Here is a 71,153-nt window from a genome sequence, read left to right on the forward strand (position 1 = left end):
ACTTCTTGAAAGCTAGATTTTTCTGCTAGAGTATTGCTTTCTGGCAAGGGGTAGTTAAGGTTTACAACATAATTTTACAACTCCTCCAATACAACAAGGACTGTGCTTGTTTTAGACATCTTTTCTCTTTTATTGATGATCTACATTGAGTTATCTCTTATGTGAACAAAACTTCTACATTGACTGGTCAGATGTAATGTAGTAGAAATATCTTTCAATTTTTTTTTTTAAAGTTCAATTATTCCTTTTCCACTAGAGAACTAGACCAAATATGAGCATAGCTGTATTATTTTGCACAAACCAGTGATCTTTTTATTTCTTTTTTGCTTCCACATGATTGCAATGCTTCTGAAAGCTGCCAGGATGCATTAAAATAATTCATGAATTTATAATAAGGGCCTTGGGTTCCACACTGCAAGTATTTTGCAGTAGAAAGGATACACTGCCAAAGTATTCATCCTTGTTAATAGCATGCTCTCCACTTGTGAAACATTGGCCTTTCAGACTTGAGCAAATAATTGAATGTCCTTTTGGCTCTGTTCCACTAATGACCCTCTGGAACAGCACAGAATCCTAAAGCCAGAGAGTAAATGGGGTCCCTTCTTACTGGTCTTCTAAGTGTATTTGATATCCTGCTGTATTAAATAAATAATGGTTTAAAAAAATGTGAGGCTTGCACATGAACAAAATGTTCAGGGGGTTAGGAGGAGCTACTTGTTTATTTTACAGAGATTTGAAAAAAAATATTAAGATTGGCATTAATGGAGTGCGAGTGGAAGTGTCTGTTTGTTTGTGTGTGTGTGTGTTTGAAAGTACCAGAAGAAGCAGTTGGATGTGTCAAAAAGTTATGTGGACAGAGAGGAAGAACAAACTGACCCAAAGATAAGGTATCAAACAAGACAAAGAACAAGTCCAGGGCAAAAAAATACACAAAGGCAACACACATTCATGAAATTCACTGATTTGTGAAAAGTGAAACGAAGTAGTGAGGCAAAGTATCCCAAACACCACTTCCTCCCAAAGATAAAAAGCAAGTTCAAAATCAGGTCACTTGCCAACTAAGAAACCCAGAGGCACAATGAGGAATAACAGACAGCATCCTTATTTTCTGTATGATCCCACACATGATCTCGGCCAGACCAATTAAACAGACACATTTTGGTATTTCCCAGTATGTGGGTGTGAAAGCATAAAAGAAAGAGTCAACAGTTTAAAGAGATTTTGTTTATAAAATCACATTCCCATTCCATGAGACACTATGCTGAGCCTTATCACACTCACTCCATATGCACTCTAGTTCTTCAAAATCTGTCAAAAACCTCGAGTTCCCAGGTAAATGATGCACATATCCCCCTGGCAGAGGTCTTTGCTGTCATTGCTGTCCTGTGGCTCTGTGGAAGACTGAGGGTGGCACTGCAAAGATTGGCTTCACAAAGCCATGGCAATAGAGGGGTCTAGGCAGCTTGAACAAGAACTCACACGGATAAAATTGTCACAAGTGGACACAGCCAGCACAATATCTACACATCATCTAAATTCTTCTCGAGCCTTTGAAACTAGACAGTAAATGGATTACAGGCTTTGACTGTCCCAGTTTCATCATCTTAAAACACTTCAACCAAAGAAGAAAATAGCAGTAAATGAAGACCTTATGGATTGTGTGATCCCTTTATGGAAGTGGCAGAACATGCAGTATATTTTCTATAAAACAATAGAGGAAGTTATACTGAGTTTTCCAGAATGACTGTAGAAACAGTGTGGAAGTTTGGGAGATTTATGAGTTTGATAATAACATGAAAAAATCTGGTTTCAGGTTGCCACCTCAGAGTCAGAGCAGTTTCCAAGTTTTCATGAAAAGTTTCTACATAGTGAAAATTAAGACACTTGCTGTTGAAGTCCGTACCTCATGGCTATGCAAAGCAATGTGCCAGTCTGGGAAAGTCAGAGGTTGGAAACTGGATTATCTCCTTGGTGCAAAAGGCAATGCCTCCCAAGGTATGTTAGATCAGTCTCCATACACAGACCAAGAGGCCTTTCAGGATCACCAGTTGGGCCTGTCTCAAAGCCAGGACTGAAGTGGACAGATACCTAAATGAGGACTCCGGGTGGATTTTGGATGACCAAACTACGTACCAGAAAACCTGCTGCAGCGTCTTCCTTGGAATGTCAGACTTCCCCAGTGTACTATCCAAAGTCATGCCCTGGTATATTAAAAAAAAAATCTTCATCCTGGGTAACATTGAGTGGTTCTGCATAAGCCTGTCCAGGTACTCCTTCATATGAGGGGATGGATACAGCAAGCACATTAACCTGCAGCATCAGCCACTTGAGAAACCACAGTGGCAGCAGCACCTGCTTTCTCAGGATGCCAAAGCATGAGCAAGATATATGTGAGGTGCAGTATTGAACAACTCCTTAAAGCATTGATGCAGTCTCAGAAATCCCAGCCTCCTCTCCTTTCCTCTCTCCATTCCTCCCAGCCACTTTCTTGTGAGGCTAAAAATTCAGGTTTCCTCACACACCTCCTTCAGAAACTGCTCAGTTCTTTGCTGCACTATGGCAGTTTGTAGCAGTGGAGCAGGAGGAAGCATTAGCAGTCATAACAACTTCTTCATAAATGTCTGCAGTGCAGTTATTTTCTTCACTTTTGGGGCCTCTGAGCACTACTCCAATATAAACATGGATAAGCAGAAGATAAGAACATGACCTAAATAAGAGAGAAATCTGCTGCTCACTAGCCTAACACAGCCAGTGCTGCCAGCTGGTTCATGCGTGTCCTATTCAAATGGCTCCTGTGTCTTGCACCAGGCTGAGGCTCAGAAATATGGTAGCTAAGAGGAAGCCCTCACTGACTGGCATCTACCATACTCCCTTTCCTCATTTCTACATATCCAGATGCTTTCAAAAGCAAGTTTTTATTTTCCAAAGCAAAGGACACATGTAAGGCATGGTTTAGACTGTAATTCTCATAACCAGGCTGCACACTTCAGCTTCAAGCTATTCCTTCAGCTCTGAAAAATTAGCTTCAGGGATAAAGCTCCATGATATTTTGGAGCTGTGCCTGTCACACATGTGACCTGGCATCTGTGCTCCTGAGAGCCATATGTGTCTGTTGAAAACCAACTGTGTTTAAAAGAGGAAGACAGGCAAACTGGTAACCCCTACAAAGAAAAGACAGAGGAGTAAGGACACCAGGCACGATCTGATGATTTAATAGCACACAGCAATCAGGCTACTAGATTGCACTTAACAGTATTTCATCAAGAGGGATTGCTCACTGTAAAAAAAAAAAAAAAAAAAAAGGAGCAGAGCAATGAGAACTGTTCTTTGTGGTCTCATTTATACTTCCATTGGTTCCATGGGAATTAGTGTTCTGCATGAATCATAATGGGACACTGATAGCTTGGCCAATACTCAGACAGCACATCAGGGAGGGAAGGGAACTGTATATAGGAACGTGACATCCTGTTTGGAGGCTTGAGAGGCAAAAATCCAGCAGCAATCACTTCCAAGGGTAGTAACTCAGTCCTTACTGCCTTCATAATGACTCCACGGTTATTCAGTCGATGAAAATGTAGCCTGATATTGAGCATCAAGAAGATAAATTAACAGTAAAGTGAGTCTTACTCACACATCCACACCCTACTTCAGCAGAGGACTGCAAAAACACAGCATGTACTCTTAAAGTATGCTACCCTCCTCTGTAAGGTACTGAGATGGCTGAAAAGGAGGAAGGAGCAAACCCTTTCTTTACAAAATACTGTGTGAAGAAAAAAAATAAAAGTTGTTATAATTCAGTAAGCAAATTTTCCATTGCAATTATTGAATAGTTCATGTTATAAAGTTCATGTTACCCATCATTTTGGCTGACAGTGAAAACACATCAAAATTATTTTATGAGCTTTAGATTTGGCAATAACAACATGGATGAAGTGCCAAATGCCAGGAGGTTATGGCATTAATTTTTGTATAAGACCCACTATTGCAGACAAAACAACTATAGTCTAATTAAATAAAAGCAAACAAACAAACCAACCCATCAAAATTGACATAAACCACAGCAGTCAAACCCAAGCAAATTTAATCTTGTTTGATGTAAGCTTCCTTCCTGCCTCTCTCCCCAGCTCCAGGCAGTTCTCTTCTGTGTCTCAAGTCATGCTGGAAATAACTTACAAAGCAAACTCTTGGCTGAAGACCCCAAATGTCTTATGGTCAATGAACATATCCTCCGAAGACTTGCCTTACATCTAAAATGGAATACAAAGGATTCTCCAACTATAGCAGCTAAAAAAAAAATCCATCCAAAATAAATCAGGGGATTATTATCAAGCAGGATATAAGACAATGAACAAAAGCTAATGAACAGAAGACTCACTGTGTCATGCTAAAATTAGACTGCATTGACATTTGCACTGTCACGGGTTTGTGGAATACTCAAAGGCATATTATTGTTGTAAGCATCATATATATCTTTATCAATTTGATAATTAGAGCTAATTCAGTACATTTCTAGTTTAATGGGTAAGTGACAGGATAATGTCATAGAGGAAAAAATGATGGAGTTGGTATTAAGAGGCACAATTAGTGCAAATTTTAACACTGAAAAAAAATGTGAACAGCAAGTCTTCTGAAAGTTCCTGAAAGAACAGCAGGAACAGAAGGGACAGCATTACCTCTGTCACTGTCCCCCAATACAGGTGCTCAGTCCTGAAGCCAACTCCCTCAGTCACCTGTACAGCCAAAACCAGCCTTGTTGGCAATAGAAGATGCACCATAGTGCCAGAACAGGAAAAGTGATGGGAACACAGAGGTGGGAATGGAAGGAGAGGGTGGGAGAAGTTGGTGTTTAGATGACCTGACATGGAATCACACCTTAAATTGCCTAAAATAAGCAGGGTCATTTTGAAAGAAATGAGTTAAGGAATGATCATGTGAGTGGCAATCCCAGCAGGCTTGAGAACATTGCACTCTCTGTCTGAGATAGGGATGAGGAGGTAGGACAGGCTGTGGAAGACAAAGAGCTTCTGCCAAGTTGCACCTGGCTAGAGTTTCCACCAGTGCTTCCACCAGTGCCCATAGCACAGGGCTCACATGCCTTATCACAGCACCCAAAACTGTGTATAGCAGAGTGATTCTGCCCAGATGTCATGAAGAAACTCCAGGTTACAATCTGAAGAAATCCAGCCAAGTAAAAGAGAGAAGGGAGAAAAGTAGTGGAACAATTGCCCTTGTATCACTGTATGAAGTGATATGCTGTAAATGAGCAGTAAAATCTGGGGAAAAAAAAAAAAAGGAAGAAAAAAGAAAAAACATACAGGACTGAAAAACAAACAAAAAAAAAAATCTGAAGCTGAAGCTTCAAGACATTATGCCACCAAAATATAGGCATTTCTTGAACTAGCTGGGTAGTTTGATTTTAATCAACTATGTGTTTGTAAAATGCATAGCTTGATCCATATGCAGAAATATTTCCCTGAGCTGGGAAGTGACAAATCACAACACAGGTCTGGTGTAACTCCTTCAGAAATTCATTTTGGAGCTCACATTACCGTAACAATGCTAATAAACATCAAGTTGCACAGATGAAGAGAAATAAAAGTTGGTTGCCAGCTTAAATTATGATTTAGAAATCTCAAAGCCCGTGAAGTGTACGTGCACTCAGAGAATCACCAAATACACGATGCTGAATTCAAAGACGAGGGAAGTGCTGATTAGGAAAGGGATTGTTTATGAAAGTTTTCTGAAAAACAGGGTATTTTAGACCATGGAATAACCTCACAGGAAAGAAGCAGAACCGCAAAGCCTGGCAACTGCTGAGGACAAAGTGACAGCCTGGTGTAAGGGCAGCCTCTTGGAGGTAACAGATCCGCACACAACTGTTCCTGTGCTTGATGAAAGGCAGGTTAACATGAGAACGGGACAGCTGCTCAATGAACATTAAATGTGACAGGAACAAGCCCCTACAACAGCAGCTCTCATTTTCTACACGACCTCTAATACTGCAATTGCCTGATCCATTCAGCTTGGTTTCACATACACCTCCTTGTCCTCATGCCACTTCACTCTCACAATTATAACCTCTTCTATAAAATCAGGAATACATCTGCAGTTTTCCTCAAGTACAATTGACTATAGCATTCCTTGAAACGCCAGAAAATTGGCTTTCCTTTCAGGCCATGCACATTTTTACACAAAAGCATTTCCAGCCCCAGTTTCTGCTGCCATAGCCGTTTCGTAGCCAGAAGAATGGGCGCTTATTTAAAGTGTCAATAATAGAAAGTAATAAAAGCGTGACACATCCTGAGGCGCTGGGAGTTGCTCCTGAGGGGAAGCTGCTTTGGGAGCACGACCCTTTCCCGGGCTCTGTCGGTCACTGTCACACCACTGTCGGATCAGCTCTCAGGGCTCTGCTGTTCATTTACTGCTGCGGGTGGTGGTGAGCAGCGACGATACCGAGAGCTTTAGGTGCTCGAAACATTGATTTTATAATAAGGGGTTCCGACTTCGTCTCGCAGACACCGCTCTGTTTCTTCCAGCTAACTAATATGTTTTCAGCCCACCTCCATTAGAATTTTAACACCAACCCGCAACGAAACTAAAACTGGCCAACCAACCAAACCCCCAAACGGAGCTGTTTCAGCATGCAAAGGTGTAGATACACATGAATGATAATTTTAAAACCAAGCATTAATGAAACACAACACCACCAAATCCCTGTCGGCGGCTGGTCCTGCCAATCTAACTGCAGTTCGCAATCAAGGTGACTTTAGGGGGAAAACCTCCCCTTGCAGCGGCAATCCCCTCACACGGTCGGTCCCCTCAGAAGGACAATCCCCAGAGAGCCGCTCCCCTCAGAAGGACAATCCCCACACAGGGTCGGTCCCCTCAGAATGACAATCCCCTCACAGGGTAGGTCCCCTCACAGGGTCGGCGCCTTTAGAAGGACAATCTCCACACAGGGTCGGTCCCCACATAGAGTCGCTCCCCTCAGAAGGACAATCCCCTCTCAGGCTCGCTCCCCTCACACGCAACCCCACCGCTCCCGCCCGGCGCGCGCCCCCTCCGCCTCCGCCGCCCGGCGCGCGCCCCCTCAGCCTCCGCCCCCCTGCCTCCCCGCCCTCCGGGCGCGCACGTGCTGGAAGCAAACACGGCACGGCGCATGCGCCGTTCGGCCGCCCCTCCTTTACCCCCCTCCTCTTCCAGCTCGGGGCTGGCGGGGCCGGGGGAGGAGCCTCAGTCTCCGAGCGCCTGATTGACTGATGTCATTTCCCCGGCTCCGTGCCGCGCCCGCCCATTGGCTGCTCCCGGACCGCTATCTGCACCGCGCCTCCTGGTTGGCTGTTGCTGCGCCGGCCGTTGCCTTATCGCAATTCGGGCCACGCGGATTAGGGCATCTAAACCCCGCCTCTTGCTCCAGCCCCTCCTGCCGCCAACACCAGCTCCGCCTTCCCCGCCTTTTCCTGCCTCTCATTGGTCGGAATAGCTTCGCTCCTCCCCCCTGCCCGCGCGCTGAGCTCTCCGATTGGGTGACGGCCGAGCTCTCTCCGTTTCCCCCCCCCCGCGGCCGCTGATAAAGTTTTGTCCGGAGGCGCTAGGGCCACGCCCCCTCCATCCCGGCCCCGCCCCCCCGCGGTCCCGGCCCCGCCCCTGACCTGCCCGAGGGGGGGCGGCCGTTGAGGCGCGCGCGCGCTCGCGGCGGTGGCACCTCCCGTCCCCTCCCGACCCCTCCCTCAGTCCCGCTCGGCGGCCGCGGCGGCAACATCGGCGGTACCGCTGTGGGCAGAGGTGCCTGCTTCTTCTCCGCCTCAGCTCCACTATCCCCGGGCACGGTGAGCACAGCCGCGCGCAGCCGGGCTCTCCTCCCGAGCCGCCCGCTCCGCGCCGGGGGAGCCGGGGCGGTGCTGGGGCCGGCGGGGAGGCGAGGCGGGATGTGGGGAGGCTGCGGGGGCTGCGGGGCTCTGCCCCCGCCCTGGCACCGCGGAGCCGCTGCGGGCGCGGCCGCCGCTCGTCGCGGCTGGCGCTGGTCACGCTTGTCACCCGGGACCAGGCTGGGCTTTAGCATCGTATTTCATGTCTGTCATATTGCCTGGGAAACTTCTCCAGCCTGATACAACTTCGAGCAAAAAGGCAAAAGAAAAAACCTTGAGCCTTTTCATTTAATGTTACCCCTGCTGGAAAACACAGCCCGGCAAGTTCCTCTTAAAATATAATTGCAACATCACTCCTTTAGAGGAAGCGAGAGCTGGAACATAGGACCGCAGGGAAAGCACTTAATCTCTCCTTTTGTGTAACGTGGGAAAAGACAGGGCTTTTCTGTGCCGTAGGACTCTCCGCTGGGAGGTTTGATGTCTTTTAAAGTATTCCGAGGCTTTTCAGAAAGATTTTAAGTGCAAATTGCTCCTCTAAGGCTCTAATCGGCTGAATTGGAAATGAGGTTGGGTATTGGAAGAGTCTGCTGTGCTGTTTTTCTGTCATTTTGGGTGGAAAACGCAAATGAAACCATAGGAGTGCTGGACGTGGCTGGTCTGAAATTGGGGTATATTCACTCCCCAGCCCATGGTTCTGACACCCTTCTGAAACTTGTGTGCGCTTTCTTCTGCCTTGGGCTTGACTAACCTTGCTCTGCAGAATCCTTTGTATCATTGCTACTTCCAAGTCTTGTGTAACATCTGCTAGTGCTATAGAAATATATAAAATAGTTTTGATGTCCGACTTGCTTCCTGCTTGGTTTTTCTCAAATCTTTTCGAAACTCGGAGACTGAGATTAATGCTTTTCTTTTTTTCCCCTCCTTCCAATTCAACAGATGCAGTTTATGTTGCTTTTTAGTCGCCAGGGGAAACTGAGACTCCAGAAGTGGTATGTCCCATTATCTGACAAAGAAAAGAAGAAAATCACAAGGGAACTTGTTCAAACAGTATTAGCCCGCAAACCGAAAATGTGCAGCTTCCTGGAATGGAGAGACCTGAAGATTGTCTACAAAAGGTGGTTCTGTCTCACTAACCTCGTAATTGCCATACATTACAAACCTTGTATTAAGTAGCAAGAAAATAATGAAGGTTGTTCTTGTTTTGTTGTTTGTTTTTGGTTTTTTTTTTTTACTTCCCTCTGCTGGTTACAGAGAAGACTGACTTTTCTCTTGCATCTAATTTGATAACCAAGCAGGAGTCATTCATGTGTGGAAAATCACTCATGCATTGAGAAATGTACTGAAGAAATGAGCTTTCCTCCTATTTTTATAAGGAGTGGCAGTTCTTCCTGGTAGTCTGTTTAGAGTCATGCAGTACGTACATACTTCCTATTTGTACACATTTCAGATTTAATAAGTGATAAAAATTTTATAAATATTTACCTCAAGAAGTGGTTTCATAAATCACCTGAAAATGTAACTTGCTTTTAAAGGCTTCTAGAAATAAGGAAATAGTTTTTCATAGTACTTCGTTCGGGTGTTGCCTTTTTTTTGGGGTTTTTCCTCCCCTGTATGTACAAAAAGCGATTCTTCATTATTGAAAAAAATCGTGGCTAGCTTTCTTTTGATGGAAGTACTATATAATTTTCTTCACAATAAATTCATTTTTCAGGTGTTCCCTAACCTTTGTAGGACTATTTGGCAGGCATTTTTTAGCTTTTTGCTGATCTTTAGAATGTATCAGAGTGTAGTGGTGTGAGCATAATTCTTCTCCAGAAATAACAGTAATCCTCCTCCTGATGTGGTATGCTGCATCTCTCCCAGCTAAAGGTGGTGCTACAAAGCCTTGAGTTATCTCTCTTCCCTAGTTAGTTGTAAACCTGAGAATGTTTATGCATTCCTGTTTTCTCATGGAGATGGTAGATAGTTTGTGCCCCACAGTAAATATTGTTGTATTCCCTGTAGATAAGACAGAAAGGACTGGAGCAGAAATGATCAGTTTGTAACTCTTCTTAAGGATAAGAAATGGGTAGAAGCAAATGTGTTTAGATGTTTTCAGTGCTGCTCTCATACATACATTGGTTTGTGTGAAGATACATGTGTGAGTATTGCTGGTCTGCCTAATGCATGTAGTTCTTCAACACAGGAGAAAAGAGGAGAAACAATGCATGAAGGTATGCTAATAGCAGACAGTTTCTCCTGCCTCTTGATTGCCTCACAAAACTCCTAGAACATGTATGTAGACAAGCTTGCTCAAACACTTGTGTGCTTCCTTCCATGTTAATGCCTGCAAGTGCCTTTTCAGCTGGGCATTCATGGGACTAAATCAGAAAAATGAGACATGAGTAGGCCAGTCTGTTTCCTTCCTTACCCAGTCTTGAACAGCAGTAGTTGTTGTGGGGATGCTTCCACACAGCTGCTTTCCCTCCCTGTTTGTTGCTGTTAACAACTCCTTGCCATGTCCTTTTGTGTCCAGGAGCTGGTGGGAATTGGGGTAGGACTGTTTGAGTTGCTGAATGTTGTGGAGTTCTTGCATCTCAGTGGTGTGTTGTGGGTCCTGTGGTCAAGGAGAATGAAGAAATTTGCTGGGAGACATCTATGTCTGGCTAAAAATGGTCTAAGTACTGCAGTCTGTCTGCTGGACTGCTGGTGTGCACAGCTGACTGCAGTAGCTTTTTTCACTCTCTGCAGACCAGTCTGGCACAGAGAGCCTGTGGAACTGCTGAAGATGAGCTTGTACCAAGCTAATGAACATCTCAACTCTTTTTTTGACTGAAACATCACCAGAAGGACTAGGTGTAAGCGATGATATTTTAAACCTCTGTCTCTGGTAACACTAACAGCCCTTAGGTTTGTGGGACTTGTTCCCATCACTGCATCATAGTTAAAGATGATGAGCACCAGCTAGTATGATTTCTTTGTAAAGGGTGACTTTTTATAGCTGAGAAGGTGATGGGCTAAAAGCAAAACACACCAGAAGGAACTCTGTGGCTTGTGAAATTGCAAAAGGTGCTCACAGTTCCTCTTGAGCGTCTCCAGAGGATTTCTGCTAAGATTTGTTCTTGTCTGATCTATTGCTGGGAGTGATCTGAACCTGCTGGTGCAAATGTTTTACAGTAGAAGTTGTGAAAGTATGTGCCTATTGTTATTTTGCATCTTAAATTCTTGGAATTTATGTGCTTTTTCTCTTTTTAGAGTGTGTTTGTTTTTCACAGGTAGGAGAATTGAACCTAGATATTGCAGCTCAGAGAATGTTTGGCAGTATCAGAGCTGTATTCAGGGTCTCATCATACCTTTTTGAAGGAATAAAATGAAGTTAAATGCAGCAGTTGGCAAGACAGGAGCTTTAACTTCCTTATGATACTTAACATTTATTAAGACTGCTGGGCTATTTTGATTAACCTCCTTAGCTCTGTAACATTTTCTCTTTATAGGATGTTTTCTGAATTTTCAAAGAAATAGATCTTAAAATTCATTTAAATGTAGGTGATGTAGCTTTTATTTCCCTCTGGTTTCATACATGTACCATTTATAATGGCTGCAACACAGGCTCAGTCATTGCCTTATAAAGTTTTTTTCCTTCAGCACTACAGAGCACAGACAGAAAGGTGCCCAGCTTTTGTCATGGTGTGTGAATTGGCTTCTATGTATTCTGTAGCTGCTTTGGAAGATAGTTTTTCAGGCTGATAGACACCAGAAGATTAAAAAGAGAATGTGGGCTTCTAACTTCAAGAAGCATAGAGATTTGAAGTGACTTGCTGGGAAAATAAAAAATTAAATATGGGAAGCCAACCACAATTATGGTTTATGAAAATAGAGGGGGAATCATCTGCAGACAGCTGATTAGAAACTTAACAAGCACAGCTGATGTGTGTGCTCTTCACAGTTTGTCATTTAAAAAGTAACATAGTGGTTTTGGAGCATATAGGGTAGAAGTTCATGCAGCTTTCCCCCTGTGGCCGAAAAAATGTGTTAAATGTTAAAATTTCTAATTTTTTCTTGGAAGACTTCTGTTCACAATTGTAACTTCTGGCAATATGAGTTATTTTCATTGTGTAGTATGTTGCAGTCAAAGTCAGAACTTGGAGAAAAACCTCTTTTATATAAATTTTACTTGGTTAGCATTTGTTTAGCTGCATTTACGGGACATAGTTTAGTTATTTAGTTATTTGATTAAGGATTGTGGCTTTGCTTTTATGTGTCAGTTTGGAACTGTATTTGGAATATGATATTATGAAACTACAATAGCTATTGCTCTCTTGATGTGGCAGTTGTCTTTTACTTTTTCACGACATAACCATAATCAGAGGTTGTGTTAAAGATTTAGAATAAGTTTCAAAATTTTCTTTCTACCCTCCCTCCACTGAAAGAAGCAATGAAAGAACCATTGTGCAGGTACTGTGTCTCTTCAGGTGTTGTGAGCTGAATGTACAGCCATGTGGCCAGTGGATGTGCCCAGCTTGGCATGATCCCTCTTTTTCCTTATGTATAACTTAGCAGCCAGTTGTACCTCTTCAAAGTATTACTGTGATGTTAGTCAGGTAGCTTTGTAAAACTGGCTGAATGCAATGATTTTAGTGAATTAGATACTTGGACTGGATAAATTTAATTAGATCAGCTCTTCTTTGTACAGAGTTTTAGCTTGTGTGGCACTAGGAGGACCTTTGTATAAAGAAGCAACAGCTTTGTCTTAGAGAATTAGCAGAATAAAATTTTTGTTCATTTTGAAACTGCTGGGGGCTATAGCCTTGCTGAAATAAGAAACTGGAAAAGTGTTTCACTTTGATAGACTATATCCTGGAGCCTCAAAGTCCATGGTTTTTTAAAGAAATATGTAAAGTTGTGGGGCAAGAAAAAACCCTTACGTCAAGCACAGCTTATTAGTTGTCCCAGTTTTCATTGGGTTAGCCAGCAGCCAACCACAGATTCTTGGGCTCATTAAACACTTTTCTGCCTCCTCCTTGTCATTTAGAGTTCAGTTCTATTCTTTCCAAACTTTGTAAGCTTTAAACTTCCACAATTAGGAACTACATGCCAAGTGACTTAGATGCTGACAGACTTATGGCTTGTTTGCAGGCTTAGCTGGTGCTGAACTTGCAGGGATGACTTGAAGCAGGTGCTCCCTCATCAGGGAGAGCAGCGCTGAGCTGGTAGGATTTGTAAGTTGTGCTCTGCCCACAGTGACCTGATCTCTCAGCAGAGTTACTGAGCCTGGCTGTGAGAGCAGAAGAGAACTCTGCTGAAGTATTGCCTGCCTGTTTTGAGGCTTCCCACTGCTGAATTATTGCAGCTCTTGAGGGAAAGATGCATGGATTTGTTTCCTGTCAGAAAAGAAAAATCTCGAGGCCATCTGTCTGAAGGCAGGAATCTGCATAAGTATTTACACCTGCTGTGTTACCTTTTTCTTCTTTAATCCTGTATTACATTTTCAGGTGATTTGATCCAAACATTGTTTGGTCTCTCTGGTTTTGGTCTCCTTTCTGGTAGGTGGAGGATATTTATCATAAAATATTGCCCTCATTTCCTAAATGAGGGCAAGCAGCTGAACTGAGTCTGATGATTATTTTAATAATGTTTAGTGAGATAAAAAAAAGACCAGAACTACAATAGGAATAAAAAAGGCAGAATGTTTCTTACAGACTACACTTTATTTACTTCTGGGAATGTACTTTTCTATCAGGATTTGCCTTTTCATCGGGTGCATTTGAAGGTTTCTGTCAGGCCCATTAAGAAGAAGCTGTTTCTGCAGAGCAGAAATCTTTTTGAGCCCAAGTAATCTGCTTGTCTTTGTGTGGATACTGTCCATATAAACTTCTGCACTTGGCAAAACTTCCAGTGTCTGCTGTGGATTATAAGTTGAGGCTTTTTTTTCTGAAGCCTTTCCTGCAGGGGAAAAAAAATTAAAATAATGCCTCTGAGAATTTGGATCTGAAGCATTCCTTTGTAGTATGCTCATGCCCTTTGGTATGACTTGTTTTTACTCTTCTGCCTTTTGCCATTTAGGCTCATTAAATCTGCATTTGTTTGCTTTTGTTGAGTAGGGATCCATTAGTTATGGTTGCTACTTAAAAAATAAATACCAAAATATTCTCTGCATATAATAGTAGATACCCATGCCTCCATTTTGTGTTGATACCCACTTAGTAGTTTTTGTTTCTTGGTCTTATTTCTCCAGAACTGCAGTTGGCAGGACTTGAATGTGCAGTCTACTTGCTAGCTGCCAAATACAGTCTTTTGAAAGTATGTTTTGTGCGCTCTTAAATGAGGACACTGAGAGCAGACCATGTTCTGAGAAAGTATTTAGTGTTGGACTCCCTCTCTCCCTCCCCTCCTCCCTTCTTTTTCCATAAAATTGTTCTGTGTGTCAAGAGAGACTCCTAAGTACTAGAGGAGCAGAGATGGAGTTTCCCATGTGAATAAACTTAAAATATTTGAGTCAAATTTGATTTGTAAGGCATGTTGGTACGTGGTTCAACTTGTGTTTAAGCACTGTAAGGAAACAGTTGAACTGCACTTCATCATAATCAGTGCTGCTCTTGTGCAGGTGATGAAAGGCTTTGTTTACATGGATTTGGCCTGAGTGCTGGTGATTAGTGCAAATATCAAATAATGTGTCAATGCTCTTTTTTGCTACAATGAAATATGATAACATGGAGCTTGATTTACAGATTCCTCAGTAAGTTTGAAAGCACGTTTTTTCTTTATAATATTTCTTTCCAATACTTTTAAAAATAGTTTAGGTTCCTTATACAGATTGAATGTTGCAAGCTACTACAATGACTGTAAATGTCCTTGAAAAATTAGTGAGGCATAAACAGAACAATGCAGAATCAAAAGAACTGTGCTCACATAGGACTTGCGATGAGCTGATGAATCCCTGTGGTGAAGAGATGAAAGAGAGAGGAATGAAGGTGTCCTTCACTGGAGGTGTCTTCCTCTCTTCCCCCATCATGTTTTGTGGTAGGATAGGCAATAATATTTTATAGTAGTTTAAAGATTTTGTATGAGAGCTATTCTGATTAATCTTTCATGTAGAAGCTGTAGCAATTTGATTTGGAGCAGAGCGGGAGAAGGGGGGACATTTTCAGATCGTAAATGGCACTGGATAGGTGTCTTGGAGATGAAATTCAACATAACTGAAAATACAGCAGAGTTTTTTCAGAATTTCTAACTTCTAAAAAGTCTGACAAGTCCCAGCTGATAAAATATGTTTAATGTTTAAAAGATGGATGGGTTTCTCTGTATGGGAAACAACTATGCACCTTAAACTAGGTGTTCATATCTGGATGACTTATTTTTCAGTAGGGTTGGCTGCACAGGAGTGCTTAATAGGGCCAGTTGTCCCGTCTAGAGGCAAACAAAAGCTGTTTCTGGTTTGTGTAAATTAGCAGTTGCAACAGGTGGCACTTGAAATCTGGTTTGTGCCACGTGTGACTGAAAGGCATATGGTTTTGGCATGTTAGAAAAGACTAAATGGGGTTTTCAGCTTTCATTCCGGCTTTGTTTGTTTTTTTATTTTATTAGGTTTCTTTAAACGTGGCTTGAACAAATATATAATAGAGCACAGTAGAATTGGATGGTCTTTTTGTTGAAGTGGAACTGGATCATATCTGAAGTTATGACTTCCCTGTCTTCCAAGATGGAAGTGGATGCTAGAAACTATTTGATGGCCTCTCATCAGTCTGATGCTAGGACAGTTAGTAGGAATTGCATTGTTGACTTAGTAGTAGTTGGGGTGGATGACATTGGTGTTTGTTTTGGAGTTTTTGAGTTTTTAAAATTCTCTGTGAAGACCAAACCCTAATGGCTAATTCAGTCTATCTTTCTTGATGCATTATGGTTTTTATTATCTGTGTATAGCTTACATAATGATAGTTTAACATGGGATCAGTTGGTTAATATACTGGTGTGTGGATGTTAGAGAGAGAAGAGAAGGTGTGTCATCTCAGAACTCTGTCATGATACCACAAATCAAATATATTTAGTTTTCCAACCACCTCTTTGGCTATTTTAGTTCTGTCAGCTAAAGGATGGCAGAGAGGGAAGTCATGCTTGACTCAGAGACAAAACACCCATGTACACGTATGTGGCTGACAGACCAGAAGACATTCTTTGGCAGGACTTGCTTGGTTATGATTTGGATACCAATATGCTGAACTTGAGTATGAAGGACTGCTGAGAATGTGATCCTCCTCATGTGCATTCATTTTGCTTATGCTTGTATGCTAACATCAGGATTATTTTGTTATTGCAGATATGCAAGCCTCTATTTCTGCTGTGCAATTGAAGATCAGGACAATGAACTAATAACTCTGGAAATAATTCATCGCTATGTAGAACTTCTTGACAAGTATTTTGGCAGTGTGAGTTACGTTTCTTTATGTTTTGGCATTTCTTTTTATGCCCACAACATTTTTACAGGAACATAACCAACTAGTAATTGAAAGGTATATTTAATACATTTTGTGTGGCTTGCTTGGCCAAACTAAGCTGATGGTTGCCTCTATTAAAATACAAAATTAAATTATTGATTTGTAGAAGAACTTTCATTTATCTGGTGTTAATTGCCTGCATTTGTTTCATTTCATAGTAGTCTAACTTGGGGGTCAGATAAAATCTTACTCTTAACAGGAAGCTTTTCTTCCCCTGGCACTGCTCTAGTGTGAGCACCTCTTACATGTGCTTCCAGAGGAGGCAGTTGGTTGTGAAGGAGCAGGAATGGTAAGGAAAGGTGTGAGAGACATCTGTTTACCCAGACAGCAAACACAAACTGCTACAGTAATGTACATGAACACTCCTAGAAAAACTGCTGCTCATTCTGCCTTCCTTCATAGGCCTTCTGACTATGAAATGCAGACTGAACAAGAAATCTGAGATTATTTATTTTCATATCTCTCTGTAAGACTGTGTGAGCTGCCTTTGCATACTGCAGGCAACAGGAGAACTTCTATAGGGAATGTTCTCTTGTGTCCTGAGGAGCTGTGTCTTACAGACTGCTGTGCATTGGTGCCTTTTTAACAGTGAAAGCTTTTTTCAGAGGTTGCTGTAGCTGTTTTTAACTGAAGAAAAAATCTGATGTTTTTTTTATCCTCCAAGGTGTGACTTTTATTATTGTCCCAGTCCTTACAAGGTTACAGCCTTAGGCTAACATCATGATTTGGTAAAACTTGGTGAAGCTGTGAACAAGTTAAGTTTTGTGAGAGGATATACCTCAAGTGAGAGTGTCCTTCCACTTTGCAATAATGCCTGATGTTCTTTTTAGGTCTGTGAACTTGATATCATCTTCAATTTTGAAAAAGCCTATTTCATTTTGGATGAGTTCCTTTTAGGAGGGGAAGTTCAGGAGACATCCAAGAAAAATGTTCTTAAAGCCATCGAACAAGCAGATCTCTTACAGGAGGTAAGCACACCCAGCTTCTCTGGCCACAGTGTCAGCATGGTAGGCTGGGACTCAGAAACCTCCTGTTCCTCTAAGCTTCTAGAAGGTATTTTGTAGCATGCTTAGCATGTAGTTTCAGCTGGTTGTCTTAAGTGTGCAATAGGATGATGTTAGCTGCTCTTTTCGTTTGGTTTGGCATGTTGACTTTGTAACCTACTGTGACTTCATGTTCTGCTAGTAAATGCAAGTGGCTGTTCTGTGTTTGTACCTAGATAATTGTAGATCATGTTAATTTAACTTAGAGTTGTTCATGTGTCTTTCATTCCTTCTTTTTATTTATTAACCATTAATTTTTTTCTCATACTTGATGCATGTCCACTTCTTTACTTTTTCATTGCTGAAATCCAGAAGCTAGACTCTCTTCTTTGAGACTTGTTCAGGTATAGTTCTGATTAGTTCTTAGACCTGCTTTTCTGCTGTAGGCTGCTTACTCTGGAACATTTCCAAGCTGACAAAGCAGTGATAGTAGTGCCATAGAAACATACAAAATAAAGTATAAGAACTTTTTTTTTCACTTTGAATGCTTTTGTTGTTTGTTATTATAACTGAAGAATGATGGATTGCATGTCTACCATTTTTTAAAAAAACATTTGATGTGAAGGGGTTCAATGGTATAGAAAAGCTTAATTTAATTTCTCCATATTTCTCCATTCTGTGCTGGTTATTTTGGGTTTATCTGATTTTGTTTGGTTTTTTTTTTTTTCCTTACTGAAATGTACATTGTTAAGGTCCTTGAATGTCTGAATGGGAATCAAAAATTGTGGTGTGCTGCAGAATCATCAAGTCTTGTGTGCAAATCAGTGAACATATACTTTAACAGGGATGGTTCACCTTTATTTTTTAAAGTCTACTGAGGTTTACAGTTTTGATGCTATATAGATCCAAGTTACTCTATTTCCCCCTACATGAGCCTTCAGTTTGTTATTTTCTCCTATGAGCTAAGTGCTTAATTCTTTTACAAGCCTTCTGTGTTCCTCTTGGTAGTCTTTTGTTGGACATAGTATTAGTAGGATGGGGAAGCACAAGGTGTTCTTTACCATGGTAGCTGTTTTTTTTTAATCCCTTCAGAATACATGCAGATCCACTACACATTAAAGTTCTTGTCATGAACAAGGTCAGCCATTACACACAGATTTGCTACCCTAATTTTCTAGAAAGAAAATACATGCACTTATTTACTTCTTGTGTTCTGATTCAATTTAAGTCCTCTTTACTCTTTGTAGGAATTATTTTAACCAGAAGTCCTGTTGCAGTTTACAAAGAGGGGACAAAAATGTGTTCATTCTCGTAAAATCTTTTGCTCTTTATATGGAAACATATGTAGCAGATTAGTTACATATTCCGGTTTGTCTCCTGCAAATACAGTTAATTGTACATAAAGTAGAATAACTATATTCTTTCTCATTGTTATGTTTTTGAACTTTATTTTCACTACTTTTGAGTGTGGGCTGGTCTAAAGAAAAATACATTTCTAGGGATTCATTACTTTTTTTCTTTCCAAGCAACAAACATTCTCTTTTTACAGAGAATATAATTTCTTAATAATATAACTTGAAGTTAAAAATCTTAGACAAAGGGAAATATCACTTTTTCAATGTGAGACTTTTCCTTAACCCTGGTAGCTTTACTCTGATTACCCTTCCTTTCCCCATCTTTAGGAGATTTTCAGTTGCCAATGTTTATTAAATAATTTTGATTAACTTGAAATGTAGCAGTTTATCACAGCACCACTGGAGTCCTACATTGGGCTTCTGTGTTTTTCATTCTTAGTTGTATTGACTGTTGATCAAGTATAACTCTACTCCCTATAGTAAAAGTCAGGGTTCAAATTAAATTGAGCTTCCGATAAATTTGGACTATTTTCTATGGAAAATTGGTTTTGTATCAACTGCTGCTATGTAAATGCTGGGTTTGATGAAGAGAGTTGTTAAAATAAGTTTCTCACATGTGGAGAATTTTTAGTATTTTGGGTTAATACCTGCTTCCCAGAAGACTTCAGAACTACCAGACTGAAACATGATGTAATTCCAAATGCAAAACATATTTTTAGCAGGTTTGTCGTGTGTTTGCTTTTGACCATTCAGATTTTCGTTATGTGCAACAAAGTAATTATTTGGCCCTGTGAATACTCAAATTGCCAAACATGTATATGTACATATGTACACACATACACATATATAGATAAATACACAATAGTATTAATTGAGTACACAACATTATTAATTAATAATGCTACAGGCATTGGTGTCTGAAGTACCTTAAAGATGAAGAGCTGTAAAGAATACTTACACAAAAGAAAATCATTACAGATCCATTAAGTGACTGTTTGTGTAATGTTAGGAGGAAATACACTAAGGCACAAATTGCTGAGTAGTGAATTAGTTCTTAAGTAGCCTTTCCTACTTCTATTTTCTGTTGAAGTTTCCCAGGATGTACTTCTATGTCTGAGCACCTACTTCAGTTTGTCATAAAGTTCTTGGTGCTGTGAGCTCCCTTCACTAACTGCTACAGATTGTGTGACGGAAGCACACCAACTTGTTTAACCCCTCTCACCTTCACATTCTTGTTAGTTCTTTAGGAATGTACTTAGTTCAAGTATTCATTCCCTAACGCCTCCCCCATATTTATTGCCACCTGATAACTTATCAGCAGTCAGTCATCAGTATTGGCAGTGGTACCCAGATGAAGGGTAGTAAAAGGTAATTAACTCCAGTGCTTCCATTCTTCCTTGTCTCTCTATTGTAGAAATGTTTCTCCTCAAAAGAATGCTGATGATTTTGTATCTTGTTTGCTAGAGAGATTTTAATACTTAACTAGTGATTACAAAGGCATGCACTGCTGAAAAGGTAGTTTTTGCTTGTGTGAACAACTCAATTATACTGAGGAAATTGGTAGATGCAGTGTGGTGTTGCATGAATTAAATATATACATGTGATGTGTGAAACAGCTAAAAGATGAGCCTGTGCATCATTTTGTGACACTTGAGATTTTTAAGGCGTGAAACTACCTATGATAGATGTTCTATACAAAAGAGAGATTTTGATTTATTTATCTCAAAAATCTAATTGCCCTGGGTTTTTTTGGATGGCTTCAGTAGTTCAGTATGGTGCTTGGAGGTTTGTGGTCGTTTCCTGTGCAAAAATGTTGAAATTAAGGAGTCAATAATTATAATATTTAAACAGAGCAGTCATGTATATATTTTAAAGCAAATCTGTACAGACTTGCTCCTCTTAATTTGAAGTAGGAAAAATTTCCTAAACATTGGCTATGAATGAAAATGGTTTTTGTTGATTATCTAAGGCAAATTTTAGAAGAATATTTTGGAAATCATCCCCATTTTGTTCACCACTGTTCTTTTGTAGGATTTTTTGTGTAACTTTTAATACTTGGTTGCAGAACATCTAAATACTTAAAAATATATATTTTTAAAGAGGTTTCTAAATAAAAAGGCCAACGAGTCTCCACAAATCAGACTTGCTTGTTTGTGTCACTACTTCAGTAATGATCAAAAACTTAAAAGCTATGTGAATGTTTTTTTTCTTAGGCTCTTGCAGTTTGGCCTCAGGCAATATTTACTAGTCCTTCCACATGAAGAATAAGAGATAAGCTATCAATTAACCTTATTTTCTTTGCTTTCAAATCCTTGCCTCATCCTATATCCAGAAGGGTGCTGACAGTGTTCATGTTGGCTGACTTGCCTCAGATGCTTAGGGTTGCTGCATAGATTTAAGCTTTTGGGTTTAGAATGAGCATCTTTGGAAATGAAACTCTGGTGAATTTCCTGCATATGCTATGAGAATTTTCTTATTAGAGATGAAATGTGCTTATTGGAAACCATAGGTTTTAAAGTATGCATAATAGTAGGTATTAGGTTGTTCTTGAGATGTGCCAAAACTCCTTAATTTTGTCATTAGCACTGTAAAAATTCTTATATTTATGCCTCCAGTGGGTGGGAGTGAGTATAAGGGATTTTGTCTGATTTAGGAAACAGCCTTCGTAAGCATCTTTTTATTACCATTTGCCTGAGAAACTGACCACAATGAATGCAATTAATTCAGTCTTCACTTAATGTTTTTTCTTAAATATGAACTGTTGAAATGGACTGCCTTCCTCAGTTGGCAGTGGCATTATTTGCCTTGGCTGTACCTGTGTTCCCCTGAATGTGAAACAAGAATGAATAATGAAGTCTTTATTATCATGGAGATCCAACTGCCTTGACTGTCATCTTCTCTTCACATATAACTTCAGTCTCACTTTCAGGTGGTCAGCTTTGTTGATTAGTTGGTCATTGCAATTTTAAGACATGCATCTGCTTGATTTTAGGCACAGATAATGATCTACATTTACATTTTAGAAGATACATATATATATCAACCTATGAGAGTTGCTGTGAATGAGAAATGATAGATTTTTGGTTCATTATTTAGGGATTAGGAAATAGCTATGATTTTTATGGATTCGGAATCCCTCCCAACTCACAGAAGAACAAGTTGTAGTGTTTTGGTAGCTGATGCTTTTGTAAAATGCGTTTCAGAACTGAGTCTCTGGAGATGTATTTATAGAAGAAAGGGGTTACAGTGCTGTTAGAGTGTTTGGCACTCTCCATGACACTCAAAAAAGTCATGGCAATCAGAGGCAGTCCCAGGTGACTGGGAAGAGGGAAGCTTTGTACCCATTTCAAAAAGGGTAGAAAGGAGGACTGGAAACTACCAAGCTGTCATCCTGACTTCTGTCCATACCTGGAAGGATCATGGACCAGATCCTCTTAGGAGCTGTGCTAGGGCACATGGAAGCCAGGGAGGTGATTTAGGACAGCCAGCATGGCTCCACCAAGGGCAAGTGCTGCCAACCCCTTCTCTGGGTTGGCCTTTTATAATGGAGCAACTCTGTCAGTGGGCCAGGGGAGGGCTACAGATGCCATTTATCTGGGCACAGTTCCCCATAGCATTGCTCTCTCTAAATTCAAGAGGGGTGGATTTGATGGGACAGTTACATCCAAAGGATAGGAGTCAATGGCTCAGGGTCCTAATGCATTTCAGTGGTGTTCCTCAGGGGTCAGCAATGGGACCAGTGCTGTTTGATATCTTGGTTAGTGACATAGAGGGATTGGCAGGTGACACCAAGCCGAGTGGTGCAGTTGACACTCATGAAGGATGGGACACCGTCCAGAGGGACCTGGATGGCAAAGCTGGAGAAGTGGGCCCCTAGGAATCTCAGCAAGTTCTACAAGCTCAAGTACAAGATGCTGCACCTGGCTCAAGGCAATCCCTGGTATCTCTACAGGCTGGAGGGTGAGCAGGTCAAGAGCAGCTGAGAGGGACTTGGGGGTGTTGATGGATGAGAGGCTGGACATGACCTGGCAATGTGTGTGTGCAGCCCAGAAAGCCAGTTCTGCCCAGGGCTGCATCAGTAGCAGGTCAAGGGAGAGCATTCTGCCCTTCTGCCCTGCCCTGGTGAGACCCCATCTGGAGAGCTGCATGCAGCTCTTAGGAACAAACCTCTAAAGGTTTCTGAATTTAATTGTAGCAGACAGGTCTGTAAACCTTGATATTTCTGTATTTTTAATAGATAATTTTAAACTCTCCTCCTTGCGCTGCAGAGTAGGCTTTCCTGTAAATACTGACCAAATTACACTTTCATGTTTAAGGCAATAGAAAGTATTCTAGAAAAGGAACAGTAGAATCTGCATCTCTTTTTCCCAAATAGTAATGGGGGAAGAGAGGTTAACGTTTTAAGATTTAAATATCTTCTTGAAAAAGTGTCAGAGTGTCCAGGAAGTTAGCATTACTACGCTTTGACCTCTTCCCTTGCTCAGTCTGATTTTTTTTTTTGTTGTTTCTTCAAGTGTGTATGTATGTAAGATGTGACTAATTCTATTACATCAAAGAAATCAAAATTAGAAGATGTTAAGCCTCAACAAGTTGAAGAAGTCTTTCATAAGTGTTAAATATGCATTCATTAAGCTTTGCAAATTGAAATATCAGAAAGTTTCAACTAAAAAAAAGACAAATTAGCATAGGCAGTCCTTGATGTCTCCTAACTATCCAGTACCCTCTCTGATGTGAATGCCATTACTGATCAGTTTCTAAACTGTGAACTTGATCATTTATTGATATTAGCAATTCTTGTAGCACTGTTGAGGGTATATTAACAATACACCGAACTCTTTGTAGATTATAATTCTAATAAGGATGTATTTATTCTGTACATTCAACTGATAGATTCTTTTCCAGAGACATTGTCCTGTCCTCAGCAATAGAAGCACTGTGTCAGGGTGATGCAATGAGAATTTTAGCATTGCTGCATGTGCCATAGCTGTTTTCAGGAGTTTAGTCATGTGCTGCTCATCAATTAGCATAGTAAATCCAGTGAACAATTGCAGAAGGCTGCTCAGGAGTAAGGAGTATCTTATCTTCAAAATCAGGTGCTCTTTCTGAATGCTCACATTAATTTGCATTTTAATAGAACAAGTTCATTGGATGTGGCAGGATGTTGAAAAGATCAATGTTGATGTTTGGATCTTAAGATTGTGAGGAGAAAATTCCATTTTTACTCTGTTGTCTGAGATGATGTATCATGTTGCAGTGCTACTACCCTTTCCTAGAATTCTCACTACCTGTGAGATGGTCTTAGAATGCCAGAGAATATTAGGTGAAAAGAGTACAAATGTCCCCAGGAGGCATCCTGTTGTGTTTGGTTTTAGATTCTCATTTCTTTGTGGTCTTCTCTGTGTGTTGTACAGATGTTGGGGCACATTGCTGGTATGTTTTAGGGCTTTTATTTATTTTTAAGGGAGAAGCTATATTTTTTGTTGCCAAGCTGTCTAGCAACAATAGTAGTTCTGGTGATGGATATCAAGATACAATAAAAGTGTGTATATTAAGTTTTATAAAGGCTGAAAATTTGATATTAAAAGGCAAAAAATAATCTGAGAAGACCTATTGTTCACAACTCTTTGAGAATTCTAAGTATGTTTGATTAACAGATGGATTGATTCAAGTGAAAATGTTGAACTTTTTGCACTAAGCAATACAACATGAAAGTGACTACTCAGCAAGTAACAGTGGTGACTTAATAAATATGAATTTTGAATTAAATTGTTACATTACTTCAAGGATGATAGGTTGACTGCAACTTCTTCATGAAACAAGTCTTATTTATGTTAATAATAATACTGTGTGACAGTTAATGACTGAATGAAATATATGTAAATTTTGTCTTCTATTATGCTTTTAATCTGTTCCAGTAATGAACAACTGCTCTTTAAAAAAGTAAAATCTTTGAATTAAAATTCCTTCATGCACGACTGAAGCTTTCTAAAGAACTCTTTACATCATACTCTTTTAAGGTACCAATATCCTGTACCCGGTTGAGAAGTGAAAAGTAAACTTTAGAGTTTTTCTGATGCATCTCCTTGAAGTCTTTGAATAGATGTTTTCTTCTGGTGCATTTGTATTTGCTTTCTTAACAGTGGACTTTTAGGAAAACCTATTGAAATTGTATTAATCTAAAGAATAACAGCCGAAACAGATTTAAGTGAAATAACTGAATTTACTTTTGTATATTGTTTAGAATATTTTTAAGTCTTATTTTAAATGTAAATAAGTTGTACAAGATTGGGTGGATGTTGGGTTTTATTTGCCTTTTTTATTTTTTTTTATTTAGTAGTTGATACTACATTTTCACTGCTGCTTGATTTTGTTTGTAGAGCCAGAATGAAGACTGGGGAGGTTTGTCTGAGGATATCTTATGATTAAGAGCAATCTAAGGCATTAGCCCTTTTGACCCCATCTAAATGATTGGTAACTACCAAGTTTACCATTTTGGTGGCATGGATTAAATGGGTGCTATGCAAAGAGTGCTGCACGTGTAATTAAGTCCTTGCAAGGGTAAACAGAAAATGGGTGATGGGCTTAACTTTCTGCAACACTTGCATGATGGTCTTTGAAGAGTGCTTTGAGTGTTTCCTTTTATTTTTCTTTTACGTACTAACCGCATCAACTTGAAATCTCTGACTTCTACTGGCTTTCTTTGGTGTTGGTAATTAAGTGGGATAATGCAAGTTAGAGAAATGGATACCAAAGCTAATAACTAAACAGATGTTTGGCCTTGTTTACTTACAATCAGCCCATATGAACATGTATTTATTGGAAAATGAGCTGTTTACATCTGCTATGCAAAGAAAATGGGCCCTAAAAAGATTGGGTGCTGCTGCAATTGACTGTGTATCAAAATGCCGGATGCTGCATGACAGAACAAAGCTTATTTGCATATATAGTGCATTGCAACATATTTTTGTCCAAAGCATAAGTGGAATACGTTGTGGCAGTCCTACTAATGCAGGTAAGATTTTAATTTGCATAAAGCAAGTTTAAAACATACACGAAAATGATTTGCTGAGAAAAATTTAATTAGTCTGCTACTTATTTGATATAATGATAAACGAGTAGTTCAGTAAACAGATTGGCTTTTGTACTGTGGAACTGTGGTAATAGATCTAATTTCATATGCAGCTTTATAAATACCAGAATTTAGTTTCCAGATAAAAGAAAACAATTGTAGTAGGCAAAAGTATTTGTAATATGTTCAAAACCAAATTCAGAGCTGGTGTATGGGTATTTTTACCGTTTAAGAGTTTCCTAGTATATGATAGAGCCATTGATTTGTGTTGGGAAGAGGAGAGCAGCCAATAATCTGCTTGCATATTAGACCTGAAGAATTAGGGCAGTCAGCAAGTCATTTGTTGAAAACAATTTCTTTATGAGCTTGGACATATTCTAAAACAACTGTAAGAAAAACTTTAGTGCTCAAGCTTGATACTTTGCACATTTCCCCCCCAATTTTATTGCTTTTTCTGTGCTCTACTTTGATAACAAGTTCACGTACAAAGAGTGTGATTCTTATGGTGAGGTTAGAATTGAAACTGTGCCTGTAAAATTTTCCTTGTGATTAGAACTTTAAAAAGCTACCTGCATTGTTCAGCACCTGTGCTATGAACAGAGCTTAGGAATCCTAATATTTTTTTTTTTTGTGTGTCTCAAATGACTACAAAGACCAATTCTGACACATACAAACTCAGACTTAGATAACTGTGTGACTCCACTTTACTTGCCTACAATATTTCCCTGGGTGAATTCTGTTTGTGGGCATAGTTTTGCTTGAAGAAATGTGCTTTGTCCCTGTTAAATTGAGCACAGTTGTATTATCTGATGCCCATGGAATGCTACTTCTTGGCCTGTACTGTTCCTTGGAAGGAGTGAAGGAATAGTTGCTGTGTTCAGATCCTAATTTACAAGGTTGTCGAGGTTCCTCAGAATATGGAGAAATAGAAATGGCATCTGCTGGGCTGAGTGGAGAGGGACAGATAGATGTTGCACATAATCAGAGATGGGGAATAGTTAGCCTGCAGTAAGGTGCTGCAGTTTGTGTATAGGAATGAAGATCATCTGGGTTAGAGAAAGATCTCCTGAGGTAAAGGAGGTTGCCTAGGGCAAGGGGAGGAGTTTGGCTCAGAGCTTGGGTGTTTGGATTAACCTGATGTTTAACTAATTGGTTATACAACTTTAAATTACTTTAATCCTTGTTACTCTGAGGCATAACCAAGCCTAGAATGAGTAGAACTTTTTTTGTTTTTTCTTTTAGAGAGATTTTCTGTAATCCAGGGTGTTGAGTACTACGTGTTCCATGTGGCAGTTGTAATAAGCCACATATTCAGAAGTAGTTGGTTTTATAGAGAATGTGGTGAAATTTATGGTAAGCCTTGCATAATACTGAAAAACCACATGAAATATTGATGTACATTCGGATTGTTTTGTGTAGAAATTCTGCTTTCTATGGAAAGCATTTTACAGTGGTCAAGTCTTGGTGTTGAGTCGGGATGCTCATCACCCAAACTCATGCTGACAGTGACTGTTGTTGAGAAAGCTGGGTTTATTCTCACTCCCACCTTTGTGTTGATCTGCTTGCCCTGTGCTTCTGGGGCTCCTAGCTTGTTAGCCAAAACTTGAGCTCATGTAGAGGGAGCATGAGGGAAGTGCCAGGAGGAGAAAACCGGTGGCATTGAAAAGGGAAGTAAAAGCAGCTGCTTTTGGCAAACCAGGACTTTGCTAAAGTTGATAGTACAGCTTAAATTATGTCCTATTTTTAAAGAATCATAATATGTAAGTGCTTTAAAAAGCAAGTGTTCCACACATCTTGTCCTGACTCACTGACTGCTGTGAACCCCCAAGTCAGCCTGCAGAGGTAGGGTCTAATTTACTTGTCATATGCTGCACCCCTGCTGTTGGCCTGAGTCATAGGAGTGTAGTGAGGAGCTTCAGCAGCAGTATTGACTTTGGGAGTTTTCAGCTGTCCTTTCTTTCCCTCTTTCCTTGTGCCAGAAAAGCTATTTATACAACAATTCTAGAACTGGATTTCAGATCCATTTAAACTGATCCAATTCAAGTTGTTTATTTTAAAAAACATACAGTCAGCAGCTTTTCTTTTCTGTGTTTACAACTTGTGCCTGCAAACATTTGTCCAAACAATTGTAAGAATGCAGAGTGCTGCAGTGCCAGGAAGGAAGGGAGATGCTTAAATGCCATTGCCATGGAAGCTGAATAGTATTGGACGTGACATGGCTTGTTGCAGCAGTATATTCTGGTCAGCTCTTCAAAGATAGCAGCCCTGCAGTTTAAGAAATGCTTCCTTGAGCAAAGGAGAATAAGTGATGCAAACCTGTATCTGCAGCGCTGAAAGAAAGCATTAATGAATCCTTATGTGCCTAGTTTGACAGTTTGCCAAACATCCAGACACTGTCAGATTATCTGATGGGGAGCTCAGTGATTTTTTTAAAAATAATTTTGGCTCTGACTTCACAATACGAAGTGTTCAGCCGTAATATGTGCTTAAAGCATTTGTGTTTTTGTGGTGGCGAGGTGGAGCCTCTGATGGATTCTCAGAACCGTCCTTCCTGCTGAAGGCTGGGCTCTCGATTGTTCCTGGCTCGCTGCGTAGCAACTGATTGGCACACGTGGAGGAGAGCCCCAGAGCGATTATCACCTCTGAGCTGGCAGATCAGAGCAGCGGCTCAGAGGCAGGAAGCGCTATTATCGGGTTGTAGTGCCCAGAGCTTCAGCTGATCTTTGCAGTGCTTCTGGGAGAGAGGCAGGCACTGCTGTCAAACCCTTCTGCTCTGCTCTGTTGAGGTGATGTTTTAGAGCTGAAGTCTGTGCATGCTTGGGTGTTTTGCTGAGTAACATTTGCAGGACAACTTGCTGTTTCATATTCCAGTTGAGAATTCTGTTGACTGGTTTGAAAAAAATCTTGAAGATTTTTTGTTTTCTCTGTATAGAAAGCTGCAGACAAGATCTTGACTAGGAGTTGGTATTGATGAAGCATTCTTTTTATTTGTTTGCTTGTAGGTTTTTTTTTGTTTTTGTTCTTCTTTTGTAAGAGCATTATAGTTAATACTTGGCTTTGAAGATGTTTGTAAGTGTTTCTAGGTTCTCTGAGATAACACTTGGGTCTTCTTTGAAAATAAAAATAGAATTTCGTAATAAAAATGCCCTAGTGGGAAATACTAAGGCCCGACTAGATGTGCCCTGAGCAACCTGGTCTATTGGAATGTATCTGCCTATGGCACAAGAGTTGGAACTAAATGATCTAAAATATCCCTTCCAACCCAAACCTGTCTAACAGAAGTCTCTGAACAGTTAGCTAACCAAAGATTGGGAAACAAGTACTCTCCTGTTTTGAAATCCTTGAAAAGGCAAGTGAACAGCAGCAGTTTCCTAAAGCAGCCATTCATTAGAAATATTGCCTAATAATGATTCAGAAGTAGAGTGAAAAAGTAATTGCTTTTGAAACATTGCTAAGGAAGTGCTTGTTAAACGTGAATGTCTTCCTACTGTAAAAACTTCACGTTTCTAAACTTAAGTCCTCAGCCTCTGCCCGTGATTTCCCCATAGCCTGCTTCTATTGAATTTTTCCCAAACTTTCATGCGCTCCATGGACCCCCATCTTGTATGTTGTTTGAGCTAGGGTTTTGTTAGGTGCTAAATGAGGAAGAAAGCCAAGTCTTTATCAAACAGTAGCAGTTGTAATTTTTGTGTGCAGTTTAACATGGCTTGCCTTCACAGACTTTGTGCTTTTGATGGGAAAGAAGTTAAAATAATAACCTAAGCAAACTTTCCCGGGAAAAGAAGTTGAGCAAAGTGTTGATGAAATCTGTGTCGCTGCCATGAGATGTCATCAGTAAAATGGCAGCCCTGCAACATGCTGAACTTGAGACAGTTTGGTATAGACATAAAGAATTTCTTTTCTCTCTCTTGCCTGAGGAAATAGCACAGTTTTTTTGTCCACTACAGACTTAAAATACCTTAAATTGCAGCAAGTAAATAATTCAAGGTAGATGTTAGGCAAATTTTCCAGTGGAGATGATAATTTAGCATTTAAGTAGGTTGCCTGAGGTGCAATAAAAAGGCATCACTGGATACCTTTAATAGATGAAATATCTCTCAGGAAAGTTATAGGTATACTGTTAGGGGGACTGGATCAAATTAAGTCCCTTCTAATTTTATTTTAGCTATGATTTTTAATTAGTTTGGGTCATGACAGAGTTGGCTGAGAAAATGTCAGTTGGGTTGGACTGGCTAAATAGTTCTGTTTGCTCAGATCAACTCTACCATTTTTCTAATTTAAAAAATTTCCAATGACTCAGGCTGACAATTTCAGAGTGTATTATTAGCTTTTTAAAATGAGTTGTCAACACAGATGTCGTTTTGAAGAAGATTAATTCTAGTAACTTTTAAAATACTGCAATTCCACAATGTGCAGATTGTGTTGTAGAGCTATTACTTTTCTGGCAGTACTAGGATCTAAGACCTTTGTGTTAAAGTCAGATAAATGGTTTACAGCCAAAGTTTTACGTGATGATTTTTCAGAGGTGTATTTCATGTTGCCCTTACATTGTACTGTAAGGATACCATTGTCTCTTCCCTAGCTTCTAGATCAACTAAGTTATAAACTTACAACAATAAGTTTATATTAGATCTAAATTGTTATCTTAAACAACATCTGAGCCTGTGAAGCATGTCCTTGAGGTCTGCACATTCCCACCAAAGGAAAAGATAGTGTAGATATGGTTGTGGAATTTGGCAACTGTCCCTTCCCCGTGTTGTCTTTTCTGGTGTTCAGACCAGCAGGCCAACTGCTCTGGAGACAGTGTAGTGGGGAGGCACAAAAAAAGGTCAGTCAGAGTTGAAACTTGTGAGGTGCTGTAGTTCTGTGATGGCAAACAATTTGTCAAAACTTTATTTTGCTTTTGGTTGCTTGTCAGGCTGCCCACAGTGCCAGGCCCCTGTGTGGGATGGTCCTGGGTGTCCTTGGTGGGTACAGAGGCCTCACTGGAACACCAGTTCTCCTTCTCAATATTGCTGTGTTACCACTTTGTATCTCCATTACTGTTGTCTTCCATTAAATCCTTCAGGTTCACTTCTACAAGGTCAGTTTATTGCTAGTCCAGTTGCAGGTGATGTTTACACATTCTGTTAACTAAAAAGAAGTGAAATAAGCACATTCTTCCTATTGTTGTCTGACCATCTGTCTTGCCTTATCCGTAAACCATAAGTTTCTGTGAAGATGAGGCACTGATCTCACAATAGTAATGTGAGTCAATCATCTAATTTTGTGTACCGTGATTTTAACATCAAAGACAGCGAATTCCTCGAGGTATAAACCATTGAAAATACAATCAGGGTGGGGAATAACCCAGACTGTGGGTCTGTGCAAATTGGGAAAGGACTTGCTCACATGAAGTGAGCACTTCCATGGTCTTATTTGTTGATGTTTACAGATATGTAAAATGGGGCATGGTCAGTGTTTCCAGGCCAAAGAGGATGCCTAAGAATGTGTACACACAAAATCCTTCAATGCAACAGTGGGTTGCAGTCAGCTTCATAAGAAAGAGAATGAGCTGCTCTTGTTCTTTTGTCCAGAGAGCTAATGTAAAGTTAAGGAGAAATCTATTAGGAGATTTGACAGACATTTCAGTGAAGACTCCAACTTTGATGGCTCCACATTTCCAGTGGTAAACACTGGAACAGATGAGCTTTTTTCAAGGAAGAGGAGAATCATGTGTATGCATATGTAACCCAGATAAAAATTGGGCATTTTAGATTATTACAGTCTTCCTGTTCTTCAGTTGTCTTCTCATGAACAGTCACCAGTGTAAGTAAAGTAGAAGTTTTCCCTAGGGACCTTTCTGGGAATATTTGTCTGTGGGAATTCTAAGTTCAGTACTTCATTCTTTTTAGTCAAAACTCTCTACTCCCTAATAACATACACTATTACCATGCAATGCCTTTGCCAGTTAGGATAATGCCTCAGCATTTTGTTTTTAATGTAGACTGATGATTTCTACTTCGGCCACGTGAGAGGTGTTAAGTGTTGAAATTTACATTTGTAATTTTTTATTATATACCAAATTCTTTTCAATCTAAAAACTATAGCATGCATCATATAACTTACTGGTAACTGTCACAGAGTTATATAGGTGCTATTATTTTGTGAACTACTGGATTTGTAGTTAGCTTGGTCAGGGTAATTTAAACTACTATGACATGATCTTTGGATTACTGATACTGAGAAACAGTATAAAAAACTGTGCAGCTTTTGGGATATTTTTGTTGTGCTTTTTTTGTGATTTGAGAACAGATTTTTAAAACATGCAAGCTTGGACATGCAAATAAAGTGAGATGGCACAGAGTAGACAGTTTTAGAAGTCCATGGGAACTCAGTTCTGTTTTAAAACTTCTGTCATTCTGGGAAGTGGGATACTAAAATAGATTGAAGATTGTAATTGGTACAGGATGAAAGATGGAAACTGACATGCAGGGAGTTGAGTTTTGTGTGTTTTCATCCCAGAAAAAGTTAATTCTGCATATATGGGGCTGATGCTCCTTAATTACTGTTACTCCATTATTGAGTGTTGCTTTCTTTCTAGCTCATCTTTCAGCAAATTGAATACTAATGTTCATGCCATTCATACAAGAGTGTGTTGAGTTCAGCAGCATAATCCAAAAGCAAAGAAAACTTTGCTTGCTTTGAGAGGTGTATCAGAGGCCTCCATTTTTCTAAACAGACTCTCTGAATTTCAAAAAAGGAATTTTTGACACCAGTAATGCCGCCGCTGCACTACCCTGGCATGGTGTGTTCAGAGCCATGTTCTGGAGGCCTGGTACCTCTAAATGTGTGTTTTATTAGAGCAGATGTGGTGGGTGATGTCAGATGGCACCTAGCTCAGTGCCTGTCTCTGACGGAAGCCAGCAGTCAATGCCTGATGCAGAGACAAGTAATGGATGGGGTGGCCCATCTCTGGAGCTTCAAACTTTTTTTGGCTAAGAAGAAACTCTGAGCTTATGTAATAAAGTATTTATGATATGAAGTTCCTCTGTCTGTTGTTGGACACAGCATGCAAGTATGGGGGGGTAAAACAATGATTCTGCCCACTACCCTCACCCCCTGGACATCTAGAGTAGTCAAAAATACAATATTTTATTTCTGTATCAAATGTCCTTTTAATGTCAGAGATACAATAGCAAGGTAATACTTTTGTTTTCTTGCATATCTGTCCACCTTTCTATTATGTATAAGAATATGTACATTTCTTTTGTAGCCACGTCATGAATACTTTAATGTACCAGTGTACTAAATGGCTTCATTCATCATGCATGCAGAATTTCAGAGGAGATAGACCTGTGACTTACTCATGACAGAACATTATCATCAGCTTGCTGAATCCAGTCATCCTGAATCTAATAGAATGCCACAACCATTCTCTGCTGTTGTACTTTCCTCTTCCCCCTCTGTTTTACAGTGTTGTCTCTTCACATGTCTCGTTTCAACAAAACTTGTGCGTGTTGCCATATGGTTTAACTTTTTTATTGTGTGTAAGCTTGAAGTCTTATGCTTGAGTTCTGTAGCATTTTCTGAGCTAAACATCTATATACTGCAATACCTATATTGTAACTTTACTCAACCCACATTTATCTTTTAAATAGGTGGTGGTGGTATTTAAACATACTCTTAATTTAAGACTTACAGAGAAAGTAGTGAAGGAGAAGTATCATGTGAAATGTGTATACACACAAGTATTAAATGATGCTGAATTAAATTCTGTGTAGACCATGCATCTTAATTAAAGATGCAAATAACACTATCCCTTTGTGAAGACTGGCACAATAGTGTGACTGACCTAACAAAAAGGAGAGGGCCATAACTGATTAGGTCAAAGAGAATAATGGGTAAATTTGAAATTAAAACATTAGTATTTAAGTGTGCAGAATGCTCTTGTGAGTAATTTAAGTTACTTGAACTGAAAGAGAGTACAGTACCATTGCTTGACAAATGAATAATGGAATCATAGAAACATTAGGGTTGGAAAAGACCTCTTAGCCTATTGAGTCCAGCCATTAATGATTAGGGTTGGAAAGATCCAAGTCCATTAACAGTATACTTGCAATATGCCTTCTTAAATTGGCATTTCCAGTTTTAAATGCAGGCTGCCTTGTGTATGGGAGAACTGCCACGCAGGGGAATATAAATGCATTCAGTTGAAAAGTGGGCAGTGAGAGGCCATGTAATGCATCCTGTTTGTAACCTAAAACCAGGCCTGATTCTGAAAATTGTTTCCATGAATTATCAAGGAGGCAGTTACTAAAATGAAACACAAACAAGCTAGTTCCCTGTACTATATGTGGTAATGCACTACCTTCCAAATGTTAAACTGACAAAAAATTGGGAGATTTAGGGGATTAGACAAAAGATTTGGATTGGATTTGCAGCATTCTGAAATCTTAGAAAACAAGACCATAGGAGTGGTTTTCCATTTCCAAGTTTGCCTTTTTTCTGTAAGCCATTAACAATGTGTTTGGATGTCTGGTTAATGCTGCTTTAGCCTGCATTATTTCATGCCTGTTGGCTTAAAATGCTGTGCATTGAGCTGTAATGAGATGCTGTTTTTCTTGTTATCTGTATACAGCTGCTTGCTTCTAAATGACTAGGTAATGAATTAGCTTTTCTGGCATGTTTGAAATAAAGTATTGCATGCACTTTTGTCTCATGTGAATGACTTTTTTCCTCATCTGTGTTCTGATATTTCAAATTTGTTGTTTGCCTTGGGTGATTCTGAGCTGCAGGTAGTATATAACACTGCAGAATATTTTACCTAAGAATTGGATAAAATGTTTGACACTTAGTAAAACAAATAATGTGAACAAAACATAATTCATTCTATTTGTTTCTTAAAGGTAATAATTAATGAATTTATTCTTCTAGCAAAAGACATTAGCCTTTAGGTGTTCCTTGAAATTATATTGTTGATGAGGAAGGCACATCTGTTTCAAGATTACTGCTTTAGTAATAAAAAACATTAAAAAAAAAAATCTGAGTTCTATGGGTGATGTATCTGTGGCCCAGTAGCTAATGTCCTTGAAATAGGTTGCTTTTAATGGTTAGCTAGTGACCTTGATTTACGTGAAGAAATGCAGTGTTTAAGTTTATGCCTGCTGAAAATCATCTCAGACTTTGAAATGGCAGTGAAAACAACAAGACAAACTGCTCTAAAAACAGTGGCAGCGCTGCTCTGCATGTTCTCACAGCTATGAAGAACTTGTTTTCAGGTAACTGTAAATGTCGTGTTGCACTCCTGTGTAACTCGTAAGTGCCCACTACTGTCTAATCAATTTAAAATTAAAAAGTGAATTTATTTCAAATATTTTGGGGACCTTGAAATGCTTGAGAAGTTGTATTCTTGTAGAATGCTCTTCAGTTCTGTTGTCATAGTTAACACTATAGGATTTCTTGAGTAAAATGCCTTACCTTGGTGGATAGGGGAGGTGTGTGTCTTCCAGAGTGAATGCAACAAAGTAATCTGAGAATATAATACCAAAAGTTATGTTAGAAATGCTACACAACCATTTCTTCAGTCAGTGCCTCCTTTTGGGGTTTTGTTAAAATACACATGTAAATCTTTAATCCTGACATCCTGTCTGGCTTTGTCTAGGTCACTGCAGTTCTAAGAATATTTAAATATTGCATGTGTGAGGGAAAAAAAACCAAGCCAGCACTACATCTTTAATATACCAAGTATCTTGTTTTCAGATTTAACTTGCCTTTTTATTGCAATTTTTTTATTTCCTGCTGGATTTTAGAAGCCATTTCAATATGCCTGTTCCAAGCTCTGACTGATTTCTGATGAAGTTGACTTAAAGTATCATAGCTTGTTCCTTCACTGCTGAATCACCTTATACATGAGCTGAATGATCATAGTGAACTTGATCATTTTGTGCCACATAGTCAAGGCTGATAGAGACAATATTCTGATGTTATTTGCAAGGTTTGAAGTGTTTAATTTTGTGTTTTATAAACACTATTTTTCTAATAAATATTTGCAAAGCAGTTGAAAAATAATTTGTTGGCTGCCTTAACTGTTATCTGCTTTTTTTTCTGCTGCATGACATGTCTTGTTTTAGGATGCTAAAGTAAGTTTATTCATGCTCTTGATGTTAAAGCTTTTGTTTTGATACGGACACAGTATCCCCCTTTATTTATCATGGCATTGTTAATAGTTATTTTAAAAAAGGCTCAGCCTAACATTTCTAGTTCAAACAATTTCTTTTCAGATGCTATGGAAGTAATGAATACAAAACTGATGATAATTTTTTTGGAATTTGGTATTAAACAACTTTCTCTGAATCTAAGGAAAGCTTTCTAAGATGAGAATTAACTTAAAACTTTATGCCTGGTGTGGAATAATAAAATTCCTGTAATAAAAACTCCTCCCTCTTTGAAAGGGATCAATTTGACACCAGCCATTACCAAGGTACTGTGACCTGATTTTGTTAATTAAAAACATGGGATCACTGTATAAAAAAACCAAACCAAAACTCTTTTATAAAGATCTTAAGGGATACTGTATCTTAGTTGCATCTGTAGATTCATTCATCCACTTATTTGTTATTCCTGAACAGATTTTTGAGACCCTTGAAACAATTCACCACAAAATTCACTGGCTCCATTGCAAGCTCCTTCCCCATCCTTCCCTAGTTCCTATCTCTGTTATTCACTTGTGATTTGTTCCCTGCTGGTAGATCTAAATTGTTTTATTTTTATTATGCTTAAGGGCAATAAAATCCACCAGCTATTCTTGTGAACCATGGCAATCTAATTAACAGCTCTGTGAAAAGTGCAGCTAATACCATGTTTGCAAACTGCAGTGCTTCCATGTTTTCATGTCTTTTCAGCTTTCTTTTTCAATTCAGCATCTTCCATACTAACTCATGTACCGCTCTGCTCAGTAGAAACAGTGTTCATTTACTACTGTCTCAAATTTTCCCTCCGTAGGAAGCAGAGACCCCACGTAGTGTACTTGAAGAAATTGGATTGACATAAATCTTCTCTTCAGCTGATGCCATCTCAGTGTTTCATACTGTAAATGTTCACTGCCTTCATTGTAATGTTTAGCTAATGGTGTAAGATGCTGTTTGTCAGTATTACTGTTTTGCTAAGCTGCTTCATTCAGGCCTACAAGAAAAATACAAAAATACTTTGTTTTGAAAAGGGAACAAGAAGCCTAAGTTCAAAATTTATAAATGAAAGGGAATTAGATTTAAATTGACTCAGTGTTTCCCTTCACTACATTTATAGGAAAATTGCATTTGACTTCGATAAGCCTACTGTTTTTTATAAGCGAACTTGACTTCAGGAAATAAATGTATTACTATGACATAAGCATAGCCTACCTAAATGAAAAGAATCTACATGGACAACTCCAAATATGAAATGTTCCGGTGTAGAAATTGTGTTTATGCAACCAAAGAATTTGTTCATCTACATTTTAGTCACCACTTGTGATTATTCTGCTTATTTCAGTTGTTGCATAATGATTGGAAATACCTGTTTACTACTGAATTTGTCATTATACCAAAGAATCCTGCCAGGATCTGCATATCAAACTGGTAAAAAACTGTTAAGGTGATAACTGCTTTTTTAAGAAATCTGATCAACTCACTAGACATGAAGGGTGTATTTTAGTGTAACTTCTTGAGCAAAACTGTGCAAGTTACTATACTTCAAAGGGAATGCATGTAGGAGAGAAGGAAAACCAGCCCAGACTGAATAAGGAAACTGTTTTTAGGTCTGATATTAGCTTGCTTTGACCATGAACACATGGAGGTCAGCTTTCTAACTGAATAGAGAGATGCATAATGAAAACTGAATACTTTGAAAGATGGGAAAGAAGAAGCTTTACAGAAGGGACCTTTTATTATTTTCTCTCAAAGTCTCCCAACTAATTCGTATTTTTTGGTGTTTTGTAGTTATGCTTCATTGGGTGTATAGGTACCTTTAGGACACACTAAGTGTCAGTCATTTAACTGCTTTTCTTGATCAACACATTAAACATGTGCTACATCCCTTACAATACTCCTGCGTGATGTAGTTGAACTAATTGGCAGTGAGAGCTCTTAACCATTAGATTTGTATGGGATATTCACTACAAATCATGTGAACTGATACCCAGGAATATTTTGACACTTTGAACAGACTCTCAGTAATTAGGGACTGAGCCTGTTTCACTAGCAGAAATGTGTTCCCTGTGTGATTTTGAGGGAGACAGTGGCAGTCTACACCTGGAAGTAGCCAAGTTCTGTTTCCTGTCCCCTCCCTGTCCACCCAGACACCTTCCCCTGGGAGTTTTGACTTGTTCACCTGAGTGGTGCCATGTTTGCACACAGCTCAGCTCTGGCAGTGCTGCTGCAGAGTGGGTTCAGTAGTACCAGCCAAAGGAAAGGTGCAGTGGTGCCACTTCTAAGCCCTGATCCAGATCCCAGCGCCAGCACTTGGGCCAGCAGAGCGGCCAGCCAGGCCCAGGCTGTGTGTGCCACTCCTGTGGCAGTGCCAGCGTGGTGCCTGTGAACTCAAGCCATTAGAACTTGTCTATGGGTGCCCATTCCAGGATTTATACACAGATTCCAGAGACTGTTTTTTGTCCCAGGGCATTTCCCCAGTGCACAGTGGGCAGGGGTAGATGAGGGTAGAGGGGTAGTGAAAGGACCCTGTGTGTGAGATTGTAGTGGTAAAATGGATTTAAGTCAAACCAGAAGCAATTTTATATGTATTAAACATGTTTTTAAAGTTTACACTGTCACTTGTATGTGCTTGGCTGGATTAAGCTTTGTTGTGATTGTGACAAACTGTTTGACCTCTGTCTGTCACATTGGTTTAGTTGTAATAAATGTCCATTTTTACACCATTACTGTGTTTATATGTAATTAGTGCCTGTATTCACAGAGGAAAGAAGAGGCCACTCAGTGCTGGCTTAAAAAAAAGGGAAATTTTATTACAGTGCTTAACCTGTTCTTGAGCACTTCATTAAAAAATGTTGAGGATACTGTGTCCAAGTTTAGTTATTTACATCCATTTAAATTGTAGAGAAAGCAATAAATTAGCAAGTTTTTGGAAAGCTTGCCACATTAAACATGAAATTTATTTAAGTAGATGTTAAATTGATGGGGTAGTACCACTTCATTTGAAAATTAAACCACATGTTGAGAGAGATTTCTGGATAATAGAGACTGAATATTCAGTTCTTTTCATAGAATTCTGAACAAGTCAATGCAATGTTTACAATCCTGGTCTTGACCAAAAATACGTCACATGAATCTGTTCTCCACCTTTCTAAAAGAACTGAACTGCTTGATGTTATCAGCAAAAGCATGAGGAAAAATTAACATCTTCGGGCATTTCTGAAATGAAATTCCAGGTTTTGAATTTCCTGTCTTGTGCAGAAGGGCTGGGGAAAGCTAAAGAAGAAGAAGGAATTTCTGGATTGTTCAGGCAAGTTGATTGTTGTCTTAAATGTCTTCAACTTCACTGACTTAAGTCTTTTACTCGACGAGGCCTTCCTGAACATGTGCTGTTCCTTTTGGGGTAATGAGGCCACAGTGATGCTCACCCTGTGGCTGCCTCTGTCAAGTTCCCACGTACCGTGGGTTTCAGTTGTCCAGTTTGCTTTGCAGTCTGTCCCACAGCTCAGCATGTTACCTGTCCATGTCATATCAGTTTTGGTTTTCAGCCATAGATACCAATTCACCTGATGCGTCAGTGCTGAGCAGGAGTGTATGTGGAATAAATGAGGTTCATTTTACTTAAAAGCTTACAGTGAAAGCAAAATGAGCTGCACTCTTTGGATGATGTAAAAAGTAAATTAGGCTTTTAGGTTATTAATTATCATAAACTTCCATCTTTCATGTTTTGTAAGAAGTGCTGATCCAGGACAGGAAGCAATAGCATCTTTTAGCAGGCTCTTGCATGTCTTTAGAAAAAAACCAAGTTATTTAGCGCACAGGAATGTCACTGGTAAACCAGAGGGCAGTTTCAGTACACTGAACGTGCTAATGCAAAACTGGATGCAGAACAGCCATGCTGCCATCACAGGGCATAAAAGTGGGAGAGGAGTCACTTGGGATGCATTTTGGACAATGTGCCCTACACACAAAGGCTGGGGCCGGAGAGGGAAGGCTTTGCTGGGTGTCCACAAGAAATGCCTTGCATTCAACACACAGACACGTGCCACCCTCCTCAACCCCTCCTGGGGGTTTGCTGCTCTGGACAGGCAGAAAGGGAATGAAATCCCACAGAAGTGCCCCCAGCTACAGTTGGAGGGAAGGCTCTCCTGTGACGGGGCAAGTCCAGCTCCCTGATGCCTTAATTCTGCTGGGCAGCAACAGTGCCCATGCCTACAGGGGCTCCCCCTGTGCTGCTGCCTGCCTGGGCTGTTCCTCCTCCACTGAAGGGCAGGGCAGCACCTGCTCCCCATCCTGACTGAAGCAGGGCAGCTGGCAGGCCCTGGCACTGCCACCCTGAACCTCTGTGTAAATGCCAGAATTGCTCCAAAGCACCCCCATGATCCCTGCAGAATTCACAACTGAAAAATAAGTATTTTGAAATACTGCTACTTTTAAATAGCAGTTGAAGACAAAACAAAACTTGGCCCATACTAATTCACTTTATAAGGTCCTTTTTTGTGGAATATGCACAATAACGCAATGGGAATAGGCTGTTCCTTACAAATTTAAATCCTTTCCATGTTCTTCTGGGGCTTTTTCCCTTTGGGAAAGAAAATAATTAGGCTTAACATTAAAAAACTTCTAGTCTGTCTCTCCAGAATAAAACAGCTCACTCAAATAATAAGGAAACACAAAACCATGCATATAACACTACTTAAGATTATGAAGCAGAGAAACAATACTGAAAAATACAAACTCCAAAGTTAGAAAACTGGTGGAATCCCAGGTGTCATGCTAACAAATGCAAGCTAAATGTCAGATCTACAGCACTCAAATTCTGTGTAATAAACAGACAGTGTATGAAAGTGCAGGGCAATCACAGCTACCAGTCCTACACTGTACAGGTACAGCCAGCACGTTTGCGTCCAGACCTCAAGAAAAACAAGCTGAAGCTTCAGCCACTGTAGTAGCAGAAATAAAGTATATTTAAATTTTTACATGCATTTCTGAGCAAGTTTGGGTTTTTTGTCTTTTTTTTTTTTTTTTTTTTTAAATACAGCCACTTAACTTCTCAAATCCTGTTGCAAAACTGTGGGGACAAGGAGCCTAATCACCTGTGGAATTCTCACACGGTTATTACTGGGCACTTAGTTTCTAATCCCATGGAGACTTGGTTTGCTTATTTCACTTCACTGGTCACAGGTTCCCACCACATTTCCTTGAGCTGCACAGCTGATTTTGCTGGGCTGATGCTCTCTCTGTGACATCTGTCCGCGTGACACGGGGTGCACAGCGGGGGCACAAGCCAGCTCTTCTACCTGAGAGCTCTGGGAAGCAGGGCAGCTTGGAAGGGAGGGTGGAACCAGCCGGTGGTGGGCAACTGAACCAGAGTTTGCCACATGCAGTGCAAGTGACCCAGTGAGACAATTGAGCATCTATAAAAAAACAGAAACCTCAAGGAAAATTTGTCTCTAAGGAGTGATGAGAAAAAGGTACGTTATAAGAAACTGGCAGTAACAAATTTCTCAAATGGAATTAAAAACTTTGTGCTGTCTGTCCTTTGAAATATGTCTTTTAAAAAAGTTATTATTTCATAAGTTATGCTAATTAATTACAATTCCTACATCTGTTAATAACTAAAACATTTAATCAAATTAACTAAGCTACAGCTCTGCCTACAGTTATGACAATATATCATGGAAGTTGGGTTTGAACTGAACATCACTTTTGTTGTATTACTCCATATTGGACAAGTTACACATGAAGAAAGAAGGAAAAATATATAATCAGCATGCTAGGTGCACTATGCATTTAGAAAAGCAAAAATATATATATCATATCCAGAAACAATTTTCACTTGATCTTAACTATCCTGGGGAAAAACATTCTTGATGCGAGGAATGCTGTTGGTAAAGTTCAGATACCTAGATTTTCTAAGGGAGTTTATGCTGGGAATTGTAATGAATTCCTGTTTGGGAGCACTTCATGCCTGCTTTAGGCTTCTAACTCTTGGGGTCTGATTGGCCCTCTGAAGGCAGGAGCCCAGTTCTTTGGGGAAGCTAAAGACAGGGAGGTGTCTCTACAGACCATTACAGCACCTGCACCTTCGGTGCTACAAGCTCTCTGAGGACACTAAGGTGCCCAAGTTAAAACCTGAAGGTAAAGCATGTGAAATACAGTACATCTAACAGCACAAATCTTTTAAATAAAAGTGAAAAGATAGTGGTAAGGATTTCTCTAACTGCAGGTACTTTGCTAATACAGCTGTCATTTCAAGGAGGTTTTGTCCCAGTAATTTCATTTTTACGTACCCTACTCTTCACCTTGGCTGTGGGAAAGCAAGGCAGTAGGGTGCCTTAAACTATTTGTAAAATAAACCTCAAAAGGCTCTAAGTGAAGTCCTCCTCTCCCAAAACCATGAAATAGTCTTTCATGTATAAACCCTTCAGTTTCTTCAGCCACTCTGCAGCCATCTTGACTGAGCCTTCACAGTCCCATCTTTGGTTCCCTGTGGACACTTTGCACCCCTCCAGCCCAAGTTAGGCAGGTTCTTTTCACCTACAAATGGTGAGCAACCAAGAGGTATGCAAAGCAGTTCTAACCTCACTCAAGGATTACAGCTGCATGGTCTCCAGTCTTACTTGGGGATTAAGGTACTGAATAAACTGATTGTTTCTCTGTGTACTTTCTGCCTGGTTTTAGTCTACTGCAATCCCTACAAGCCATCAGCTCAGCAGCTCAGTCAGGGCTGAGAAAAATCCAACACTCGTGACCAAAAAGCTCCTACTGGACCAGTACTGTACAATCAAACACAGATGTCTTTGAGATCTCTTTTCTCCAACTCATAAAACAATTATATTGTCTTTGTCTGGAAAGCAATTTCCAATAAACAGATGAAAAATACAAATGGCAATCATCTACACAGACCTGGATCTGCAGTGTGCTGGGGTGTGAATTTACTGCACACTGGCTGTTCTGTACTAACTCCTTACAGGAACAGTAAACACTTAACATACACATAACAGAAATAAGCACATACCAAAGAGGCTTCACTTCTCTATTTGCACTCAGTGTGCATCCAGGTGTTGCAGCTGTTCAGAGGGACAGAGTAGCTAGAGTACTTGACATTCACACCTTCTACAGGACTGAAAACTTTAAATTTTCTCAAGCTTTGCACACAGTAAACTACGTTCCTTTATTAGGAAGAAACATTTTAATGTGCAACAAAACTTTATTTGAAATTCAGATATATATCTGGTACCCTGTTGGGAAGATTTCTTTTTCAGCTCTATTTTTATCAATTAGTGATTTCTGAAAGTAATTCTCACTTTGTTTTGGGAGTTTCACTATTTTTTCCTCTGCTGCTTGATCTCTTTTTACCCCTGCTCCTGGATCGAGAGGAGCTCCTGCTCCTGCTGCGTGTCCGACTGTGACTCCTGCTGCGGCTCCTGCTGCGGCTGCGGCCTCTCCTCTTCCTGCCCCTGCTGTGGGACCTCCTCCTCTCCCGGCTCCTGGACCGCCCCGAGCGGTGCCGCCTCTTGTTCTTGCGGCGACTCTTCTTCCTCTCCGATTCTCCGTTCCTGCGGTGGGAATGGTCGGGGCTGGGGCTGCCCCTCCTCCTGGAGCGGCTGTAATAGTCGTCACGATGGCTCGAGCGGTTTCTCCTCTCAGAGTTTTTAGACAACTGATGAGTCCGTTCAGGAGAAATACGTATGTCTCTGTTGGCCTCCCAAAACTCGTTGTTTGGATTTTTGAATACGTGAAGAAAGTTGCAGTGTTTCCCTCTTGGACACTTCTGCCTTTCAAATAAACCTGCAACAGATTAGGGTTTGCTTTTTTTTAACCAGACCTATTAAATCTCTTTCTTCATTATGTACCAACTGGAAGAAATTAAATAAACTGAATTTTGCTTCTCCAAACAGAAGAACATGCATCTGACCACCTATCAATTTAACTCAAAAGATTAATTTTCATGGTGTACTTTTCTTGGAATTAGCTTTTTAACAGCTATGAAGATTTGGTTTTAGCTTAGAACAAACTTAACTTTTTATTTCATTAAGTTTTATTTACCTAAATGTAAGAAGGTAAATAAAGAACATGTTATATTTACCGCTTAGAAGTGTTGATAGTCCAGAAACTGCCATTGCTTCTCAAGAGATAAACCAGTACTTCTTGGAGTTTCACTTTAAGATTATTATTTCAAAAGCAAGAATCAAAAACTTTTTTCCTAGACCATGGTAAATCCACTAGAATAATTCAGACACTTATGTGACATGGTGTTACACTCCCTTTCTTTCCTGGATCTGCACAAGACATTTGTCTTCCAAACAGAAATGAATACAACATTAGGCAAATCTGAAAGCTACAGCCTAATCCCTCTTTTTCACTCCATGAGTGAGTATTCTTTCAGTTACACATACTCTCTTTTCCAAGACTCACCACATATGGCAGTTTTCCACCTCGTCACAGGACAGAATTCACAGTGAAGCTGTCTGCCTGCATACCATCGTCCACTGAACAGAGCCAGAGCTGCCTGACAGTCCTTCTCCCTTTAAAAAGGAAAAACAACAGATGGCATGACCATCACACAATCATTTCAGACACCCCTTCCCAATTCTGGGTTCCCACTACAGTGTGAGAATGCACTGCATGGATGATACAAACACTTATTACTCATCACTCAGCTCTGGAGTTTAGCTGTAACTCTTGGTAAGACTGTGAGTACTTACGACTGGTACTGGACGTACACATTTCCTCGCAGGTGGGGCTCATAGTTGCAACTGACCTGAGGGGATGGAAACATGAAATTAGGGCAGTGGAAGGTTTATGCTGTACAACAGCTCACACATTCTGAGATGGGCAATTCTCATTTAAGACAGTTCATCCATAACAACTTAGAGATGATGTTTTTCAAAACACTAAGTGTTAATCAAAAAAAACCAAAACAAAACAGAACAAAACAAACAAACAAACAAAAAGCCTTTCTGTCTTATGCTTAAATTATGCTTGGATTAACTCTGAGACCTTGGCTTCACTTAGTCCACAGGAAAGCTTGTACTCCATTGTCTTGCACACCCTATGTGCAACAGCAAAATCCTGCTCTGACAGCAATTATTAGTATCCTCACATGGAAATGAGGGATTCATTACAATAAGAGACTCTAGAGCAATGTATCTTCACAGCATCCCTTTAAAATGGTTTCAAAAAGCTGGTGACACCATGTTTCACTGTACAGTTCTGAAAAACCTTTTTTGTTATAGTTTAGCATTCAAAGTAGATCTAAAGCTCTCAAAAATTAACTTTGAAAAAGTTTGCTGCTAGTTACAAAAGATTCCAACAGGCAGGTCCAGGCATGTGGAACCCAGTTCTCCAGGACAAACTGTGATTCCAGCCTCTGTTGCCTGCAGGTCTCTTCCAATATTTGCAGCAAACAAAGTTAGCGGCTCCTTTCATCCCTGAACCCTGACTGACCCTCAGGGGTACTCTGTGTGTGCTGGATCAGCAAAGGGCTTCAGCCACAATAACAAGCACTTGTATAATTAAGTATTACAGGATAAGGAGTCAAACTATTTGAGATAAACAGTGTCAATACAAGAACAAGTGAGAATGATTTTGCCATAGACATTTTTGGGTAGGAAAAGAACCCTAGAGTTCTAAGGTAGTGTTTTATCAGGACCTTCCAGATTCTGGAGCAGCTTCCCAGAAAAAACAGCCAGAATAAAACCTTGGGTTACACTGGCAAAGTAAGTAATCTGACAGAGGGGTGTGTCTAATCTGATTCTAAATGGTCACAGAGGCTCAGCTCACTCACAGTTAGGATCCCTGCAGCCAACATGTTTTTCTGAAGCATCTCTAATGCAGTGAAAATGTGCATGAGAATCATCTTGCTGCTGTACAATTGCCTTAGAAGCCAAGGAATGGCACACTAATAGTGACAGGGACCCAAGCAGGTGCAGCTTAGCACACCTGCACAGAACCATGGTACAAAGCCAAGGACCTGACTTTGCTGATAAGGCTTTTCAAGCCATGCTCCATAATGAATCTGCATCCTGTTTGCTAGTAGAGGACAACTGGCTATTATTCCATGACTCAAAATATGGAGGGGATGCTCCACTCCTCCAAACAAGTAAAGGTTTCTTGCCTATAAAGCTCATTATACAACTACTGAAAACTCACTCCTACTTTGCTCTTGCTTGAAATGCTAATGCCATCTCAGTCCTGAGGCAGCTGTCAGTAGATGAACACAAAAGAAGAAAAGGCACTATATGCCTCCTGGTGACTGCAGGAAAACACTCAGGAATGGCAAGCAGAAAGGGATGCTGCAATAGATTCAGATACAAGGAGATTGCACCATCCAAGCTGCATATTTCTGGGGCAACATGGGACTGTTAGCACCCATCATTCATCTCTGAGGTCTCCATTCAGAGATCCCTCTTTGTCCCCATAAGAAACAAATTATAAATGGGAAAAACTCAGTACAAAACACTGAGCAAACCAAATGCACAAACTAAGGATGGATGACAAATCTCAAAACCATTTATGTAACTTACCTTTCTATAATTCTTCCTACTGAAATATCTGCTATCTTTTCAGTTCATTGTAATCTGGTTTTATTTTATTCAGCCAGTCCTAAAATGACATTGTTTGGATGTACACTCCAAATGCATTTCATACCCCATTATTTCATTCCTTAGGCCCAAATACAGTAGCTCAGATATATTTATATTGTCTAATAGTCTTAATGGACTCGCTGGGACTTTGCACAGGATAAGAAAAGAAAGGAGTATGAGATAAGTGGACTGTTGAGTAGTGTGAGTAACGTGCAACATAGAAGCCCAGGCTTTTGTAACACTTGAGATGAATGGGAGAGAAGATTCACCCAGAGTAAGATGGTGCTCTGTAAGAGCAGTGACAAGTTTACAGGTGCCATGAGAGATGCACAGTTTGTTGTAAGGACACAGCATAGTTCCCTAGTGCCCACAGGATTTAGCTGGGGCATGCTGGACAGAATTCCTCGCAAGGCTCATAAACCGCACGTAGATGCCTACCTTGAATTGAACCACCTTCCCCACATTCTGAAATTCGGGGAGCACATCCTCATAGAACTCCAGGAACTGCTGGTAGGTCTCCTCATCACTGTACTCCAGACTGGCATCTGTGTCATAGTCGTCCCTGCGACACTGCTCCATGCCAAAGGTGATGAACATCCCTCGCACCAGCAGCGTCTTGCTCGATGTGGGGTAGTTGTGCTTGCGGGAACACCTGCACAGGTGCAGTGAAAAAGGAAAGTGGAAAGATTGGCACCTCCAGCAGAAAATACACTTCTTGAAGCTTCAAACATTTGTCATTTTCATTCACAGTTATTATAAAAGAAAATCGATTAGTGGAAGATCAAGATATTTCAATTACTAAACCAAATATTTTGGAGTGAGTTTGTACATAACTTTAGGGGTTCCTTAATGCCATTAACAAACACATTCTTGCTTAGGAAGGCAGAACTACAAAAGTTATAGATACCAGTGTCACAATGAGAGCTGGGAAGTAATTTCTTTTCGGCTACAAGGGTTAATGTGTTCCCATTTTCTGAAGGGCTTAAAAGATTGTCAGGAGTCTCTCTAGAAAGAGATTTTAAAGCAAGTCCCTGCTCTTCTTTTTGCAAACTGAAAAACTTGTACTGTAGTTGTTTTCATCATATGGGAATGGAAGGTGGGAATGTGGGAAGAACAGCACATTTAGACCTGCACCTGGATGAGTATAAGACTGGTATTTTTCCACTTCCAACAGAAAAAAAAACCAAAGCAAAACACACAAAGGTAAAAACAACAACAAAAAACCCACAAAACCATAAATCCACAAACAAAAAAACCTACAAAAATCAAAACCCAAACAAACAAAAAAAAAGATTCTTCTAAATCAGTCATATCTTAATCTGCAGCTTCTTGGCAGCCATAAAAGTATTAGATGTCCCTCACCATCCATCATATTCAGGCTACCTTGCTAACATGCTGAAATACAGTTCTCCCCTAGACATCTTTAGATTCAGTAAGAACACAGATGTTCTCCATGCTTATTTCACTGTGCTTTATGAATCCCAAGCAACTGGGTCATGCACTCTCCAACACTTTTCTCCTTTTCACGACCAGAAAAACATCCAGACTAGTCTAGTCTCTTTATGTCACTGGGCAGCACAAAAGAACTGCAGGGAGGTCAGTTCTCAAAATGGACAATTACAACCCAGACTTCAGCTAGGAAGCTTTTCTGTACCCAGTCAAATCAGAAATGGACTCTCACCTTCTGGTTGGCCCCTTAGACTTCAAAAAGCAAACAACAACAACAAAAAAATCCAATCTCCAAACCCAAAACTAAACCAGGAAACAATTAATTTCATGATTATTGTTTTTTACATTTTAGAAGCTGCCTTCTTTTGCTGTTCAATTTCAATAATAGAACAGAAAATATGAAACCCCCCTAATATTGTCTGCACACAAAATTATATATTCACATGACAGAAAAAAAGGAACCCCAAGGAAAATGAATGACCCAAGAATCCAATATTACTGCAAAATATTAGGTTTGAATTACTGGGGAAATTGGTAGTAGCAAACTCAGCCAGTTTCAGCTTATTCAGGAGCTGAATAAGCTGAATAGTGAGCTTTGACAAGGTTCAGTAGTTATTTGTTGATAACACTGGCTCTTAGTTTTTCACAACTCCTTTCAACCCATCCTTCCAGTCCTATCCTAGCTGTACCAGTCCTCCAACTTAGAGACAGCACCAGATGTTAAAATGACCAGATTATGAAGGAAGCAGGTATATGAAGAAAAAGAAGGAAGATTAAAGTGAGGTAGCTGAGATCAATAGGGGTGAAAGAGGAAGGGCAGAATATGATGTTTCTCAGTATTTATTTTCCAAGGGTTATTCATAGTTCAAATGCAAAGTTCAAAGCAAAACTGAGTTTTATGGAATCCATAAATAATCCATGGAAGTTATCTCCATTAAAGATCACTACAAAAAAATACTGCGAAGACTACAAAGACCAAGACATTTGAAAAAAATGATGTCTGCAGTGATATAGCTGGTGAAATTTTTATTATGGAATTCAACACATATTTCAGGATAGAAAAAAAAATATGAACTTGAAGCTTTCATATAGTTGAATTATCTTATAATTATCCTCAATATACATCACACTGGAACACATTACTCCCAGGATAAAGAAAACTACAATAGCTAGACTGCACATATCTCAGTGATACAAGTTAGTAAAATAACCTTGTAAGTTTTTGCTGAGGATTCATGTAATAAATATCAGGGTCCTTCCCTGCTAAGCTGTTGTTTCTCCTTAGCAGGGAGAAAAAATCAGGGATTCTCAAACCAGAAGCTGCATTTGGGTCATCATTGTTCCTGGTCACCAATGAACATGTACTCCATAAACTCATTTATACTTCCAGTTTCCTCTGCATCCTCTGGGAACAAGTTTGCCATTTGTTTCATAAGAGAAAGTCTTTCCTGTGTCAAAGCTGGTAAACATTCTGAGACACCTGACTAAGTTGCAAATAATCATTCCCACCCTGCTCCTGAGTTTGCTGTCTGTTTACCACAGTCCTCTTCCACCTCCCTCTTTGCAAGCAGTCTGGACTTGTCAGCCACTTCCACAGAGGTGCTCCTCATCTCTCATCATCCTGATGAGCTTCTCTGTTCTTCCCTTTTACTACACGTCCCTCCTGAGACAGGGGCACCCTGTCAGTGTACCAGAATCACAACTGAATGCATCACACATTCAAATAGTGAGAACTCTGGAAGCTACCTAACAACTTTCCAAGTGTGCAGATTTACCTTAACTTACTTTATTTAGTCCATTTGGGATCTGAACATATGCAAATTAGAAAATATAAAAAACTAGCATCTGACATATCAGACCTGTACTAATAACAGACCATATACATTCTATCAGAATATACCTGTGCATGAGTCTAGGCTAAGAAAAACCAATGTAGCCAGAATGCACCATCAGTGATATGCCATATCAATAACCAGCTCAATTCCAGCCAGACAATGCTCTGCTCTCAGTCCACATCCAAATACACAGAAGTATTTTATGCAGCAATTTTTCCTCAGTTTTCTTATGACCTAAGTAAGTTGCCTCTGTTTTATCTCCCCAACACACTTCCATCCTGGTAAATATTCAATGGATTACCTGTCTCCAAATCGGCAGGAACCTGTTTTAATATAAAATGGACAATTTGCTCTGTCCTTCTCTGTTCCCAGATTCTCTGGGGGCTCTGGGTTATGCCAACTCACACCATTCTCCAGCTGTGGAAAAAACATTAAAATAGACAATAGTTAGAAAACAGTAAAGAAAGAGAGTGTAAAAAATAAAACTTAACAACTGAATTCACATGCAGTTATGAGCACTATGTTTCTACAAGGCAAGCTGAACCTATTTAAAGCATTGTTTTTCAAAGCTGCCCTGTGCTTTGGGTCTCACTTTATACATCTGTGTCATGGTTTAACCCCAGCCAGCAGCCAAGCCCCAGAGCCCCAACCCACTTCCTCACAGCCCCACCAAGTGAGATCAGGGAAAAACGGAAAGGTAACAGATATAAAACTCATGCATTGAAATAAAGACAGTTTAAGAGGGAAAACAAAAGCCAGGCAAAAAAGCAAAGCAAACTCAGGAATTAATTCACTGCTTCCCAGGGACAAGAGGGTGTTCAGCCATCTCCAGGAAAGCAAGGCCCCACCACATATAACAGTGATGTAGGAGGACAAACACCATCATGCCAAATGTCCCCCCCTTCCTTCTTCTTCCCCCACTTCATACACTGAGGAGGATGTCAGATGGTCTGGAATATCCTTTTGGTCAGTTGGGGTCACCTGCCCTGGCTGTGTCTCCTCCCAACCAACCATTCACCCTCTGCCTCTTCACCAGTGAGGCAATATGAGAATCAGAAAAGACCTTGGAAGAAAAGGTCTGTGTAGGCCCTGCTCAGCAATAACAAAAACATCTCCACATTTTCAACCCTATTTTAAGTGTAAATCCAAAACAAAGCCCCATACTAGCCACCATGAAAAAAATTAACTCTACCCCAGCCAAAACCACCACAACTTGGCAGAGAGAAAGCTGAGACTACTTATTTTTCTCTGCAACAGCCCAAAGCTCAGCAAGCTCATCATTATCACTGTTATGTGCATCTAGAAAATGTTAAAAAAGAAGTAACCTGCCAAAGGGCAGAATTTAAAAAAATGAAATTCATAGTTAGCACTGGAAGTAAAAGTGTCCATACTGATCATCTTGGGTAATTAAAAATTCTCTAATTCAAAATGGCCTCACCAAGTTGCAAGCCTTGAATGACTACAACCAAGACACATATTTTAAAAGGAATTTTCATTCTAACCAAACAATCTGTAAAGCTGACTGGCCTAAGTTCTCACTTTAAATCAACTGAAAATTCTTTTTACTCACAAGCAGCATTTGACCCAGCTACCAATTCTGCTCATGACTTGCAGCCATAATTTTCTATCACCAGAACAGCCCTGTTATGTCAGCAGTAAATGAACCCTGAACTGCTACTCTAATGCAGTCTCTAGCATACCACATTTCTGACTATTCCTTTGCAGACATGACTGCTAATGCATTTTGAGCTGTGGGCAGGCAGCAGATCAGAGCAGTTTCCTACCCATCTTAGGAAACAGATTCCCTGCCTAAAGAACTGTTTAAACATGATTTGGAACCAAATGTAACTCCAGTGTAGCTATGGCAGTCAATAAACAATGGATAACTAGGTTAAAACTTATTTTTCAGATTCATGCAGTGGTTTAAACAGAGCAGAAATCTTCACAAGTTTAACCATATGACAGGGATAAAAATCCAAATTATTCTTTAAGGCAATCTCTAAGAGTCTCATGAAAACTGCAGTTTTCTTTTCTACACACTGCCAGCTTGAGATCCATGCTCTTCCAGGCATCCAAGCAGTCAAGCTTTTCTCTCCCCCACCTTTTTTTCTTTTCATTAAGGATCTGTGCCCTTCTCTACCACTCAATCCTCTTATTTAGAGCCTGACATCTGCTTAAAAAGACAAGTTTATCTTGCCACCCAGGACTGACAGATTTATTTAGAATTACAATTCACAAATAAACCATCATGCACAGTGGTTTTTAACAGCACACAGCAGTATTTCCAGGTTCATTTTGACTCAGACCTCCTGAACAGTCATCAGCATGCACAACTGCACTGCCACCAACCAGCCAGAAATATGCTTAATTATGTTCCACCCAGTAAATAATTGTTTACAGCTCATGCAAGCCACTATATATTAAATTTATTCAGGCCATTAGGTTCTGGAGAGCAGATGGACAGCATGCTAGAAGGCAAACACTGGATGGAAATTAAATTACTTTTCAGTTCTTTTTTCAGAAAGTCTGTGAGCATACCTGGCTTTCAGCTTGATCCAGCATCCTCTGCACAGCTGCCTATAAATGGTGCAAACACAGGACTAGTGAAAACCCTGAGGATACACAAAACATCTGGTTTCTTTAGTTAAGAACCTAATTTACAATGCTCAGTGATTATGCATAATGAAAGTGTGATGGGGTTTGCTTTAAAAACAGGAGATTTACTTTGGCTCTGTAGCAATTCAGGTACTACAAAGCTGCTAAAGGATACATCAGACCAGACCCTCATGTAGATAATCTTCTAAACTAAATGATAGACAACAGAGAAGTTTAATTTTCTTTTTTAAAACTATCATTGAACTGTTGATGCTTAAATCTCCTGCTCTAGCACACAGCCTGGTTACAGGTAAGTCCATAATTGTTTAGTTGCACAAAATGTTTTAACTTACACATTTTATGGAATACACAGAAAAATGCAATGCTTGGTGAGCCTCTGTTAAAGCAAGAGATGTAACTGGTAAAAAACGTAAACATTGTAATTTAACCATATCTAGCCTTCCAAATACAGGAAAGCAATGAGGATATTCTTTCCTTTCATTTTGCTAAGTGGGCTGAGCATAACAATACAACTCTCCAAAACTGGCTGGACATTGCTTCTAATAAATTGCTCTATGAAGTTTCTAGAAAAAAGATATTTTAATATAATCAGGACAAGAAAATATGCTAGGACTGGAAGAGAATTAATTAAATTTAAAAAGAGCAAATAAAAATTAAAAAATGCAATTAAAGATGAGGACCCAGACAGCATCTGGTACTGATCACCAAGGATATTAGATAATACCCACCCTAATAAAGAAAAATTAAACAGAACAAACAAAACTCCCTGAACCACACAAACAAAAAAAATCAAACCCAAAACTAATCCTTCACCCTCTCCAGAAAAGCCTCTAATCACCATCACCCATCAAACCAGAAAAATCTATTTCTTCATTTTAGGGAGGGAAATCAGTTTTTTTATTGCATCACTTGTCAGAACTTGAATAAACTGCTGTTTCAAGACACGAGCAAAACCAATTAAACAACTTTCTGCTGCTAAAATAGGTGGCTCTGCTTTTAGCTGGGTAATCAGTTTCCCTCTGGGTGCCTGTCATTGCCCTCTATGAGCCAATTTAACTCACTATCCCCGGAAATAACAACCCAGAAAAACACAAAGCAAAGAATCCAACAACCAAATAAAAAAACAAGCTGCTTCCATCTAGTTCAGGAACACCAGTTATCCCACTGAGACCTTGGGCACATCCAGACACAAGGATAGAGGGGAGGATTAAAATCCTGCTGTTATCATGGTTCAACTCTCTCCAAACTGCATCTCAACCCTAAATAAAGGACATGAGCATAATTTTCTCTCCCTACTCTGCAAAGACAGAAATGGACATCTGAACACCAGAGGAAGTAAGACAGGAAATACAGTAACTACTGTTCTTTGGCATCCCTCATTCAAGTGTTACATCATCAGTAGCACAACCAACTATTAACTGCAGACAGCCAAGCTCTCTGCTCATGGCTCCTCTCCTGCTGTGGCTATCAGACACAGCTGCCAGTGAAATGACTGCAAACTTTGTGACTGTGCAGAATCTAAAGTGGCCAGATCCTAGAAAGCTGCAGTCACTCTTCAGTGGCAATAAGAGGCCAGAACTCACACTGGATTACTGTACAGGACCCCCTACATCCAGGTCACTGAACTTGTAAAACTGAAGATGAATGTATCATTAACAGAAATGTTATCAATGATTTGTATCTTCAGTATCATTTTTATTCCACCCAAGGAGCTCTGAAAAAAGATACATCCTGTTGGCTGAGTCAGGTAAAGAAGAGCTGTAACACATCTTTTGATTAAGAACTGTGTTAAGGAACAGCAGCAATGTACTTCCATGTTCCATATCCTCTTTGGGCATTTTCTTCAGCACTGACTGTGTGTAACTGGGACATTAAGGAAGGATTATGTTTAACACATGATGTAGAAAGTGCACTTATCAGAACCTGCACTGGCACAGTACCTTTGTATTTACCTGATGTAAACAATTACATACTGTGAACAACCAAATGAGTTAACAGGAGTTATACTTTTTAACACTGAACAATGGTTTAGGAACTTAGACAAAATGGGTAAACTAATGCATTTGCTAATTATAAAAAAATCCCTTTTCAACATGCATAACTGTTGCATCTGATCATGTCACAGGACATGTAACATACATATCCTCCCACCACCAGCAATCACCTCTCTCTCTCTCTTCTCCTGTTGCTTCTGCTGTGCCACTTCTCTCTCTTTTCTTTGCTGCTCTTCCCATTCTTCTTTGATCTTCCTCTTTATGACATAAAAAAAATAAATTAAGGAACAATGCTTTACAATCAGAGTCAGAAGCATCATGTTGCATTACAACTTCTTGTCCATTAAGTTTTCATCTAGTCAGAAGCAATTAAATCTGACAAAAGCCCTTTTAAGAGCTGTTGTTTTTTTCTCTTTTCAATTCTGCTTTTCTATACAAAAGAGTGGAGACTCAATGCTTTCAAACATACCAGCATCAAGAATAATGAAAGTTACTACACTAAGCTACCTTGTTGCCTAGCACAACTCTAAGGTTTTACATCTTTATACCTCTTCTTCCTCTTGACGCTTTCTTGCAGCCTCTTCTTTTTCTCTCTTTAGCTTGAACTCTTCTTGGGCCTTTTCTTCTCTCAGCAACCACTGCTCATGTAGTTTTTGTCTACCAAAGAAACCAGACACCACTCAGACCACCAAGTTAAGGACCACCCATGACTGATGCAACTGTCATAAAAACAATTCAATATTGTATTTATTACTACAGTAATAACTGCAACTTACCTAATCTTATATAAAAGAGAAATTTCCATAGCAATCATTCAGGCTTTAAAGGAAAGGACTGACATATTCAATAAAGACTGTGTTTCACAGAGTATATTTGAACTTTTCAAAGTACTAAAATGGAATTGATTACAAAAGTGTTTATTGCATATATGCCATTTTCTAGATTTCTCACCTTTCTGCCTCAAGTTTTTTTTCTTCCTCTTCTTCCTCCTCTTCTTCCACTTCCTCTTCTTCCTCCTCAGACACAGATTCATCTTTTCCTGCAGCTTCTGATAAAAACGCACAATTCAACACATCTACATAACTGCATGCTATGGCCAGCACAGATACACAAAATGATGTCTTTAAAAACAACCCCAAAAATCCCCAATCACTTCTAGTCCCACTGACAGTGCCAAACACTTCAGTACCTGAGTCCCTTAGTTTGGCAAGCGCCTGCCGCTTTTTCTTCCTCTTCTCCTTCTTCAGAATAGCTCTGTACTTTTGATGGCTGAGGATGAGAGAACATTGCTTATGTTAAAACAGACAAGCAAATAATTTTTACTGTATACATGCACTTAATTTCCTTCAGCAATACAAAATCCCACAAACTGCCAGATTAACAGGCATTTATATGAAACAGTAACTGCACAGCAGCATCTGATGTGACAATGAAATCTGTAAATCTGTGGTTGTGCTGTTCAGACTTGCACATGGGCAGCAGCAAGAAGACCTGACATGGGGTCTCATCTTCTTTGAGCTCTGCAGTACTCAACATCATCACCAACTCCATGAAATCTCCTTCAGTTCCTGAAACTTGGTCACTAGATAAGATAAGGGAGAAAAACTTGGGGATCTCCTACCCTACAACTTTGGTACAACTTTCAGCACATTTTAGTCCTTCTTTTACAGGACATGAAATTTCAAGTCCTTTCTTTTCTCTGTTATTTTCCACATGCAGCAGTCTCAATGCACAACTAACAAAACACACTCCACAGCCCCCACAGACAATGCTCAGCACTGCCCTTCTGCTACAGAAGCTTGGCCAGACTCCTCCATGCTTGTCTGACAGCTTTGACCAGCTGCCTACAAGCAGCACCACGTTTTCACTATGGTTAAAATGCCTCTAATGTCTAAAAGCCTTTTCACATCAAGCTCTTTTCTGTCAAGTTTCATTCTATCTTTCCTCTTCCTAGCCAGGTGATAATGGAGATATAGGAATAAGGGATCACCTTCTGCTCTTGTCATTGTGCCACACCAAATGCTGATGGGAGATTAATACCTTCCCCTTTTGGAGTGTGTAATTTTAAAAGATTCCACAAGTGTAACTCAGCCAGCCAGAACTTCACCCACATCTCCAATCCTGTTCAGGATTGCTCATATCCTCACCACCTGCACGCCTGTGCGTGCCAAGGTGACAACCGTGGTGCTTGTCCCGACAGCAGCGCCTGCCCGCACAGACAATGTCACCACCTGGGCCCTGTGCCTCTGCCCCGGCCAGCCTGGCCGCTCCACACCTCGTGTCCCTGCCTGAAATGGATCGCATCCCTCAGCAGGTGCCTGGGACTGACAAGCGAGAAGCTCCTCCCCAGTTCCTGGGAACTTCTTTTTCTTGAAGCCCAAGGAAGGAAGGGACGGAGGGACTCCCGGGCCAGCACAGGAGAGATGGGCACAGGGCTGACGGGCAAGGCGCAGCGGCGCCCAAGCCGCTCCAGGGCTGGGCATGGCCCCTGCCTCCAGCCGCAGGACACCGGAGCGAGGCCTGGGCGAACGCCTGCAGACCCCGGCCGGGCAATCCCCCTGGAGCACGGCTGCCCTGCCCACGGCCTTGGCGGCGGGGCTGGCCGGGGCTCAGCCCGGGCACGCACATGCCGCTGCTTCCCCGCGCCGCAGCCTCCGCTGTCCCGCACACCTCTCAGTGCCGCCGCTTTCCCGGGCGCGGATCGCTGTCCCGCCCCGCCGCAGCTGGTCCGGGCCGGCACGGAGCCCCGCTCCCCCCGGATCGGCCGGGAACGGGACCGGCAGCGCCCCGCGCCCGCGGCTGAGCCGCTCCGGGCCCGCTCGACACCCCCAGCGCTGCCGCCTTCCCGTCCCGAGAAACACCGAGCCCAGTTCCCCCCGTCCCGCCGGGCCACGGCCGCGCGGAGCTGCGCCACTGCCGGGCCCGGCCACGGGGCGGCCTCAGCCGCGGCCGTCGTGCGCTCGGGCGGTCCCGGCCAGGACGGGGCCGTGACTCTCCGCAGGGACCCGCGGGCCCTCCCCCTTGCCCCGGGGGGTCCCAGCCCCGGCCCGGCCGCGGCCTCACCTCGGCTTCCCCAGGGGGGGCTCGGGCACCAACATGGGCGCCGCCATCTTGCGGGACCGACGGGACGTCACGTGACCCTTCGGCGGAAGGGCGCGCAATCGGTTCCGGCGGCCGCGCGCGGGGCCGGGCGTGCGCCGAGATCCCGGGGCTGAGGGCAGCGGGGCCGGTGCGGGCTGGGGGCACGGACAGGCGGCACCGGAGGCACGAACAGGCGGCATTGAGGGCAGGGACAGGTGGCAGCGGGGGCAGGGACAGGCGGCAGCGGGGGCACGGAAAGGCGGCACTGAGGGCAGGGGAAGGCAACGTTCCGTTGTCACGGGATTCCTGAGTGGGTCAGGTTGGAAGGGACCACAGTGGATCATGTGCTCCAAGCTTCCTGCTCAGAGAGGGCCATTACAGGGCACAGAGCTGTGTCCGGACGGTTCCTGAATATCCCCAGTGAGGGACACTCTGCCCCTTCTCTGGGCAATCTGTTCCAGTGCTTGGTCACACGCAGTAAAGAACTTCTTGCTCATGTTCAGGTGGAATTTACTGTGCCCAGTTTCTGCCCGTTGCCTCTTGTCGTATTGCTCGGCACCCCGGGACTATGGTCCACTGCTGGACCCATCCTCTGACACCTCCTTTTTAATGTTACTATGTGATGATGAGGTCTCCTCTCGGTTGTCTCCTCAAGGCTGAACAGGCCCAATTCCCTGAGCCTTTCCTGACTCTGTGCGATGTCCTCAGTCCTGTTGGGTGCCTCTGTGCCCGTGCAGTGGTGCCTGAGCTTGCCTGGGGTGCTGCTGCTCATGGCAGTACCGGCCAGTCACTCCCTGCCCACAGCCTGTGCTCTGTGTGGGAACTGCCTTGGCTGTGTTTGGAATTGTGTGTGGGAGCAGGGTGTTCAGTGCCTGCCATGAGGGGAGCTTTCAGTGTGTCCCTTGGCTGCTGTGAGCATGGCTGCCCTGCCCCACAGCCTGTCAGAGCTGGGGGAAGCCACAGTTCCAGTGCATTGATCAATTTAGCTCACACTGCTGATGTACTCCCATCATCATCTCTGAGGCATTGTACCTGACCTGATTATAAACGCATTTCATGGCAGGAAACTATTCCACACAGACCCACCTGGGTGTGATGGGTGGAAATATGCAAGTTGTCAGTAATCAATTCCTCTGTGACAGGAGTGATAGATTATACCCTTCAGAGGCAGTGTGCTTGTAGCTTTCATTTGGGCATGTTTTGCATGGCATTAAGAAAGTACATTGTTGATTAAGGTCTAAATTATTCTTCTAAACCACAACGTAGGAGCTTATTTCCTACATCCTGGAGGTAGTGCAGTGCAGAAACAGCCAGAGCTGCTGATGGTGAAGCACACCACAGCAGGCTCTGTCAAAATCTGACTAATTGACTGTGCTGTTCATTAACAGCATAATGAGTATCCTCTTTCTTACTCTGAAGCTCAGTGAAGTTATTCAAAGCAAGCATGTGACTGTTGCAGTCAGCAGTTACATTTGCCACTTGACCAATGAATATTCAGACCGTGTCCTCTCTGCTGTTACTGAGCCATGTGCCAGATCCTGGACTCTCTTAAAATTAAGGAGTTGTCACCAGTAGTACTTCCACTGCTCCTTGTGCAGAACATACATGTAAAGTAACACATAATTTGCTGTTTCTTGGATACAGAAGATGGCAGTATTGGGCATTTAACAACTGATGAACCATTGGCACCCATGAAAGTATTGAAAAAAACAACCAAATGTGTTTCATAATCTTATTTCATTAACAAATTATTACTATAGCTTTCATCCTCCCACCAACAGGAAATGCCATAATATTAAGCTATTTATGAGTCAAAATTGAGAAATTCTATAATTTCTTTCTTTTGGTATGCTACATTTCATCGTGGCATTTTTCCAATGTTCTTGGGGAAGGCACCATCTTAAGCTTATATATTTCAGCAATTAAAAGTAGATCTCATTTTAAGAAAACACAAAACATAACAGCTATTACAGATATCCAGAATGATTCTAGAAAAAGCTGTCATTCTTTTAAAAACAAGGATACAACATTTGCATTTTTCTCTTTTGTTTATTTTGATTAGTTTATACACATATAGCAGCTTGGTTTTCAAGTCCAGGTGCAGACTTCCATACAATTTAATTCATAGAGTGTCAGAAAGGAAAAGAGAATTCCGGGCAAGAGCCATTCACATATCCAAAGTGATACTGCATTCCAGCCAGTAGCTGTTATTCCTTACACTGGAATTATAGACCCCAGGCCTTCACAAGCTTAGTTTATTTTTGTGGCAACCTTCAGGTTTTGGGACTCACTCTTCCATATTTTCTACAGAGAAATACTCTTTTATAATCCAGTACCACATGAACCCTCTCATGAGAAGGTCAATACTGGATGCACAGATTGTACTGTGTGGAACGCCCAGAACAAAGAAACTTATCTTACAACTTGTAGTTATGTACTATGCATGTGGTAACTACCATGCATGTCCCACCTTGCACTGTAAATGACTGTGTGTCTTTCCAGCTGTATGCACAGGGCTGTGCATGCACAGTAGAGCAGCCCTCTGTTGAAGTGCATTGACTCTCTTTGGCACACATTTGAAATTCTTTTCCCTGTGGCTCTTCTGGTTTCCATTTCTTGTCTGTTCTGCCATTGTAGAGTAACATAAGCAGATAAGAAGGGTTCACTCTCTTTGTTGTATGCCCCAACCCTCTGTGGAAAAAAGAAAGATACATTTCATAAGCATACAAATTATGTAAAATTGTCCTCACTGTAATATTTGCCATATGCTCCAGGAGGAGAGTGGCACCTTTCCTCATGGAATTGTACATCTGTTTGTTTTGTTGTTTTGTTTTTTTTTTCCTGGGTGATGCAAATGGAAATAAGAGAATGCAAGGGGCAGTCAAATGGCAGTCAAATCACTAGCTTGGATTTGTCTGACCCAGAGGATATGTGCTGTGTGGGAGACATCCAGAAAGTGGATTTGGGGTGGGTCAGTTTTCATTTACACTTCTTGGTGTGTTTGTGTAATAAACGTGAAGATGAAGTGGTGGCAGCAGCACCATCCTCCCACCCCTTCCGTGCTGGAAGTCTCTGCTCACTCTCAGTGCCAGCCCTGCTGTGGGCTGTCCTTGGTGCTTTCCATTGCAAAGTGCCCTTTCCAAGGTGATGAATGGGAATGCTGGCAAGTGCATCCTTCCCCCACCTGCACTACTGTTGGGAGAGCTAAATGTTCCTCACCCACTGTCTGCTTCTGTGAGCGCTGATAAAAACTTGGTGACAGCCAGGTCACTTCTGCCCTGTTACAGTGATGGCTGTGGTGGCAGTCCTCCTTCAACACCCTGTTCTCCCATGTCTTCTGGAAGTGACAATGCAGTGTTTGTCATTTCCACTGCACCCAGGGAACTGCCCAGCACTGTGCACCACTGCAGTTTGGGTCTGCAGTTCTCCAGGTACATTTCCATGAGTGACTAAATCTGACAGTCACACATGGGCTCTTTCCTCCTAAGAATTGGACACAACTCTTTGAGACTAAAGATTAACTTCCTCAGAGTTTAAAACTGTTAATTTGTCAAATTTGAAAACTGAGGTTAAGTTTAGCCATAGTTGTTAATTAACTTATACAATAGCTATCAATATTTTACTTCCCTGGGATTTTCCATTTCAAAGACATTGAAAGGAGCAGAAAAAGTACATTGCTAATCACATGGAGAAGATTGAGGGGATTTGTTTGTTTGTTTTACCAAGTCATATGATTTCTTGACTTTTCAACAAATTTCTCCTGATTTGTTCAGTAGTCCAAATTTTGATGTATTTTTAAATATGTGCATACAGATTATACATGAACTTCTGTAGATCAAAAGCACTGAAAAAAAAATTACAGAGATACTTTTATTTTCAACCAGGCAGACAAATTAATTTGGTACAACAGGAGAAATCATTCTTTTCACTTAGTACAGTGATATTTCTGGAATGCAGACCGTGCATGAAATTCTTCATGGCTATGACTTGTAGCTCTACAGTAGTTAGGAAAAGCAAAGATAATATAAAAGAGGAACTGCTTAGAAATCTAACACCTCACAAAGTAGTCAGTTAAAAACATGCCTTGCATACGTGCCTGGAGATTTTAATTTATTCAAGCAAACTGATGCTTGACTGATTAATCAGTGGCAAACAAATGCAGACATGCTTAAACAGTGCTGTGTATCTGGCCAAAATGGAAGCAGAGAGGCTGGGCAGAAAGTTATCCATGCATGTAGATTTATTACAAAGATACGAAGTGGCAGAATGTCTGTCTGTCCTTTTAGATTATACAGATATACTCCATTTATAAACTGAAAAGTTGCAGTGCTTTTTCAGACACTACTTAAAAATACCATTAATTTGAAGCAAAGTTATCTTCCTGCTAACACCTGGTGTATTCTTGCATGTCCACCTGGCTTATTTAAAAACTGTGCTGGCTTTGGGAAAAGATTTATAGATGTGTAGCAATTGGTAGATTATGTGCAGCACTCTGTGCATGTACAATTGGATATGCACGTGGGCCTTCAGCTGGATGCATTTGGCACACATCCACGTTGCTGTGCACATATATATCAACTGCATGATGCTCTCCCTGTGAGCTCTGAGCTGGGGTGTTTATCACACTGCTTCTTCTCCTGGCCTCCTCCCCTCTCTGCTGGAAAAAATAATTTTTCTTGCTTCTTGCCAGCAAGACAAATTGGGGAAAATCAGCCATCCTGGCTGGAATTCAGCACTCTGATCAGGGAATTCAGTCATGTCCTCTGAGTTTGTTCCTGCTGGGTGTCGTGTCCCTTTGCTGTACTTTGACACTGGCCCCATGCAATTCTGAGGGGAAGAACTGATTAGTGGTGTTTTATAGCAGGGGAAAGTGGTGATGCTGTGTATCACACTCACTTCCATTTGACTTCTGTCTGCAGGGAAAGAGTGCTTGGCTTTTCTTGTCTCTTCCCGAGTTCTTCAGTGTTTCCCCCAAAGGCAGAAAAAAGTTCATGTGTTCACTATTGAAGCAATGCACATGAATTCACCATGAAACTGACTGCATTCATTTTTTTTAAACTTACTGATACTTCAAAAACCTGATAGTACTTCATATATCTGTACATTTTTCAGTGTGCTCCTTTTGATGTGCATATACACAGCATGTTAATTTAAGCTGTCATTAGAAATGAATGCATCACTTTTTTGTTTTCACAGGCATAGATGGAACATCTGAGCAGATAATGTATCCAATACTTTTGTATCCAGACTGGGTTGCCTAGTGAGAGCAAAGAGGTGCCTGGGAATCAACTTGCTGAATGACTTTTAAAGATGGGCTATCAAGTCCTTTAACAGTGGCCTCTAAAACCAGTTTAAATTAGTGAAACAGTAAGTTCTCTGCTACCCAAAAGTCTGAGTATCTAATGCAGTAAATACTGCTTATTGTTTTTCATAAATTCAGCCCACAATTAAGTCAGATTTTTGTACTGTTTGTCATTCATGTGAAGCTCTTTGGGTTTGCAGTCTCAAGACACTTCTTGGTGCTAAAGGACCAACTGAAAGTAATTCTGAAGTGATCTTCAAAGTAGGACCTAACCATTAATCAGAGTGGCTACAGGGGGAATACAGCAACATAATGAAATAAAGAAATCCTGTCTTACTGCCTAGATTGCAGACACTGTTCAAATACCTGCAATACATTTCAGTTTCTGAATTCTTTTTCCTCCACATTTATTTATTTGTCTTGGTAAACATTTGATTAATAGCGTGGAATGCATTAAAATATTTCCACGTGTGTGTGTACATATATACACAGTGGATCATGTCTATAAAACAAAAATACGTTCCTTTTCAACATGCTTCCTACTAAGTCCTTTATTGCACCTCTGCTTATTCTAGTTGCTACCATAATAAGACTCTGACAGGAAAAAAGTATTTCTCCCTGCATATAACAGTTCTTTTCATGCAAAGCAATGCCTCAGATGTAAGGTGTTTTTGTGTAGAACAAGGCATTTACTCTGCTGGGCTTGAGCAAGGACACAGGAGTGGGGCTGGGGTGGGGATGGGGGGACACGGCACTGTGCCCATCAGGCTGGCCCTTCCCAAGGGCTGTGAGTTCCAGAGCAAGTGAGGGGCAATGCCTGAGCCCTGTTTTTTGGGTCCAGGTATTCTATATTCATCACACATTTCTTTTGGTGAGGTGAAAAGGGTGCCCAGTCTTCCTTTATCCTCAAGGACCCTCAGTGGGGCCAGACAGTTTCCCTGGAAGACAGCTGGCAGCTTCCTTTGGGATCTAGTGGCAGCCAAGCTTCAGATTCGCCTGCTGTGGGTAGCAGTTGCCAGATGCTCTGGTGTGACATGCCACAGACACTTTGTGTGTCTGACACTACTCCTGTGAGAAAAAAAGATTGGCCTGGAACTCTCTGTAAAATGTTGTATTTTTCTAAAAAGGAATAAGGAAAATTAAATACATGTTGCAGCTTTTTGTTTTGTTGGTTTTGATTTTTTTTGCTGCAGAGAAAGGTAGTAAATAACTAACAGACGTCAGTTGTTTCTAGTGCCTGTTTTTAGCTAAAATAACGGGGGTTAATTATTAAACCTTTTACTTGGTTGCTCACTTGGGCTCCTGATGCTTTAATCCTGGGTCACACAAAGTTTAAGAGTGCTTTACAAGGGAGACTCACTTCTTTTTGCCTCAACCTTTCCATGCTGACGGGATGTTACGGGCTTTGCTGCTTATACTTTCTGTAGTTGCCATTGCTCATGCTGAGCTCTGCAAACCAGGTAAGATTTGGAGCTGATTCCCATCTTTCTTTAGGTAAAGTAGCTTTCAGTTTAGACTACAAAGCTGCCAGCTTCTATGATTTTTATTTTAACTGGTTGTCTTCAGTTTGAAGATGGAAATGCTGAGCATTCACTTATTTTATGAGTTTGCAAATTAAGTATGGAAGTTGGTCGCACTTCAAGAGGTCATCGTAAACCTCATTAAGAGTCTCTTGGACTTCTTTCATGCAAGTAATTTCTCCTAAACCTGTGATTTCTTAAGGCGCATTTAGAAACTGACATTTGTGAAATAATCAGGGAAGTAAATGATTTAAAATCCTATTTTGAGTGACTACCAATATATGTTTGCTTTTTTCTCTTTTGTCAGATGCACAGAATGCTTTCAAAGTACGGATTAGTATCAAAACAGCTTTGGGAGATAATGCAGTAAGTAAAATATTTTCACATATTCTTCCTAACTCAATATCTGCCAAAACAGAAGTACTGTATACTATAAAATTTGTGAATGCAATGCAAGCAATTTGTTCTGCAATGTTAATTGTAATAGTTTGCTCAAGTAATGATCCAGGCCTCCATTTCTTGACATTTGACTAGCCCACTCCTTAAAATGTCATCCTTTAGGAGAAATATAAAGCTTGTTTTTTCATAAAGATAATTTTCTGGTCAAAGATTTTTTTTCCTGTGGAAAAGCAGTAGGGATGTTACACTTTATACATGAGAAGTGCTGCATAAATGTAAGTCTGTATTTTGGGAAGAGCACTTCTGCTCGGGAGTACTAATTGTAAAGTCAAGCATGTCTAGGAAGAGAAGCAGGAAAAGATTTTTAGGTCTTTATGAAATGGGACTTTATATCAGGCTCTCAGACAAGCATTAACTGTAGAGATCATTCAAGCATGTCTCATCAATTCCCTGCTAATGGAGGGCTTCAGATAGTGGCCTTTCTTCTCTGCCTGTGGTGCACAGGCTTGTCTCATGAAATGCTGTGGCTTAATTCAGATCTTTGGGCTTAATGTAGAAATACTAGTGTGAGCAAAGAGAGCTGCGCGAGAGATTGGAACATTAGATGACTGAGTGGTCCTTCCTGATCTAAAGCACTATTTAATATGTCAGAGCCCAGTATTTTGTTAGTAGTTTTGAATACTTAGAGCAAATCTACAGCATGTCAACAGGGCTCAGCAGGAAATTAGGTATGAAACATCCTGGACAGTCATATGCACTGTAAGTCTGGTGTCTGATCATGTTATGAGCCCTAGGAAACAAAAAGCAGTAGGTTACATGTTTTAAAAGACTGGTGATATGAGAAACTCCATGTGACTGGAAAAGCTGTCCTAAAATTACCCTGAAAGATCAGGTAATTTAAACTAACATTAGCAGGGACCAAAATTTCACTGGAAATTTTATAACCCAAAGTACAAAGAAATATTCAAGATACCTGCTAAAGTAAATGTCTCAAAATTCACAGTGAAGTCAATTCTCTTGAGTGGGAGACTTTAATTAAACAGTAGTGTGAGCCTAGTTTTTTTTTTTTTTTTTAATTATTAAAAGTAGAGTAATACTATGGCTGAAAATATGTCAAAATAATTATTAAAGCTCCTCTTGATGATAAGTGCTAATATTTTGATTTAATCTTGGTTCAACATAGTAACAAAGACAAAAATTGCTGTTCCTGGTAATGTCCTTTTTTAGTGCTCTTTTCTTTTCCAGCTGTAGTCAAATAAGGGGAGTTGTTTGATCATTTATAATTTTTTTTGGTTTTCCCTCAAAAAGGATATGAGACAAATCATTACCCTTGAAGGCAGTTTGTATTGCTGGGAAAAAAAGCCATAACTGAGGAGTCTATTGTTTTTTTTGAGTTGTTTATGTCATAGAACAAAGTGTGTGAAAGCTCAAAGAATGGGGCAGTCAAGAACAGCATTTTAGAACAACAGCTTGCTGAAAGTGGTATAATGCTATAGAAAATCATCCACAAACAATAAACAATTTATTAAGTACACAGGACGTAGTAGTTCCTTTTCATAGCCATTGCAGTCTTCTCTGTGAATGACTGAAATCGAAAAATGAAACTACTATGAAACTGAAATTCATTTCATTAAAGAATTTGGGGCACTTTACTTCTTTGTGTTATTTTAGCAAAGAGAACTGTAATACTGTCATTGTGTCACAGCAGGACATGGTCAGCTTGGTTCGTTTCCAGGTCACTTGAAGCTCCATGATAATGGAAAGCCAAGATGCTGTGGGAATTTCTCTGTAGAAGTGTCAGGATAACTCCAGTGTACATTCAGGGGCATAGGAAAGAGGTTGGTGCAGGTTTTCTCATGGTATAGTGCATGCCATCCCCTGTGTGTGAGACTGATGAAAACAGGACACCATTTTTTGATTTGTTCACCAGGTAAGCTGTACTCTGAGGCAGGGAGTTCCATTTGGTGTATTTATTTAGTTCTTATCACAATGGAGCTGGAAAGACCAGCTCTGATGCAGTAGGTATTCACCTGTTATCATTTTATTTGCCAATAATGGGTGTACTTGACAGAGGTGTTGTTTGCTGATCTGTGGGAGGAAACATGGTGCCTGTAGGCCTAAATGGAAGGTGATTTATGAGTCTCTCAGAATGGTTTTGACTTTTTGAGTGGCTTCTGGAATAGCTTCTAGTCACTAGTTGTATTCTGTTCATGGAGCCAGCAGACGGGTAGAGAGTTAATTCAAAAGGGACAGAGGCAACTAGAGAGTGAGAGAAAGTGATGGGCACTCACAAGTCTGTGTAACTTGGTGTCATCACTCGTTTTCACCATAAGAGTCAAAGAATTTGCACTTCAGGGGCTGCAGCCAGCTGAAGTAGACAGTACACTTCCCTTCAGGCTCATGTGTTCAGGCTGCTTCCAGGGTAGAGGATGAAAAAGAGGAAGGCTGACATACACCTTGTGTTTTGCCACCAGATGGGATCCAGAAATGTATTTGTATGTCTGCAGCCACTCTGCAGTCTGAATGGCACAGAACCATTCAGGAGGGAAGAGATCTTGGATGGTCCCTAATCCTCTCCTTCTCAAAGCTGGGTCAACACTGAAATCAGTCCAGGTTGCTCAGTGCAATCTTGTAATATTATATTCTCATATCTTAAATTTGGTCTTTTACAGCACTATTACAGCATTTCACCCCATCAGCAACCTATACTCATCATCTTTCATGCATTATCTCATCTTCTTCATTCAGTAAGAGGCATTTAAGACTGCCTTTCACAGTTAGCTGTGTCCAATTCTGCTTCTCCTTAACTTATAAAGGAGGGCAAGTGAGCCAACGTCTTCGTGTTGGTTCCTTTGTAGCACAACAAAGATGGTAAATTTAACAGTTCTGATACCATCATGTAGTGTTTCATTGATAACAGTTATGTTTACAGCATGTGGTTCCAAATTATATTTAAATATGGTAGCAAATGATATTTAATGTTTCATCTAGAGTAGCAGAAAGTGTGCATCAATATCTGCAGTGCACGGGGACATCCTCAATCATCAGCTGTGCTCCAGGCCTTTGCATTTGGAGGATAAAGATGAAGCTGAGAAAGCCTCATAGTAGAATGAATCAGTTCTAGTGGAAGGTGTCCCTGCCCATGGCAGAGGGGTTGGAACTAGATGATCTTCAGAGTCCCTTCCAATCCAAATCATTCAAGGTTTCTTTGCACCTCTGATTAGAGAAAGCTGCTGTTTAGAAACAGTTTTCTGGAAATTCATGCCCACCTGTCCTGAGTTCATACAGTTTGTTAGCTTTAAGTTGTTCTTGCCTTACTTTTCCTCCTCATTATGTTCCTCTCCCTTGTATATTCCTGTATGCAGTCATGTACAGGGGTTCTTGTTCACTTGGAGCCCACAGCCATGTCCATCTCCTCTACTTCCTGTTTAGTCTCCATTTTCTTAGGCCTTCTTGCCCTTCTGCCCAGGAGGCTGTCTGCAATATCTTCTCCTGGCTCAGGCAGACCCTTGATTTCTGCTGATCTTTCTCTGCCAGTCTCCTGCCCCTCTTTCTCACAGTTTTCTGTTTATTCTGTCTCTTTTCCTACTCTAAGTGTGCCTACTCTTTCAGCTGGGCCTGGAATTCCTCACTAGAAATTGTCTTCCCTGATTTGAGATATCCTTTTTGTTACTCTGACTTAAAGAAGTGCTAGGCTGCTGCATTATTTATGAGAGCTGTGACAAATTGTGCATGTATATATGCATTGCACTAAACATAAACATACTGAGTCCATGCACTTGGTAGTGCTGCATTGTATTTGTGTCCACGTGAGCATGAAATGGAGTGTGCTTCATCATTATCTATTTTCAAGACAACTGATTAAATTATCTCTACAGCTGGTTTAATTCACTGGCTAACAAATGACGTCTTTTCTGTCCTTTTGGACCTGTTCTCAAAGACTGCAGATGGCATGTGGGGATTCAGTCAATAATGCCACACAGAGAAAAACCAGATCTTCCTTTTTAGTAATGCAAATTGTGCTTCATGGTTTAAATACAGATATCTTTAAAATGATGATAAATAGTTCTATAGCTCCAATCTGTATTAATTCCTTTACTACACAATCTCTTTCAGTACTAGTTGCTCTCATTACTGTCACATTTTCATCAGTGCAGTGGGACCAAAACATTTACTTTTATAACTTTTTTCCAAGGAGCTTCTGTTTGTTTTTTTTCAATTTTAGTTCCCAGGTTGGCGAGAATTGTCACAGTGTGCTCACAACCCCCTCATTCACAAGGCAAGAGTGATGAGTTCAGAGCCCAGGTTCTCAGCAGTGCAGCTGCACTTTGGTGCTGCTCAAGTTGTCTGCTGCCTCAGCTTTGTTGTCCCTGTCCTATCTCATCTCAGAGAGCCCATTTCACTCAACATTCATCTAGGGATGAGAAATAAGATCACTTTCTACCCTTTAAATTTACCCTTTAAATTACTCCATCCTTCCCTGTTCAGTTTCCCAGGATGCCAATACAAGATGAGGGCTGCAGGTACCTGAAAGTTGGATTCTCTCTTTTTTTTTTTTTTTTTTTTTTTTTACGGAGAGGTTGCATCTCCATGCGCCTAAAATCAGAATTTAAAAACCAGAATTAAGATTTGGAATTTTCAATGCTATCTACTGCTTTTTGGTGTGCATTGCTGTTTTTTGAATGTGTCATAAAGGACCATAAAAAGTAGGTCCAAGTTGAGAACAGAGTTAAGTGTCCACACCACTGGATTTCTGGTTTGGATGATTACAGAGCAGATTTTTTTAATGCTGAAAGTTAAATATTAGATTTGTGTTCTGACTGACTGAAGAAAGCTGTTTCTAACCTCCCTTAATACAATTCCAAGAAACTAATAATCTTTGTAATCTGCTGAAAGGGGAAGAAATTTAATCAGTATGCCTCAGTCATGGCTCCTGTTATAAGAATGTAATAGATGCAGTTCTTACAGGTCATTAGAATTGCATATGTGAGTGAAAGCCCAGGGGAACCCAGTGAAGCTGTCCCAGAAAACTTAAATTATGGAAGCATGATTTTTCATCAAGACAACAGAGAACAGTTTTTGGAGCCTATATTCTTCTTCTTATTGAGGTAGTAAGGACGCTATTTTCTCTCTTTTATCTCACATGCAGTATAATAATCTTTAATATATTTGAGTCTTCTTATAATCAGGACAGTGTGCAGCAATAAGGCTGCAATCTCAGCTTATTTCCTGGTGTCCTAATGTCCAACTCTCAGAGATCACCTTAAACAATGGTTTTTTATTATTATTTTCAGCCAGAGCCAAATAGTCTTAGAGGGTGGATTTAAACCTTTTACTTTAACTCAGTTTCTCCAGCAAAAGAAGCAAGGCTACGAGTGCAGTTGTGTGGAGAGAATTCTAATAATATGTCTAGTCTTTGGTAGAATAAACTTTACATCTCCAGTTTGGTCAGCTTTCAGAAATATTCAGTTAATTCAGTTTTTGGAAACATTCTTTGCAGTTTATATTATTTATATTACAGACTCTATTACACTTTTTTTTTTCCATTGGAAAAAGTCCTTTGTCCTCACTAAATAATGGGCATTCATTTTCTTAGCACAACCAGAGAATTTATTCATTTTCTTGATCAATATAGCATTTCAAGTTCAGCGACTCTTTTTCCCTCTGTGTACTGCCAGCACTGGTGCTGAAACTAATTATTTTTCATCTCCCTTTACAGTATGCCTGGGATGCTAATGAAGAGTACCTCTTCAAAGCAATGGTGGCTTTTGCAATGAGAAGATATTCCAGCAAGAGCACAACTCAGTAAGCATCTGCTTGGATTTGCCTTATACATATTAACAATGCTGCATGTAGTGGCCTGTCCTCTGCTGTACTGAGCTGTAGAAATCATTATATAGAGATTCTAAAAGCAGGCTGTTCCACTGTACCTCTGACACCCAGTTACATATTCAACATCACACTGTCTCCATTTCAACAATGTTCAGTCTTTGAACCAGTGTCCCTGTGGATCTCAGTGGGATGATGCCAGTTCACTTTGAGCAGAATGCAGCAGGAAGATTTGGCACCTTCTGGAGACCATGCTGATGGGAGGTGAAGGGACACCCTGGGAGGTCAGGAAAGGCAGCACAGATCTCTGAGGGAGCAGCTCTGGTGCATCCTTCCTTAGAGCTCAGCTTCAGCAGTGTGCTGGAGATGAGCTGACTCAGAGCCCTGGGAGGTGGATAGCTGTGCCAGTGCTGTGCTCTGCATTCCTATCCCTGATATCACAGCAGCTGAGTTTCCTACCATCACCAAGTCTCAGATGTTGTAGTGCAGATAGAAATCAGCCTTTAATTGGTTTTGGGATTAAATCTACCCTGAGGTATTGAATGTTCTTTGCTGGTTTCTGATCCTTGCTACTCTATGAAATTAGATACCAGATTAGACAGAGCACTTAGCAAGCTGTATTTT

The 71,153-nt window shown here is 40.6% G+C and overlaps 3 protein-coding genes across 7 annotated transcripts in view; 2 read left to right on the forward strand and 1 right to left on the reverse strand.

Annotated features, from left to right (window-relative positions):
• The first annotated feature begins 7,631 nt into the window (after positions 1–7,631).
• AP1S2 (adaptor related protein complex 1 subunit sigma 2) lies at positions 7,632–38,638 on the forward strand. Of its 4 annotated transcripts, XR_010439544.1 has the most exons (7): positions 7,698–7,829; positions 8,805–8,983; positions 16,162–16,270; positions 17,170–17,307; positions 25,055–25,148; positions 25,474–25,689; positions 33,002–34,436. XR_010439544.1 is itself a non-coding variant. In XM_064708056.1 (6 exons), the coding sequence occupies exons 2-5, from the start codon at positions 8,805–8,807 to the stop codon at positions 25,097–25,099; spliced, it is 471 nt and encodes a 156-aa protein (XP_064564126.1). In that variant the 5' UTR covers positions 7,698–7,829; the 3' UTR covers positions 25,100–25,148; positions 36,730–38,638. The 4 variants fall into 4 exon arrangements, 3 of the variants coding, with proteins under 3 accessions (XP_064564147.1, XP_064564126.1, XP_064564136.1); XM_064708056.1 differs by lacking the exons at positions 25,474–25,689; positions 33,002–34,436 and adding an exon at positions 36,730–38,638; XM_064708077.1 differs by lacking the exons at positions 25,055–25,148; positions 25,474–25,689; positions 33,002–34,436 and adding an exon at positions 36,730–38,638 and having other exon boundaries at positions 7,632–7,829.
• A 4,294-nt stretch (positions 38,639–42,932) lies between these two features.
• Positions 42,933–57,559, reverse strand: ZRSR2 (zinc finger CCCH-type, RNA binding motif and serine/arginine rich 2). Of its 2 annotated transcripts, none has more exons than XM_064708026.1 (11): positions 57,462–57,559; positions 55,588–55,667; positions 55,350–55,446; positions 54,947–55,055; positions 54,569–54,655; positions 52,327–52,365; positions 50,090–50,205; positions 46,943–47,156; positions 44,624–44,679; positions 44,334–44,443; positions 42,933–43,706 (listed from the first exon to the last, which is right to left on the reverse strand). In XM_064708026.1, exons 1-11 carry the CDS (start codon positions 57,506–57,508, stop codon positions 43,219–43,221), a joined length of 1,443 nt encoding a protein of 480 aa, XP_064564096.1. In that variant the 5' UTR covers positions 57,509–57,559; the 3' UTR covers positions 42,933–43,218. The 2 variants fall into 2 exon arrangements, with proteins under 2 accessions (XP_064564096.1, XP_064564106.1); XM_064708036.1 differs by having other exon boundaries at positions 43,108–43,706; positions 55,350–55,443; positions 57,462–57,521.
• Positions 57,560–64,113: 6,554 nt separating this feature from the next.
• CLTRN (collectrin, amino acid transport regulator) overlaps positions 64,114–71,153 on the forward strand; it is a 23,677-nt gene continuing 16,637 nt past the window's right edge. Inside the window, exons 1-3 of the mRNA XM_064707783.1 lie at positions 64,114–64,241; positions 64,609–64,667; positions 70,420–70,505. Of these exons, the coding sequence (XP_064563853.1) occupies positions 64,175–64,241; positions 64,609–64,667; positions 70,420–70,505 (212 nt within the window). The 5' untranslated portion in view covers positions 64,114–64,174. The remainder of the gene's footprint in view (positions 64,242–64,608; positions 64,668–70,419; positions 70,506–71,153) is intronic.

This window comes from Zonotrichia leucophrys, chromosome 1 (assembly GCF_028769735.1).
Source record: "Zonotrichia leucophrys gambelii isolate GWCS_2022_RI chromosome 1, RI_Zleu_2.0, whole genome shotgun sequence".
Taxonomy (NCBI): domain Eukaryota; kingdom Metazoa; phylum Chordata; class Aves; order Passeriformes; family Passerellidae; genus Zonotrichia; species Zonotrichia leucophrys.

Bases quoted from the DNA above. Each gene is read 5' to 3' on its own strand.
- ZRSR2 (XM_064708026.1), bottom strand. From the start codon at position 57,508: ATGGCGGCGCCCATGTTGGTGCCCGAGCCCCCCCTGGGGAAGCCGAG. The intron at 54,656-54,946 runs GTATAAAGATGT...TATGTCATAAAG, and splicing joins AGCGTCAAGAGGAAGAAGAG to AGGAAGATCAAAGAAGAATG. The intron at 44,680-46,942 runs GTAGGCATCTAC...CCATCCCCTCAG, and splicing joins GGAAGGTGGTTCAATTCAAG to GTCAGTTGCAACTATGAGCC.
- AP1S2 (XM_064708077.1), top strand. From the start codon at position 8,805: ATGCAGTTTATGTTGCTTTTTAGTCGCCAGGGGAAACTGAGACTCCAG. The intron at 8,984-16,161 runs GTGGTTCTGTCT...TTGTTATTGCAG, and splicing joins CTGAAGATTGTCTACAAAAG to ATATGCAAGCCTCTATTTCT. The intron at 17,308-36,729 runs GTAAGCACACCC...TTCCCTCCGTAG, and splicing joins AAGCAGATCTCTTACAGGAG to GAAGCAGAGACCCCACGTAG.